General features: G+C 34.5%; 2 protein-coding genes and 1 long non-coding RNA gene across 7 annotated transcripts; 1 reads left to right on the forward strand and 2 right to left on the reverse strand.

Annotated features, from left to right (window-relative positions):
• Positions 1-5,520: 5,520 nt before the first annotated feature.
• On the reverse strand, positions 5,521-7,257 carry LOC100260584 (cytochrome P450 86B1). The gene has a single exon (XM_002264241.5). It carries the CDS (start codon positions 7,255-7,257, stop codon positions 5,692-5,694), a length of 1,566 nt encoding a protein of 521 aa, XP_002264277.2. The 3' UTR covers positions 5,521-5,691.
• A 12,258-nt stretch (positions 7,258-19,515) lies between these two features.
• On the forward strand, positions 19,516-31,924 carry LOC104878922 (uncharacterized). Of its 2 annotated transcripts, XR_785523.3 has the most exons (4): positions 19,516-19,688; positions 19,876-19,995; positions 31,393-31,586; positions 31,695-31,924. It is a non-coding gene; the product is annotated as an uncharacterized LOC104878922 (long non-coding RNA). The 2 variants fall into 2 exon arrangements; XR_785522.3 differs by lacking the exons at positions 31,393-31,586; positions 31,695-31,924 and adding an exon at positions 22,007-22,086 and having other exon boundaries at positions 19,545-19,688.
• A 25,962-nt stretch (positions 31,925-57,886) lies between these two features.
• LOC100246881 (uncharacterized) lies at positions 57,887-65,333 on the reverse strand. Of its 4 annotated transcripts, none has more exons than XM_002263954.4 (10): positions 65,155-65,333; positions 63,247-63,306; positions 62,182-62,248; positions 61,370-61,435; positions 60,342-60,435; positions 60,035-60,151; positions 59,630-59,730; positions 58,751-58,825; positions 58,570-58,662; positions 57,887-58,380 (listed from the first exon to the last, which is right to left on the reverse strand). In XM_002263954.4, the coding sequence occupies exons 2-10, from the start codon at positions 63,258-63,260 to the stop codon at positions 58,063-58,065; spliced, it is 945 nt and encodes a 314-aa protein (XP_002263990.1). In that variant the 5' UTR covers positions 63,261-63,306; positions 65,155-65,333; the 3' UTR covers positions 57,887-58,062. The 4 variants fall into 4 exon arrangements, with proteins under 4 accessions (XP_002263990.1, XP_019073489.1, XP_010648168.1 ...); XM_019217944.2 differs by having other exon boundaries at positions 58,594-58,662; positions 65,155-65,313; XM_010649866.3 differs by having other exon boundaries at positions 63,247-63,309; positions 65,155-65,312.
• Positions 65,334-72,089: the final 6,756 nt, after the last annotated feature.

The raw sequence follows: 72,089 nt of genomic DNA on the forward strand, positions 1-72,089 counted from the left end.
AGTCAAGATTGTCTAGATTATAACTAAAATTATCCAAATAAACTAAATTTAAAGTTTTCTACTTTAAGCTTCAATTGTTTTTCAATATGAAATCTTTCCATGGATCCGAGTTCAAGGATAAATAACCGTTTAAAAATAGGTTTTTTGAATAGTTTTTTTAAAATTTGTTTTATGATGTTTTATATAATAAAAGTTTGTTTAGAAACTTTAAATATTTTAAACCTATTTTTAATATTTTTAAATATATTTTAAAAATAATTTTTATATTTAATATTTTATTTTTAATCATTCAACTTTTTTGTATAATTATTTTCTAAAACAGTACTCAAAAAATAAATGAAAATGATAAAAAACAATTAAAAGATGTTTTATGAAAACATTATATTTTATGTTTTTAAGAATAGAAAATAAGAAATAGTTTCTAACTACCAAATATATTCTTTCTTTTTTTTCTTTTTTCTTTTTAGAAAAATAGAAAATTGTTCTAAAAAAATAGTTACCAAACATACCTTTGTTTGTTCAAATTTGATTTGACATTTTCTACTACTGCCCATACTATAATTAAAATTATTTAAGTTATTTTCTAATTTTCTTTATTAAACATTAAATTTTTCATAAATTTCATTTGTTTCTTAAAGGTTGGTTTAGAAAATGATTAAAAAATATTTTAAAACATTTCAAGTTTTTAAGTTGACTTTTGTTTCAGATAACATCAAACAACAATTTTTAAAAACTATTTGTGAGTGTTTAGCTAGATTGACAATTCCGAACAAAATTCATAAGTACATCTTAATTTGGTTTTTCAATTCATTTTTAGACTACTTGACCCTTGTAAATTAAGACTTTGGTAAGATGTTGAGGTTTGTAGTCGAGTGTGTGTTGAATGAAGTGAAACAACCCTATATTTCATCTTTAAAAGAGTTAAGAAAGCTGAGATAAATATTTTTTGCTAAAAGGTTTTTGTTTCCCTATTTCTGAATCAATCCAGGTGCAGAGGCAGATTGATTCAACTTACACTTTTTTTTTTATGAAACCTCATCCATTGGATCAAGGGGTTCCTTCATTTGAAAAACCCAAAATTTGCTTCCTATGTTGTAAGATGAGAGAGACACAACTGTAGCCTTCTCTTCTCCTCTCCTATTTTGGGGTGTTTGGTTGCCAAGAAAATCCAACTTTCCTATTATTTTCCGAACTATTTTCCATAGATTTTCTTGAGAAAAAAAAAGAAGGTTGATTCTTTATTCATTCATCTCTCAATTTCTAACTATTTGGGTTTGGGTAAAAACTTAATTTCTTCTTGTGTGGATTCAAAAAGAGACCGAGATCGAGTTTGGTGTGGACTCTAAGTGTGTTTCGAAAGAAGGTGAGAAGTTGAAAGTGGAAGGTACTAATTAAGTGATCTAGGAATGATTGATAAACTTAAGTTAGGTAAAACATTGTATTCAATTTTTTGTCATTTATAATGGATGTTTTCGATTGGTTGTAGATCCGTGGTTTTTTATCTCTTCAGAGGTTTTCCATATTAAAATTTGGTGTCATCGTCTCTTTCTCTCGTTCTCTACTCTTTGATTTATTTTTAGTTTTTGATATTATTTGTTACTTAGAGATATATGATGAATGGAAGATATATAAGCTGAAATAAGTGTGATTATTAAAAGAGATAATTGTTTATTTGAATTAATTTTAAGGAGTGTTGAAGCATTTGTATGTAAATTATATTTATAAATTATTGGGATAGTGTTGGTGCATACACATTTGCTCGTGGATGTTACGTTTTGTTGAAAAGTTGTGGAAATTAGGTCATCTTTGTTGGAAATTTTTTTTCTTTTTATAGTTCAGCCTCTAGGTGTAGTCCATCCATTATTAAGATTCAACTCTCAATACTTTGGAATTATTTTCCACAACTACCACTTTTGAAGAAAATTACCGAATATGGTCTTACCTTCCATTTTTATTCAACATCTTATAAGGTTGTCTCTTTTTCGATCTAAATCGAGTAGGTGCAATAGTGTGACAATTACATTATTATGGCAACTTGCAGACGAAGGGTCAGGGCCAATGCCCCGTATAGCGCATAACGAGGAGGCCCGACAATTATTCCGACACTTCTGACACAAATTAATACACAAATTGTACCAGTAACCTCATTGAAATGGCCCCCGTATAACAGTAGAAGTTTACATTCAAGGCACATGTCCTGTAAACACTCTCTTAGCTTAATTTTACGAAGCACAATTATTTAAATAATTTTAATATTTTTTTCCTCTTTAAAAAATATTAAGCATCAAAGCTAAATAGAGCTTCTATCATTGGAATCTTGATATCACCTTAGAAGAAAAGAGATACTCCAAGGAACTTAAAAGGAAAGAAAATTTTGGATTTATGTCCAAGGGATGGATATCACTTAAGAAAGTCAAATCATACTAAACTTTCATTATATAGATTTAATTTTATTTGCTTTTATGTTTAGAGAAGCTAAAGTTAAAGAGGGTATTTATATAGTATCATCTTTGTTCATTAGCTAAAATAGTATCAGTTAATCGACTTAAGGTTCTAAATGGTTTGTAAGATGATAAGACACTCTTTTTAGATATCTTAGCTAAAATAGTCCATGTATCACATACTTAGGCATGCTTCATACGTTATTACCTTGATTTCCAAGGATAAAAGCTATCATATTCTCTTATATGTACATGCATTATAGAGATGTTTAGGTGGTGTTTTTTTTTTCACATAATTTTAAATAGTATTTAATAATATTAAATATTAAAAAAAAAAAAAAAAACAAGTGTTACTTTTAACATTAAAAAAAAAAAATTAAATTTTTGATTTTTTTTATTCAATATAGAATTAAGAAGTCTGATACTATTATGTCCTTTGAATAAGTTCCTTTTAATGCCCCTCAATTACTTTCTTGGCTAGCTCCGCCCCTACTTGCAAGCATGGTTTAAAACATTTTCCATGAATCATTACCTTAATGACATATCTAATTAAGAGATGTTTTATTTTTGAGTTTTATAAATTAATTAATTTGTTTCGTGTATCATCACAAAACCTACATGCGTGTGTATGCCTATGTAGATTTGCATGAAATTAATTCGTAGGTTGGCATACATCCTCATATTAATATATCTTATCACAAATCTCCTGCATTTTTGTAAGAGTTATTTGATTAAAATGGTATTTCAAAACCCAATTTTTAAAATTTAACCTTCCATATTTTTTTGGCATCATTTGGACAATAATATCCTCATTATATTTTTATAAAAATAATCATTTATTTTAAAACCAACATATAAATACTTGAAATAAAAAATGATATTTATGGAAAAAATGAGTTATTTTTTCAGAAAAAACATAAGATGAGTTAGATTTTGGATTTATGGATTATTTCATGCTTTTTTAACCAAATATTTCTTTTTGTAAATGCATGGACCCTCAGGTAGGTGGTCGATCAGGATGCTAGTTGGATCTGCGCCTGGTTGACATTGTCATATCTGATGCTTCATCATCAATTCATACACTGACTATTCTTCGTTACCAGCTTCAGTGTCATTCCTTTATGGCCAATCAATTGCGTTTTTATAACTTTCTCCACTGCGATTATTGTTTGGGCCAACTCATTTATATCAGAAACTTCTTGTACTTTTGTGCCTATCATGCCCCTATTAGGCATGCTGAATGATTGAATATCAGAAAATCAATCTTCATTGTTGAATTTGATTTATCAAGTTGGATTATTAATTTTCAAAACCCAAAATGTTAAGCTTATGTATTGTAGTGATACCTACCACACAAAAATCCCAACTGTTGGAAAATATATGATGAAATTTAAACCATTGAATAAAAATAGAAATTAATGAAATAAAGTATAAAAGTAGAAGAACATGAAATTAGGGTTTAAATAATAAGATCAAATATTTTATCCAAAATACTATTTGATTGGTGATATTTTTTCGGTAAATACTGAAAAGACATCTTTCAGAACTATAGTGAGATCTTTTCAAACCTTGTGTATGTAGTTTAAGAATCAAGTACACCTTTGAAAATCAATTTTAGATTTTATAGATATTAAAACTTTTATTGATTTTTAAATAGCAACAACAGTCTTCATCCTAGCTTAGCATGACCTCATTTGTAATATATGTTATTTAGAAATGATAATATAAATGTCTCTTGGTAACTGTTTTAAAAAATAATTATAAAAAATAATTTTTGAGAATAGATTTTGAAATATGTTAAATGATTTTTATAAAACAAAAGATAGTTTGGAACCTAAAATGTTTTTAACCTATTTTTAATATTTTTAAATATATTTTAAAAATAATTTTTATTTAATCATTCTACATGTTTGTATTATTATTTCTTAAAACAATCCACAAAAAACAAGTGAAAATAATATAAAATAACTAAAAGATTTTATTTGAAAACACTCTATTTTCTATTCTTAAAAACATAAAACAAAAAATAGTTTTTGGTTACCAAATGTGTTTCTTGTATTTTTTGTTTTAGAGAACAAAAAAACTATTATAAAAAATAGTTCCAAAATAAGCTCTAAATCCTTGTAAGATAATTTAATCATTTCGGTCAACAAAAAAATTTCTTAGCACGATGTCATTTGGAGGACTAATTTAGATGGTAATTTCAAGATAGTTCCTCTCCATAGAGGAGGAAATGGTTTTTTTAGATGGTGGAAAAAAAAATGACTTTATTTATTTATTTATTTATTTAAGAATAGTTTTATATCATGTTATTTACTATTTGGAAATTAAATGCGGAACATCCAAGTGGCTCTTAAATACTTGTGCATGCATTTCATATGGTCATAGATGTTATATATTTCGTTAATGAAATGCAGATACATAAAGCCTCCTGCCACTTCTGTTTGTAGGCTTAATAATGGTAAGACTTAAATACATTTTACCCTCGATCGATCATTTACATGGTTTTACACTTTATCTTTTACCCTCAATCATTCTTGTTAAAAAATAGTACTTTTTATTCTTTTATGTTCAAAATTCAATATTTTGACCTTCCAACTTCTTAGAAAGGTTCGATCATATAAAAAAGTCATGAATAATCGTGTGAGTCTCTAAAATTAAAAATGAAAATCAATGAATATCATATTTTGAAGGAGTTTAGAAAATTTTACTACAAGGCTCTAAATTTAAAGTAAATTCAAATTAGCGTCGAATAAAAAAAGAGTAATTCCTTTGTTCTTTAACAAGTTGAAAAAATGAAATATTGAATTTTGAATATGAGACGATAAAATATAAAACATGTAAAGAAAAATGGTTGAGAAGGTAAAATGTATTTACCTTTAATAATAATAATAATAATAATATAATCTATTTCATACAACGGGGCTTCAATGACAATGCATTCAAATTAAGAAAGATGTAGTAACGTAGAACCATTACAACCAAGACTCAAGAGAATATCTCTCCACCCTTTCTTGTTTTCGGGGTTGAGAATATCCAAATGACAATTAGTTAAACTTACTATAGAATAGCTTTATGAACTAGGAATTTTACACAAAGTCCATATATATAAAATGAAATGGTATCATTGAAGATGATCATCTCAATTCATTTCTTGGACTTCAATTTGTATAAAATTCCTCTTATTCCATTAGAAAGGATACAGATGCATGCATAGAACCAACCAAGGAATATGAGTGTGGAACCTTAGCTAATTAATAACAAGGCTCAGCCTAGGCTCAAGAGTCACCAACAAGCCATTCCTCATGTAGAGTGTAGTTGTCATTTTTGGAACAACACTGTGACCTTCCACTACCTTAACTGTGTACCTCATCAGGATTGAAGCAGCCACCATTTTCATCTGCGTGAATGCAAACTTTTTCCCTATGCAGAGCCTGGGACCAGCATTAAACACAGGATACTTGAACTGATTTTCACTCACAAACTGACCATCTTTGATCCACCTCTCTGGCTTGAATTCCATGCAGTCTTTGCCCCATATGGACTCCATTCGAGCCATGGAGAAGATTGAGTAGAGAACCCTAGAGCCCTTCTTCACTCGTGTCCCATCTGGGAGCACATCGTCCTCTACAACCTCTTTGAAGTCTACTGGAACTGAAGGGTAGAGACGTAGGGTTTCGGATAAGGCTGCTTGCAGATATACCATCTTCTTTAGGTCTTCCATGGTGAGAGCTGTTTTGGACTCTCTGTGACCTAAAACTTCATTGATCTCGCCTAGAATTTTGTTCTCAACTTCTGGGTTTTTGTTTATTAGCCAGAAGAACCATGCCAGAGCCACGGAGCTGGTGTCTCGTCCTGCCAGGATGAAACTTATGCAAAAATCCTTAAGAAACTTATCGGAGAAATGGTTGTCTTTACCTTCTTCATGCTCTCCAATGGCCATGATTCTTGACAAAAGATCGGTCTGCTTGTTTAAATTTCCAGTCTTGCTCAATTCAATCCTCCTGTCTGCCACCGTCTTCTCGGCGAAATCATGTACAACCCGAACAGCCTCCTGGAGCCGCTTCTCGGTTCCTACTCCAAAGAACTTCATGGACTTCCATATAAAAGGTGGCACCATGAATCTGAACAAGGTTAATTCAGTAGCCTCTTCAAAGGCTTTTGCAAAGGAAACTTCAGGTAATTCCAAGGCCAGGCACCCTGGATCAATGCCAAAAGCTGCAGTGCAAATGTTATCAAAAGTAAAACGTAGAAGCACTTCTTGCAGATCAATGCAGTCTCCGGACTTGGCCAGCTTATCTGTTAGTTCCAACAGTTTCTGGTTCACTAAATCTTGAATGGTTTGAAAGGAGTACGCCACAAACTGAGTGGAATGCATCTCAGAGCTTGCAATTCGCCTTTGCTCTTTCCATGATTCATGGTCCACGTTGAAAATGCCACCTCCGAGCAAATCATGGAACCTCTCTCTGTAGTAGTTACCTTTGGGGAAATTCTTGAACCTTGTCTTGAGCATGAACTCAATGTTGGAAGGGTCGACAGTCATGATCCCATAATTCCCACCCATCAACATTCCTCTATAGTGGAATGTTCCCCCAGCTTTGATCAAAGCTCTTGTTCCCCAGTCATAGATGTCGTTCATATGGAAGAACAAAGAAGGAAGGATTCCAAGCACTGGCCATAACATGGGACCTTTGTTGGTGAGTCTGTTAAGTATACAACTGAGGATGAATACAATGGACAAAGCCACTGCTATATCAGAAAACCATATGTGATGGCACAGCCACTTCACTACAGAGATAACAAGCTTTCCAGCCATTGCTCTTACGAGATCAGATGATGGAAGAGTGATGGCCTCTCATTTTATTAACTCATGCCCCTGCTAGTGGGCTTCACCAACCTTTTTGGGCATCATTAAAAAGAATACTTGTGATGATGCTTTTTATAGGGAAAGAAAGTGATAATCTTGGCTGGCTAAGAATTTAATCACGAATATGCTTTTCAGGCTCATTTCAAGCTTAAAAGTGTAGAAACTCTAGAAATAATTTAGTTGTTTTATTCTCTTATTAGTTTAACTTTATTATGTTAACCAAATCACACACATGCAAGCAGAAAAAAAAGAAAAAAAAAAAGGATTTTCAACGTGGTGGTTAAACGATCAATCCCTATATTTATGAAGTGTACCAATATTTAATACTCCACTAATAAAAGAGAATGAAAAGAATTATAAAGGTAAAAACTCTTGAAAAAAATCCTCTCAATTGTGACCATATTCTATAAAGAATAAAACCCTAAACATAAAAAGGTTAAATATATAATAGGGGCAAAATTCGTCAATTATCACATAATTAAAAAATTTCTCACAAGGTGCTGCCCCTTTCAACTCCTGTGAGTTGACTAAATGCCTTGACCGCCAACATTTCAAATGAAGTGCAATAAAACTAATTCAGACTTTATAATCTAACGTACACATTCAAGTGAAAATAAATAGTATCAACATTATTATTAAAAGATAGTACCTTGATTGTTATAGGTAAAATCTTAATTATTTTCACACCTTTAAGGCAAAAGCATTTAAAATCTTAAATAGTTTTAATTAGGTGTAATGAGCTCGGATTTTAAAACCACTTTGCAGAATGGAGGCTTCTCCATCATAACATTGACCATTGATGGAGCTCAAAAGTTACATATTTTGGGTTTTAATTCATATAGTTTCAAGGACTATTAAGCTTTAATCGTTCTTTAAGTCCTTTTTTTTTTTTTTTTTTATAATTAACTTGGTTTTTTTTTAATAATTTAAGTAATGTTTTAAAAATCGAACCAAATTGATTGGCTCAAACCATTGACCGGAGTTAGCACGGTTCGATTCATCCTTCAAGTTGGAGTACAAGTTGAACCAACATCCAACCAGACGGACCAACAATTTGATGACTAAAATGGTGAACCAATTGGGGTTTGTGGCATCTTTTCCTTAACCTATTTTATTTTTATTTTTTTTTGTAGAAAAGCAACCCAGCCCGATCCATTTGAACATTTGGTGGGCTTGGTTTTGGGCCCCATGCGCCACAACAAAGTGTGGTTGAATGAGGAATTTAAAGCCTTTTTTATTCCTATTCCCTTCAAAGATTATTAAGCTCTAATCACGCCATTTTAATTAATTTTATTACTTAAATCCCCAATTTTACAATTAAATTATTTTTTAGTGTTTTTAGTAATGTTTTAAAATTCAAATTGGACTAGCTAGTTTGGATTATCAATCAGAGCCTACTCTCGTTTGATTCATCCTTCAAGCCCACATTGGTGGTTAGAGATGACAATAGGATGAGTTCAGAACAGGTCACCTCCATCCTAACCTCGCCTTATTTATTAAAAATAATTCTCATACATATTCTATTAAAAAAAATTAAACAAAGTGGGGGTATAAAAATTTCCTATACTTGTTCTATTTTGCCTAGTTTATTTTTTTTAATACAAAAAAATTTAAAACCCTTTTTAAAAAAAAAATTATTTAAATTTTTTCAATTACATTAATATATATATATATATATATATATATAACATACTTATAATAAGGAGAAATTGAATATCTTACAATGGGAGAAGAGAAGAAAGCTTTGAAGAAAGCTTTTGGATTGAGAGCTTACATGATGAAAGGTAGAGAAAGAAGAGAGAGAGAGAGAAATGAAACATCAAATGGAACCTAAAATGAGACCTACTTACAACCGAGGATCGAGCCTCCTTAAATAACAAAAAAAGGAATATTAAACAATACCAATTAGGAGAAAAACATTGTTTGCTTTTTGTTATCCTTAGCGAACTTTCAGTTTTTCCCCCTTTATTATTCTTTTTCAGTTAATTTGGCCTCGCTTGGATAGTCCAGTGGGACTATATCATTATTGCAGATGAATCAACAGCCTTTCCAGCCCTTGGAAGGACTTTCAAGACTAAGTGGTGGAATGCCTTAAAAAATGATGCCTCATTGCAAGCAGTAAAGCAATATTTCCTAAAGCATCCTACACAAGCTTCATCCTCTGATGATATGTCACAGTTTCTTCTTAAGAAATAGCAGTTCCAAGCCATGTTAGCAACAACAAAAACCCCTTAAGAATTTCAGAAAATCCTTGACAAAAGCAGTTCAAGCTTCTCCCAAGAGGACTCTTATGCTGATTCAGATGATTCTACAACAAACTACCTTCAAGATAATGAAGATGATTGTGAGGGTATTCTCCCTCCAATAAGGAAATCAAAATAAGATTCCTTTCAGTCATATGGCATCATTAAGCTCTCTCCATTCAAGCTTCTCATGATGCTCTACCGACAAGAATATTCTCCAGTCATATGACATATGACATATATATATATATATATATATATATATATATATTATAAAGAAGTAAAATTAATATTTTTATAAATTATTTTATTGAAAAGTAATTTTTTGTTATATATATATATATGTAGGAAAATAAAAATTAAATTAAATTAATTTTATATATAAACGAGGGTAGGATAAGGCAATACTCAAACCTACCTTGATCCCTTTCTAGGTATGAAAAAAATCCCAATTCGCCCTTAACATGTTTATTTAAATATCAAACCCGTTCTATTAGGGATGAGGTAGGGTGGGAGAACTCGAAAAGACTTTCCCTATTGCTATCCCTACTGGTGGTGAAAGGGTTTGAGTTGGTCGCACCTTAACCTTCGATTTTTTTTATAGCAAAAAAACCCTATTGGTGGCCTTGGCTTTAGGCCTCCACATGCCACAACAAAGTATGGTTGAATGAGGAATTTGAAGGCCTCTTCTTATCTCCTTCCATGTGGGATGGATAATATGAGTTTAAGAAAAATCCATGGAACAAAACACATTCAAGGTAAAAGGCTAAACTTCAAGTACAAGACAAGGCATGAGCACCATTCAACTACTTATGTTCTATTACCTAATGTTGCAAATAAATTTAAAAGTAATTATTTTAAAAAATATTTATAATATTAAATATGTTATAATATAAGTAAAACAATGTAATATTTTTTAAAATTATAAAATTAAAGCAAGTAACTTTTAATATATAGTTAAAATTAAATAATTAAATTTTGTTCCATTTTCAATGTATTCACATTTAAATAATAGACATATTATAGACCATAAAATTTGTCTTAAATTTATTTTTACATTGATGTTGAGCCCAACTTTATCCTTAGATTTCAAACCTGATTACACTTGATTTTTTTGCCTATTTCTATCCTTTAAATCTTACTTTTTGTAATTATTGTTTTATTTGTATATATTATATTATATTATATTATATTTTTATTATTTTATTTTATTTTTATTTTACCTTTCTTTCTTTCATTCTTTTTCATTTCCCTTCTTTTCCTTCCTTTTTTTTTTTTTTTTTTTCCTTTTTCCCGCTCTCTCCCATACATACCCTAGCCTACCCCCATACCTCCACATTAAGAGACACTCCCCCCATTCCCATCCCCTCCAATTTCTTATCTTATTATTATTGTTATTATATTTCTCTTCTTCTTTCCTCTCTTTCCTCTCCCACTAACCATAGAGACACCCACACGACTTCTTCCTTTCACTTCCCCCCTCTTTTCCCATCTTCTTCTTCTCATTGCTCCATTTTTTTAGTCTTCATTTTCTTTTCTTTATTTTCTTTTCTTTTTGGTTTCCCAAAAACCCATCAACCCTTACTATCATTGGTAGGACCACCGACCAGTCGCCGTTAGTAAGCCACTACTGATTGACAACCATTTCTCTTCTCTTATTCTTCTATCTCTTTCTCACCTCACCATTTTATTTATTTTTTAATTTTCATCTTCCTTCCATCTCCAAGCACCTCTATTGCCACCCCCCAATCTTCCTTGCGTAAAAAAGAAAAAAAAAAAAAATCCTTTGATGTGTAAGTTTATTTTGCTTTATTTTATCTCATTTTATTTTATTATTATTTTTCCTTGCTTTGATTTTAATAGTAATTGTTTATGAGAGTTGGCTTGGTGATTTAATATGAAATTTGGGCTAATTTTTTGTTGGGGAAATTTGTGAGATTAGTTGATAATTTATATGGACTTTTGCTCATTTGAATTATTTAATTTGGGCATGAGATAATATTGTGGAATATTTTTTTTTTTGTCACATTTGGGCTTTACATACTAAATTTGGGTTAATTTTTGTTGTGAATTTGAGTTTGTATATTACATTAGACTTGAATTATGAGATATGAAATTTAGGCCTAATTAAATTTATTTTGATTTGTTATATGTGGGCTTGACTAATTGAGCTTATATTTTGATTATTAATTTGAAAATTTTGGACTAGGGCTTATGACATGTGAGATATTTTGGTTAGATTATATTTGTTAATTTGAACCAATTTTTAATTGATGAAATTTATTGGACTAATTTAAAATTTGAATTTGGACTTGAATATTTGTTTTGAACTTTGTACATTTATGAATATTTGGCTCATTTTTTGTTTTGTATGGGCCCATTCCACTACTTGTATTGGTATTTTATTGGCTGAGTATGGATTTGTGACACATGGAGAGTTGAATTTCATGGAGGAAAAGGAGATTCAGGGAGACATTGAACTTATTGTGGGCTTATTAGGGTATACACTTTATTTCCCACTTCCATTTGGTTTTATTTCTATTAGTTTTTTTATAAATATTCATTTGTATATGTTTACTTGTTGTGTATAAAATTGAGTATCTAACTAATAAGAAATTTTGTTTAAATAATAGGAACAATTTATTAAATTTGTTTTAATAAAAATAATAATTTAGAAAATATTCTTCTTAATAAAAGAAAGTTCAAAAAATTCATAAAAACGCTTTTAGTAAAATTTGGAAAATTGTTTTTAATAAAATTAAAAAAAAAGTTTTTAGTAATAATTGTCCCAAAAAAATTGATTTTTTAAATAAAATTTCTCAAAAGGTTAATTTTTAATAAAATTGTTAAAAAATGATTTTTTTTAATTCTCTCTCATTAAGTAGAATGGGATTAATAGTATTTTTTTAGGAATAGAGGATTTAAATATATATTTTTTTAATGAGAATAAGATCAGAGTTACTTTTTCAAATTAAGGTTATAGAAATCATTTTATTAATAAAATTGGATTGAAAGCATTTTTGTAAATAAAATTTGTAAAGAAATTAGTTTATTTGTAAATAGAAATCAAATTGAAATATTTTTGTAAATAAAATTATAAAAATTCATTATTTTATAGTAAAAGCAAATCTTAGATCCCCTAAAAAAAGGTCTCACCCCCTCTCTCACACAAAAAAAAAATCCACACCTTTATTGAGTTATTGGGTCACCTTTCCAGTCAAACATGCTAACTAGCTTAGGGTTGTACTATGTATGTAACCTTATGAGACTTTATATGATGTGTATTTGTACCTTACTAGTTTGACGACCTAGGTGGCAAAGTTATTATTTAGGTTCTCCTCGTGTCCTAAGGTTTTGTCATCATAGGGCTGCTTTTGTAAGATCATTTTGTTTTGATAGTTTCTAAATTTGTGTATACCCCATGGAAATATGCACGAAAGCAAGTGGCAAATAGAGCATCTGCAAGGAATGGTGACTCATGTACTCCATCAATCACTGTTGCAACTGCTGAGGTTTTTGAATCACATATTACTGAATATCTCAAAGAGCAGGTATGAATGAGGATACAAGTTGCAAATGCTTGTTGGCATCTTGATTCCATCTTCTATTCTACATAAGATTTTTATGATTTTGTATATGTGCTACAGATCAGCTCTTATTTTGCAGACAAGCTTCTTTGAATTGTTCGTGTGATACAGTTCTTCATATGAAAGGAATGAACAGATCTGAGAATGACCAGCATACTGGGGATGCTGCACTAGCTCTTGATCAAAATGTTCAACATATTTTGGTAAAAACTTGTTTTAAATAGGGAAAGTTGTGTTTCAGGATGCCCATTTTCCAATAATATTGTCTTCAAAACCCAAGTTTGCATAACCCAAGATATGTTCACTATTCCAAGAAAATTTTTCCTTTTCATGCACTATATACTATTTAGAATTGCATTTCCGAAATTACCCCTCCATTCATCCCTGTCAGTAGCCATCAAGCGTCTCCATGTCACCAAAAGTTGTGCTTTTAAAAATATAACATTTGCAAAACCCATAAAACACCCGACCCGATAAACTTTGGAATTTGGGGAAACTCTCCGTCACTTCCTCTCATTTTGCCCTAACCTGATCTTGCTCTGCATTTTCATAACTCTGTCACTTCCTCTCATTTTGTCTCATTTTGGCCTAACCCTAGTGTCTTTGTTCATGAGCTGACCACCCAAACTCGATAACCAACTTCCGAAAACCTGCAACGAAGACAAAGTTGAGCCATTTCTTCATCTTTCTTCATCAAAGGTGGAATTTTTTAAGGTTTCTGGAAACCAAAGTGGAACTTCCTTTTCCTTTTGGATTAATCGTAGGTGAGTTTTCCATTTAAGGATTTGTTTGGGTGTTGAGAAAATATTTGGGTCGAAGGTTGTTTTGCATTGTTCATGACCCTATGATTTAGAATATTTGGGGATTTTTTTGTTTTGTTATATCTTAAATATTTATGTTTACAAGACAACTGTTTGTGGAGAATCGTTGAGGGAAAAAAATTTGGGAACCACTAGTATTTGAAATATGGAGAAAAATTTTGGTATTTATCGGTATTTATTACCATATTTTTGAGAAATTTCCCAATATTTCCTACCAGGCCAGGCCACGCATGATGCAAAATCTGTCCAAACATTAAAAAAAAAAAAACATAAGATGGTATTTGGTAATCTGATCATGATTTGCAGGCAAATGTGGTATTTTTCAGTCTAGCTCAAAAATTGTGGATTTAGGTTTTGTGAAATTTAAATCCAATGGCACAAAAGCAAAGAGACTCCTAGAACATATCCATAAAACACAAGGAGGGAAAAAAAAAAAACAATTTTTTTTGTTTTCCTTGGGGGTTTTGCAAGGATTTTCTCTGAAATCAAACGATGATGAATTTTCCCGGAAATCAAATGGGGGATGGATTTTCTTGGGAATCAAATGGGATGGATTTTCTTAGGAATCAAACGGGAGTTTTAAAAAAAAAATTAATAAAGTGATTAGATTAGTACCTGCGAGGATTGAGAGTGGTAGAGGAAAATAGGGTTTTTTTAGGGATTCTCTCGTCTGGAGGGAAACTTCAGAAAATGGCTCCTTGATGCCCGAGTGAGAGAAGTGGGTCACCCTTTTGAATTTTGGATTTAGTATGAAAAAGAAAAAGGAAACAAATCATGAGAACAATTTGCTCCATATATATAATTATTAATTATTAATTATCCATTTTAATTTTTATTAAATCAGTTGATAATCTATTGTGTCTTACACTTCATTTATGATTTGGCTGAAATGAGTTCGAATTCATGGCTATGGATACCGCAAATACACATGCTATTTGCTGTTACCTAGAAAATTATGCCTTCAAGCTAAGTTGAGTAATTAGTATGGCTACTACAATTTTTAAGATTTATATCCATGGCATTTTGATATCTTGTGAAAATTATGCTTGCTCTTTAGTTTGAAGATTGAATTACTATTTCCAAAAAAAAAAAAAAAAGGTTTCAATATGGAAATCTATGAAAATTGGAAAATTGAGAAAATGGTAAGGTTAAAAATATGATTGGTTTTGCAGCCCTAATCAAGTTTTAACTGACTCAAACTTGAGAAAGTTTGCAAGTTGAATTGAAATGGAGTGTTTGCACCTCTCTAAAATGAAAATAAAGAGCTTGAATCTCTAGAGTTTCCAATGTTGTGGAAAAATGAGTTTGGTTTGGGCAAAAGAAAGATCCTGAGATTTTTTAGTGCCATGAGAAAAAATATCTTTGTACTTTTTTGGAGATACTTCATATTTTATTTACTGGAAATTGAAATATACCATGCAACAATGTTTACCAGATAAGAGACATTATATCATCATGATTACATAGCATTATTATGACCCAATGTCATTGATTGTTAATGTTGTCTTTGCTCCTCAAGATTCTCAAGTTCCTTTGTGATCTCATTTATAGCTTTACATTATGATGCTATGGCTTGCTCTATTACTTCTTTCCTGATTACATAGGATTTGAAATGCAGGTTTCAGATGGGGATGATATTAATAGACTGATATCATGCTTCTTCCTAGCTCTTCCTTTTTTTTTTTTGTGGTATAGATTCTGTTGGTTTTTTATTTCTCCTTATTTGGTTCATTCTATATTTTTCTGTTCAACTAAAGCCCTGGTTTCCACACAGAGGGGTGCATCAAACAACAAGTTTCTCAACTATTTAAACAAACACATAATACCTATTTTTGATAAGGTAATACTTTGACCTTGTGTTATCTGATAATATAAACATGTTGACTTGGATTTTCTAATCTTGCATGTGATACCTATTTTCTACTTTCTGTATTAGTTTTGAAATTTGATGATTCTCTTTGCATATTTTTTTTAGGTTGCCAAACTTTTGAATGCAACTATCATGTAAGGGATATTGAACTTTTTAGTCTCTCTGGAATAGCTACTATCTGAAGTGTTTGCGTCTTATATTTGATAGAAACTGAAAGGGATACATGAGCCATTTCTATTTATGTTATGCTAATAGCTATAGATACAATATATGTTTTTCTAACTACTTACAAGTGTTCAAAGGTACTTAGAAATGCATACACAATTCATGTTCATGCTGTTGTAAATGGTGTATTCAATTCTTTTTCTATTATATACATATATTTTCCCTGGGAAATGATAGTACAATGTATTCCATAAAGAAAATGAAAGAATTCAGCTTACAAGTGGTTTGCGCTGTCATTAAACTGGAGTAAAAGGAACACTAGACATATAAACTACAAACAAGAAGAAATTCCTTGAAATCCCAGCTCTTTAGAAGCCCTTGTGGTGCATGGACAGTTGTTCCTGTTTTGAGGGGAAAAAAAACATGAGAAATGGCAAAAGCACCCTAAATTACATAGGGAGTGTACAAAGGGCGCCTAAAGCACCACCAATAAAAACAAAGGGAGTTTATGAGTCATAGGAACAAGGTTCCCACATGGTAAACCTTGTTGTTTATGAGTCATGGATTTTTAGAATTCCATGTCATACTCGGTATAAGTGTTCCTTCATTGATAGATGTTTAATTATTAGTGGGACCTTAAGGTCACAATCATAGTCATCACCCATTGATTCCTTCCAATAACATCATTAGCTGAGGATTCTTGCAATGTGTATGTGTGAATAAGACACACCCATCAATTTGTGATCATGGATTTCAAGCTTAGTGGGTGAAAGCTAAGATTGAATTTATTTTCAGTCTAGAACCCAATTATCTATTAGACCATTTTCTACATTGGTGAAAATGCAAATAGATGGTAGTATGATAAATAAATGGTGGAGAGGAGTGTAGATTTGTTGACAAAGATTTTAGGGTTATAGGATGAGTTAGTGGACTTTTTGCTCATGCAGGGAGTTGGAAGAGGTTTATTTGGATACTGCATCTTGCACTCCTACACAACTGCATATTTGTCAACAATTTCTTTAGTCACTTCAAATAAGTGGAATGTAGTAAGTGCAACCAAGGCTTTTTCTCTTATTCTTTCTTCTTCTCCTCCTCCTTCATTTTGTTCTTTTGTTTTGATAGTGAACTACCATTCTCTGCATTATTGCTTAGAATCAGCCCCTAATTCATTCACTTCATTCATTATGTTTGAAATCAAAGTAAATTCATCGAAGACTTAATTATGTTATGTTTGGTTGTCGAAAAAATAAACATGCAGAAAAATTATATTTTTTGTGTTTGGTTTTTGAAATATGAAAAATTAAATATAATTAAAATTAGTAAAGAGATTTATATATTTTAAAATTATTTAATTTTCATATAAATGAGGAAAAATGATAGTTACAGTTTGGATATATATATATATATATATATATATTTTTATATGAGAATTATCTATTAAAATTTCATTATATTTTGTATATATTTTTTTTTTTGGAAATTTATAATTTGAGATAGTAAAAATATTGGATATCTCAATTTATTTAAATAATTTTAAAAATCATTACATTTTTAAGAACTTTTGTATCTCATATAAAAAAATATTAATATTTTTTATTTTTAAAATTTATGACAAGAAGTATAATTAGATAGATATTAAGTTAGGGGTGCAACTTGGGTAGAATACAGACCCAACCTGTAGACTTGGACAATCATTTTCAGTACTCAGGTTGGACAAAAATTAGGTTTTTTTTTCCCGAACTTAATCAAGGCTGGGTTTAATTCAAGGTTCAAACAACCTAAACCTAACTTGAACTTGATTTAATGTTTTTATAATATTTATAATGTTGTGAAACAATTTCCAATAAGAGGGCACTTCCCTAGTATTTGTGATGTTCATAAGGATTTTAAAACAAAAAAAACAGGGGGGAAATTAAACTCCTTGATCCTTAAAGTAGCAGCTGAAATATCAAATGAAATCTACAAAAGAAATGCCTCTATTTCTTACTGATGTAGCAGACCATTCAACAAAAAATTCAGGAAAACATTTTTTAGGTACAATTCTGATTGATCAACATCATCAAAGATTGTTTTATTCCTTCACTTCCAAAAACATCAAGATACGCATGGTTGGCTCGTAAGCTATACTTCTCGCTTTCATCTTGTAATCTCCTAGTCAACTATTCAATATGTCCTTAATTTAGAGATTTGCTTTATGCAAACTTTCAATCTTGTCCTCTCATAAATTTGTGCTCCATTTGTCTCTCTACCAAACATGATCTTAGATTATGATGACTGGGAATATACATACAAGATTGGAGTTGTATGATGACTGGGAATTGTTACCACTAGGTCTAATAAATGGGTCTTGAGAAATTGCAATCAATTTATCCAGATTGCTAGTTATTTTTATTGAAGGTATAATGCTTCTATTTTATTTTTCTGGCTATATGAGATCATAAAACCGCCATTTGGCTCTGTTTTGATCTCTATGGTTCTCTTGTTTTCCTTTTCTATATTTCTTTTCAGAAATAAAATCTTCTGCTACTATTTATTTATTTATTTATCTTTTCTCTCTTAGGATAGTTCTTAAGCCTTTTATCTATAGTTATTGATTTGGTCATTGGAAGCTTGCTAAAACAGTAAGACATCATAGTTGTTAGCAATTCTATTGTGGTACAATTTAGGAATTATTATTGGATTGGTTAGAAACTAGGCACTCATGCATTTTATGGATATTGGTCATTTTTTTTTCTCTCATTTGTAAACAAATAACTATGAAGTTAATCCTCTTTAACTAATACTTTCTCTTCTAGTTGTTGCTGGATAGAGATTGTTATTGAGACTTGAGAGCTTTAATCTTAATTGATGGAGATTTTAATAAAAATTCCCTTTGCGCTTTAGAGTATCTTTTGATGCTGTTGGGCTGTGGAAGCTTGCTAACTTGTGAAACAATAAACAGAGAACATTCAACTTAGCTCACCAAAGCTTTAGTTCTGACTACTTAGGGTTGGATACATGGCTTCTTTTTCACATTTCATCTTTATCTATGAAGAATTTGTTCAGAAGTTTGGGATTTTGTATTTAAACTGTAGGAATATCATTGGTTTGGTTAAAGATATATTTCTAGGAAAATATTTGTGTGTTTTTATATAATTAACTTTTCTTTCTTGTCTTTCTAGAAGAGAAGAAAGTATATGGGGGTGGGGTAGTGTTATGATTGGAAATTTTTTGTTTTCACTCTCTTTGTCTATCTTCTTCTTGTTGTACTATGAAAGTTTGAAGTTTAGTTATATAATTTTACTGCAACCAATGAATGAAAGGATTTTATGTTATCATTTCTCTTATGGCAAAGTTTAAAAAGATCTTGTGGACATATATTTAATCTCTTGGATGGATATTGATTCTTTATTTTATCTTGTACTTGAAATAATATATGCTGATTATTTTCTCATAATAAATTTGTGCTTTAATTCTTTTTTTTTTTTGGATGAGTGGTGTTGGGAGGAAGTAGATGCTGGGGATTGTGTATGAAGATCTAATTCTCCTTGTTTTGTTTATTATCTCAGTGTATCTTTTTTCAAAGCAGTATTCATGACTACCTTACTTACTCTGTAGGCAATGAGGGCCGTGAATACGTCCTGAGGCGTATTCTCCATAGAGATGTTCGTTATGGAAGTGAAGTTCTGAAAGCACAAGAAGGATTCTTCAATAGGTAGAAATGACAATGGTGCTTAGGTTTCTTTTAATTTTCCCCAGTGTAGGCATTTATTGAAGTTTCTCTTGTATCTTTTTCCTTAATTTTTCACATAAAGGACCACTTGAAACTTCGTTCACAGTTTTTGTTACTAATTCATAACTCTATATACTGACCATTTTTGTTAATGGTTTTTTGAAACTAGCCTCATAAACATTGTTGTAAAGGTGATGGGTGATGTTTTCCCTGAACTGAAACAACATGAAGTGCACATCAGTTTATAATTGCTGAAAAGGAAGCAAGTTTTGGCAAGACATTACTTAAGGTATGCGTGCGTATATGTATATAATTATTGCTAAGTTTCTTTACCTTATGCTTGATGTTTTGGTTTGAAATTCTAACATTTGTGGACTTCACTGAATTGTTTTTATAGGTTCACAGTTTAGCATTACTAGAAATATTGAAAATTTTGAAAATGGGAAACTTTAATATATTTCTGAATGGGTAGAACTTAGAAGTTGTGGTGACATTTTTTTGTCCTTTAGGTCAAATCTATATGACATGTTGTGGAACTCCCCAGAAATGGATTTAAAAAACTTTACAAGTTCTAGGGCTCCGTGTTTTTTTTTCCTATAATAGAACAGTGAACATGAATAATTTCATAAACTTTCTCATTGCTAGACATATATTCTAAAATTTAAAATAATTTCAAATTCGTATTCTTTCATTATCTGATGTTGCTAGAATGCTAACAGGAATTATTTTGTGTCTTGTTGAAACCATTATTTTTTAAATTATGTTGTTAGTTTAATACAAAGAGGGCTTTTATGATCTTCTTTTAATTTTAATTTATCTTTTTGGTTGTGTTGTTGGATTTTGTCCTTCCTTGTGTTGCCTATTGTAGTTAGTGCACTGCTTGCATATTCCACATAAAGAGTTGATCTTAAAGGCTTGTTTGGGATAGCATTAACTTTTGTGCAGTAGAGGTGGAAGTAGAAGTAGATATTGTCGTCGGGTTGCATTTTATGTTTGGGAATTGTATTTTAAAAATACTTTTATTCAAAAGAAGGATAATTTTCACATTTTTAAACATTTTAATCAAATAAAAATTTTCTTCCTGCTTCATGTTTGAGGAAAACCATGGGTCTTCTTGATTTTCCAAAATGTGAATAAATCATGTTTGAATGTACATGGCCATTGTTGAAAGTTCTATCCAAATACTCTCTTAAAAGCTGCATTTGACCTTCAAACCCTGCTTTTAACATCTTAGAAGCTCTCCCAAGTTGGGTTAAATGTTGTTGGATAAGTAGATGGGTAGATGGATGCCCATTATGGAAGATCTTCCCTTTCATGGGTTTTGAAGTATTCACTTTTTGTGTGTGCGTTGGGGGGAGATGGAGATGGACATTGAACCTATTAAATTGGGAGGTCTTTCAGGGATGAGACAGAGAGGAACACCCTTTGTTTACAAGTATTGTTAGTAGGTGTTGTAGTTGCCAAATTTCATCAAGGATAGGTGAATTAATACACACACACATAACATGCCTGGTTCCAAGAATAGTATTTCACTATTACAAATACATCCATGTAACTAATAAGCAGATAAAGGATATATTTTTGGGGACTTATAGTGAGCATGCATATTTTCTCTTCCTTAAATGAGTATGTCTGTCAAATTTAAAATCTAACAATAGGCTTGTTGCACTCATGCCCCATGCCTGTCTTCATATTATGTTGTATTTGACATACATACTTCACACTTTTTGACATGTGCATGGAATAGAGGAACAACCCCTTATGGAGAGTAAGATGCTAGATCGGTATCCTATTTTATCTCTAGGCAAGCTGGTTTATTTTTTTGATAGGAAACAACAAAGAGATATATTGATAGAAATAAGAAGTACAAAAGAAGGATGAGGACTCCTCTCACCAAAGAAAAAACTAAAAAACAAGAAGCTACAATGTAAAAACTACAAACAAGCTCTTTTGGCTAGACCATCCCGTTGGAGCTACACACTACTAGCCAATCTAGTTGTAACACATTAAGGGGAATGCCCTTAAAAACCATGGAACAATAGGCAAACTGGTTTATTGGTGAACCCATATAATATAATTGCAGTGTACATAATGCATCCATGCCTTTTTAGGGTTCTTATGGCAATCTGAATTTTGTAATACTGATGATTGATCTATCTTAAGGGAATTGAGAATAGGGGTTGGTTGTTGGTTTTTATGTACTCCCGCCTTTTTTCTTTTTGTTTGCCTTGTATACTTCGTGTATACTTTTAAATTTTAATACAATTTGCATTTACGTATCAATAATAAAAAATCTTCAGGGAATCGAGAAATTTAAGAAGGTTGCTCAGGAAGTTCAGGGGAAGATATTGAATGGACAGGCAAGTAAATTTCTAATTTAGAATTTCTTTATTTTTAGTGATTATACGATAAATTTTTCATGCTTCATGCATTCATTTTGCATGGCATGTCATAAGTTTCATATCAAGCAGAAACTTTAGACTTTTCTATGTGAAGCGTTTTTCACAGTTAAGAGTTAATTTTCATTAAATACATTATATTTTAATTCTTTAATAAATGTTTTGTAATGCCTTGCTATTTTCTTTCCTTTTCCTCAGTTTCTTACAAATATTTAGGTTTTGTTTAAATGATTTTTCTCTTCCATGATGCACACCGATATTAGATGCAATTTTGTTTCATTCTTAAAGTTGCTGAGGAATTTTATACTATACCAGTATCTACTAATTTTATTCATGATTCACAAAAATGTTGTAACCGTGTGAACTAATTCAATTCAATGGTTCTAAAGTGGGCATATGTGGTTATAAATTGTAGTAATTCATTAATGGAATCTGATATGGAAAAAAATTGTTGAACTTTTCTATACGAGAACAATGGAGCATTGATTGTCTTAATTTCCTTGGCTCAGAGGATCCTGTAAATGTATATTTGAATGAGTGTAAGGGTGCCAATTAGTATGGATTCTTACATTTATGAATTAACGAGTATAAATGTGCCTATCAGTATGGTTTGTAAATGAATGAATATAAAGTTTCATGTCAGTATGGTTTATAAATGAATTGAGTATAAAAGTTCCTGCCAGTATGGTTTCTTATATATATATAATTGTATAATATATTTGTATGGATAGTTTAAGGAAATCTTCCTATGGGTAGAGGGTGCATTCTGGCCTTCTAGGAGTGTGGAGGTTGTCCATTTTGTGGAGTTCTCTATAAATATCATGTTTTTTAGTTAATGGGAGTAGGTAATGTGAGTTTTCCTTTCCAATGAACAGAAACATAGGATTTTATCTATTTTATTCATTTTCTTTTAGCGTATCCTCTGAAATAGATCTGTAAAAAGAGACTAAAAGGTACAATAAAACTTTGTACTTCTATGAGTCTTGGCATTTGACTCCCAAGATTTTTTACACCTGATTTTGCTACTCAAAGAGTGATATTTTAATGATGTTCCAAGATGTAGAAGATGGACACAAACTTCTGTCTTTGATGATTATTAAAGTTATGGAATATTTTTAGTAACTGAAGTTGTCCTAGGATCAGAAAAAAAAAAAAATACAATGAGATATAAAAGGTTAATTCTGCTTTCATAGGTAAGAAAATTATATTTAGGGCAATAGAAAAGAGTGAATCCAATTCATGGGAGAATGAAAGAAGTAAAATGTTAGTTAACTCAATAATATATATGTTTATATATATATGACAAACACCAAGGGTCCATTTTGTAACCATTCTCGAAAATAAAACTGTTTTCTAAATTAAAAAACACTTTTGACAAACTTTTGACTGAAAACGGTGTTTTCATAAATTATTCTACAAACATATTGATTTTTAGAATAATTGAGGTGTTTTCAATTGTTTTTTGTAGCATTTTCTACTATTCACCAATCCTATATAGAATATCACATGCTTGCATTATCTATTACTAAATGCAACTTCAAGTTCATATTGGACACTCACCACAATATGTTGCAGAGACTATATTATATCTGCATATACCTAACAAATTAATTCAACTAGTCTTTGATCCAGCTACTTCACTGGTACTGCTATATGAATCCTTTGTTGCCAGCCAACTTCATGTTTGGTTCAACCCTTCACTGTCAAGTTGTTTCTGGCCACCTCTACTCGCAGGCTTAATGGTCAATAGTTGAACATAATATTTTGAGTGATAGAATCTGCATAGTCAGGGTATATGCTATAATTTGATTGAGATTTGTTTATATTAGCTTCCAGATTCTTTCTTGTTGGTTCTTGCTTCTTAAAAGTTGTCTTCAATGCTTATTTTGGCCTTTCTTTTCATAACCCTTGAAACCTGGTTGGCGTAGCAAAGTGTTGGGGGTGGGATCCTGGTAGGTTTCCACTTTAATTTTCAGGAGAGGGCAAAAATGTTACCTATATAAAATGTTTGTTTTGTTGTCATATTTATTTCCAAACATAAGTGACTTTAACTTTTTCTTGTTCAAACATACCAGAAAAGCCCTATGTTATTTACAATAAACATTAATCCTTCTTAGCTTATTCATTATATACTATATCTAAGCTTTTACATTCCTCCTCTGTCCCTTTTTCTCTTCCCATTCTCAGCTTTTCCTTGTTGGACTACAGATATATACGGACTTTTTGAAGAAACCAACTTTCTAGCATTCATAGATTACTTGGGAACTATTTTTAAGGTATTCTCTTTTTCCTATGCTCCTTCTTCTTTTTTTTCTATGTGTCTGTCTCTGTCTCTTTCTCCTTTTCTTGGGAGAACATCATGAAAATGTAGGGAAAACCCATAATTATTGTGATATTTCTGCAATCAACTTTTCTTCCTAACTGTGCAACTATTATCATCTGTTATGTTCACTAAGACAGTAACTTATTTGTTTATAGTCAGCCCCATTAATCACTTATTGTTTACCACATATTTTTGCTTTGTCTTTGTCCACAAAAATTGCTTTCAATTTCTTACCTTGAAAGGATGAGGTGATTGAATATTAACTCTATGAATGAATTTGATGCATTATACAAATTGATTTAAAAAAAAACTATAATATGGGATTTATTGAAATCTTTGTGAAGATACGATGAACTTTTCACTTTCGAATCAAGGTCCATGTATAAACACATTAGGCCTAGGTATACACCTACAAAGTTAAGATAGAAAGTTATGTACATGAGAGTGAGAGTGAGAGTCATAAAGTAATTGCATCAAAAGAATGTCCCTCTTCGATATGTGCGATCATTTAACTATTAATGTCTTGTCCCTGGTAGAAGGTTCTTTTCGATAACTATTATAGGATGTAATTATGTTTTTAGGATGATGAGGAATGGAAGTGGAAAGAAACATAGAAAATTAGTTGGAGATGAGGACATGGGAAAGGTGGGTAGGGAGGAAGCCACCATTCATATTCCTTAAGCAACTTCATGGCATTAGATTATGGATACATGTATATATTAGGGATTTGAATATATAAAGGGGCCCTTCAATCCATGCTCCCTCGTTTCCTCTATGTCTTCTGTGTCACTAAGAAAAAAATCTTAGACGTTCGATTACCATCACATGGCCCGAGGATGACCCCTTTATGGCCTTTCTCTCCACTCTCTCTTCTCCTCTTTCCTTCATCATTATATTCATACATAATCCCTATTTACTTTTGTTGTCATTTTTTTTGTAACAAGTTTCTATTTAATTAAGGTGATGGAAGAGGACATGTTCTGCTACATTCATGAAGATAGTCAGCTAGTTAAATGTGTTGGAGGGTTTGTTCAATATCAGGGTGGTCCTACCGAATCGATGGTTGTTAGCCGGCATATGTCACATAGTGATTTCGTTTCAAAACTGTGTGATGCACTGCACTTTGACCAGAATTCTATCAAATTGGAATTCATGGTCAAGTTTGAGCCATCATGTCTACTACCGTTGCATGATGATGCAACCCTACTTAAGATGTTTTGATTCAACGAAATGTTTTGTCACGTCTATGTCTCATCATCAAGTGAAGTTGTTGAAGGCTGTATAGCATCGAATAGGTACTGATATCCTTCCCAACATCACATCCACTATGTCTATTAACTTTTCTTCAAATATATGTAGATGGATGAATATTTTTTTTTTGTTTTTTTCCTTTGTAGTGCCCTTTCTCCTATTGTTGGTTCGAATTCCGCACACCTACTTTCATCTGGTGGCAATCTACCAATTAATATCTGTAATGACTCTCTTACAATTGAGTCATATGGGTTTTCCCATAGATGTGTGGAAGCAAATATACTCGAACGTGACTCAAGGCAATTTGAAATTCCATTATGGGTAGTGGACATACCTTCCCTAATGTTGCCAAGTTCCGTGATGCCGTTTATTTGATGTCAATTGCTGGTAGATTTCATTATCGCTTCAAGAGGAATAGTACAAAACACATGACAGTTGTTTGCACAGTTACTAAATGTCCTTGGAAAGTCACAGCTCGTGCAGTTGGGGATTCGAACATCGTTCAGGTTCACACTTTTCATAACCACCATAATCATAGTTTGGAAGATGTTGCCGCATGCCAACCTTTAGTGAGATCTAATCGGGCTTCATTACTTATTGATGATGTCATCCGGTCCACTCCCGATTACCAACCCCGCCAAATTTGTAAGGACTTTCAAAGGCAACATGGGATGCAATTGATGTATCTTCAAGCATGGAATATCAAGGAGAAGGCAAATGAGCGCATTTATGGAGAACCCAAATATTATTACAAATTGTTGCCTTAGATGTGTGAGAAAATAGTTGCTACAAATCCGAGAAGCATTGTTGAGTTGGGGCATTCAAGTGATGGACATTTTGAGCAACTCTTTGTTGCTCATTCGGTATCTATCCAAGGGTTTGCAATGGGGTGTCGGCTAATCATAGTTATTGACTCCGCCCATATGAGTGGGCCATATAGGGGTGCATTATTTTCGACGACCATATACGATGCTAATGACGCCATGTTCCCCTTAGCCTTTGGCGTGATGAGCTCAGAAAATTATGGCGATTGGTCTTGGTTTTTGCAAAATTTGAAGAAGGTTGTTGGAGATAAGGAAGTCGTTATTATCTCGGATAGACACCCCGCTCTCCTTCATAGTGTTCCTAAAGTGTTTGGGCTTGAAAACCACGCCTACTGTTACCATCACTTGAAGGAAAATTTTAGCTCTTTCTTGAGCAAACATAACACAATAGAGAACAAAGGTAAAGAAAATGCACTCCAATTCCTTGATAGTATTGCCTATGTAAGGTTAGAGCATGATTACAATGTTTCCATGTTTGAACTACAAAAATACAATGACTCTTTGGCCAAATGGGTTGAAGAAAATGAACCCGAACATTGGGCTATGTCCAAATTCCCAAAACAAAGATGGGATAAAATGACCACAAACCTTGCCGAGTCGTTTAATGCTTGGCTAAAGAATGAAAGACATCACTCCATTTGTAGATTTCTAATGGAGCATATGGCTAAGTTAGGTTCTATGCTTGTCAAACATAAAGAGGAATCAAACAATTGGAAGGGATGCATAGGGCCAAAAATTGAAGAAAAAGTGCAGCAGAAAATTGCCAAAGGTGAGGTGTATTTGGTCACTCCTTTCATGAACAAAATATTTGGGGTTTCTATCGGAACCACCTTTTTGAATGTGGACATTATGAAGCGTACTTGCACATGTAGGGGTTGGGAAATGTTGGGCATCCCTTGTGAACATGCGGCAGTTGTTATTCTTTCCATCGGTCAGAATGTTGTTGATTTTGTTCAAGATTGGTACAAATTCCCAATGCAAGAGCTGATTTACTTAGGCTCCTTCTCCGGTATAGAGACCCATGACATGCCAATGGTCTCTAATGATGGTTTGGTTTGATCTATCACTGGTGAATTTTTCCTCTCTCTTAACCCTCCCCATACCAAGCGGCCTCCCAGAAAACCAAGAAAGAAGCGCATTGAGTCCCAATTTCAAGATAAATGGACTGTCTATTGCTCAAGATGTCATACTTCTGGGAACAACAAGAAAACGTGCAAGAACCCTTTGTCTTAAGTGCAATGCTGTCACATTCTTCCCTGACTGAAACTATGTGTTTTTTGTATATCCATTACATGTTTTGAACACTCTTCTAAAGGTTGTTACCAACCAAGAACACATATGTAACACTTATCATTGGTGTGTTGTAATGGGTAATATTACATCAAGATTGTTATCATAATTCCTTTTACTTAATTTCTTAGTAGGCTAATCTTGTTGAAAACCATATAGTGGTGTACTTTTTAATTCCAATTTAAGGTATATTGTAAATATCAAGCTCCCATTTATTAAGAATTGTGTTGTACAATACTTGAACAAATGTTATCATTGTACTAAACAAGCTTTTATAGGTTGTAAATCAAAATCCATCATTCACAGACATAGGGACAACAAAGGTACATATTGGAAAGCTGTCATTCACATGACATTTCTTGCTACTATCCCAATATATGCCAAAATATGACTATGCTTTTGTTGAGTCTGATCAGCCTCTTCCCATACATCTTTGTTGTTTCCTTGCTATACTCTTCATGTTTATTGTCTTCTGATGCATCATCACCTATGACCATGTCTTGTATAGTATGTTTCATAACCTTAAATTGATAGTAATGCAGTGTCATTTCCTGCTTGTATTAGACCTCCATAGGCTTTCCAGCCACTTCTGCAGGCAATTTTCATCTATGATACCATTGCAAGAGAAAGACTCCCTTCATAGAGCTTGAAGAACTCTTAGGGGTAAGCACATATTTACGTTTGGTTTTTTTGATTTTTCATAATAGACAACCACTCCATGAACGCATGTTTCCTTTTATGAGCAATGGATGAAATTAATGGTCTCTTTGTATTGTGTACTTTGTTTATGTTGCACCTAGTTGACATGGCAAGTCGAGCAAATTATTTTCTTTGATGTCTTGTCATCTACATTTTGTATAAATCCATCTGGGTGTTACTCTTTTCATTCTAAATTTTTTTTTCCCTTTTTAATTATAGAAACATGTTGATGAATCTGCGTTTTTAACAATATTTCAATCCAAATAGGGCCTGAAATTTATCGGCCACTGGTAGGAAAATTTGGGTCATTGTACTAAATTTCCATATTCAGTGCCATCTCTAAATGGGGGTTTGAGCTTCACCTTCAAGTTTGAACCTAAATGAAAAATCCTATCTCTAATTAGTAGTTTATTGGAAATTATGAATATACCCTTTTAACTACTCTCACAAGTCTTATTATTTTCATGGGTTTTGTTCTTCGAATACCTTTTTCTCACCACATACATTACTCTAGCACATAACAAATTAGTCAACATGCTCTTAAATAACCACATAGATTAATGTAGCACAGAAAAAATGTTAACATTCTCTTATGCCTGGCTTGGTTTTTTAAGATAATTAATATGTTCCTCAAAGTTTGCTTCTTCTAACCTATTTGATTGATTCATTTCATCTATAATTAATCAAATTGACCCTACTAGGCTTTGGTTATGCTGACTTATGTACTGTTACCACCTTCGTTAGTTTATCCTGCCCTACTCTTCCCAAACATTGACATATTCCAATCTTTAATTTTAGCCTCAACAATATCATCATAGGGGAAATAAAAGAAGATCAACCATCAGGTTCCCCAATTGAATCTTCAAATCTGAATAAATTGTTCAACTTCATTCCAACCTTCTAAATAAGGATCTTCACCTTACATTCCTAGACTAATGAGGTATAAGGGTACTTTTAGAAATACCGCATTTATGCGGATTGAGAATATGACCTGAAGTTCAGTATAAATCCCATATGTAAAGCCACCATTAAGGAACAACTTGCCCCAAACTTACTTGCATACGTTAATCTTCATCTTATAAAAAGGTTTTGAGATGGCAAAGAACGTTTATTTCCATTGACACCTTGCAAACTTTCGTTTATGCTCATTTTGCCTAATAAGAAAATAGCGATCTTCTAAGAGACTGTATGGAGATAGAGGAAGGGAGAGAGACAGACAAAAAAGCTTCCTATAAACCCTTCTACACAAGCATAATGAAAAATAGGTCTGAACCCCTAACACGTGTGCATGACTAAACATGCTATAATAATAATAATAATAATAATAATAATAATAATAATAATAATAATAATAATAATAATAATTTTAACCGGGCTGTACAGACTAAGTATATTTGCATGATGTATAAAAGATACACTAAAGGAAAGAAATCGATTAATCTACATTTTTTAGGTTGTTCTACCAAAAGACATGAATGTGATATTTTCGCCTTTTATCTTTTGCTGTTTCTGGTGCAAATTCAAAAGAAGGCAACCCATAACATGCATGCAACAAATTGGAACTTCAATTGCTGTAATTATTTTATTACTAGGTCCTAATATTTTGATGCTTGGCTTCGTGTCCTTTATTGGCACATGGTGCATATGAAGATATATTTTTAAAACAACCAATTATTGAATGCTTCCTTACTTTTATTTTCAAGAAAAAACACTTGATCTCGAATTTTGCTTCTGGTTTGAGTACTACACAGATTTTTTAGTTCCAAAATTGTAACCTGTTTTTGCCCTCTCTTTAATAGAAAATCCCTCATGGTATTTGGTGTTATCATTGAAGTTTCTTTTAATTCTAATCCAATGCTGAAACGAAATTTTTTCTCTTTACAAGGTGGCATGATTACAACTTCTCTATGTAAAATTTCAAATCTTCTTTCTCTCCCTTCCATCTGCAATCAAATGAAGCAGGACTGTTAAGTTAAAAATTTACAATTATATGACATACGTGCTTCACAACATTTGGATTGTACGCATCTATCCTGGGAATGTGCTTTAGTATAATTTATTATTTCCCCATCAGCTTTGTCTGTATTAACACAGGCAATGTAATTAATTCCATTTATATTTATTTCTATGTTTGTTTAGATGTTTAATCAATTAATGCCTATGTCCATATGTAATGTCTTTTTATTTATACTATTATATCCTATACTTTCTTTTATCATGGAATATTGGGCAATTTTATTTGTAATGCTCAGCATTATCCAATTCACAACCTTGTTCCAAAATCCACAACTTATAAGCTTTTCCATTGTTTTTTCCCTGTCCACATCAACTTGTTTTGAATCATACACCATCAGTTCACTTTGGCCTTGGACTAATGGTTTGTTTGGTCGACTTGATCTGAAATAGTTTTAGACTAAGCAGCTCATATGATCTACGAATATGGATCCATCAAAAGATGGTTGTAACCACTTTATGGCATCATACGCAATGTATCACCAAGATTGTATTAGCATCAACTTCATCAGCCATGTCCAATGCATGGTTCAAAATGGAGTATAAAATGAAAATATTGGATACAATATTTAATATTAAGTTTATTTTAGAAATAATCTTAATATTATTATTATTATTATTATGTTTGGACTTTGTGCACTAGTTCACTTATATTGTTTTGACTTTTTTCAGTTTTAGTGAAAGTTGTTTTCTATCTTAAGGGTTGAAAGGGCCAATTGTTTTATGTAAACTTTATGAATTTTCTTTGACCTCTGAACTCATTTTTATTATATTTGAGATCAATTCTGATCAACTGATACAACTACAACACTATACATGTGGCCTTTTAAGATTGTTATGCTATTAATGAGGAATACATATATAAAACTGCTCATTTCATTGTGCAGATGCAACATCTACCCCTTATATTGCAATTGTCACGGTGATGCTCCATTCACAATCTCTTGGTACATAATTTTCCCCAACTACTAGTCTATGCCGTTGCTGAAAATACTTAAGGAAAAGAAGCACTTCATTTATTAAACACATGGATAGCAGACAAAGGAAGCGGAGAAGCCATGTTCCATCAAGATCTGAAGTGGTAAAATATTCGACAACCCTTTAACGTACTTTTAAAACTACTGCCCTTGAGGCTTAACTCTGGAATTGCGACATATTTGTAATATATTTTCCTTCTTTCATGTTGTAGGTTAAGTTACCAAAATCCCACTGCTTGGGAAAGAAATTCCTATCAATCATGGATACCCTCCCAATGGATAAGAAAAATGCCATCAGCGATATGGGATTCAGGGGCTTGCTGCAGCTTGGCTGTAAAGAATTGCGTTATGAGCTAATAACGTGGATAGTCGCCAATTATGACATTGGCTACCACCGCTTATGCATGGAAACAAAATTTGTTGTCCCAGTCACGCCCAAAGATGTTAGAGAGATGCTGGCCATCCTGGACAATGGCGTTGACATTCTCATCTACAATAGGCGTGGCACACCCAACCGCACATATGACATTAAAATATTGGAAGCTAATTTGCGTGATCTACCAGTTGGCGAAGAATTCATGAAATCCTTCCTCATTTTCACCTGTGCCACTATCCTTGCCCCCAACTCAAAACAATAAGGTATGCATGACTTGTGGGACACGGTTTGGGATAGTGAAGTGGGGATGCGCAAAAATTGGGCCAAGTTTGTTCTCCAATATGTCGAGGATGGGATAAGGGACTATCGTACAAGTCACTCGACATACATTAGAGGTTGTGTCTTGTTTCTTCAGGTATTCGTTTCTCAATCTCTCCATATTAATGTCATATGCGTCTACCAAAATAATTTCTTCTTTTGTTGATATTATAATAACTTCTCTAACCAACTTATACTTGATTCCCACTTCACAGCTTTTCTATATCACCATGTTCTATATGACAACTTTCCAAGTTGAAGTCCGCAGTCCACTTTCAACTACATGGACAGATGAGCAAGTTAAGAGGCTCTTGGCTGCCGAAATACACACTTATGGCAATTATAGCCATGTCCAGGTATGCTAAAATTCAGCAACTCCATTAACGTAGTTTGGTGTTATCATTAATTTATGTTTCAAACGTAATCATCAATGTTTGTTTGATGTATAGGCAGGTTATACAGGGAAGCAAACCTTCTGCACATAATGATGGATGTCCATACGAGGCAGGTAGCTCACACTCTAATGACCCAACTGAGGTACGCCATGGCACTACAACTTTATTACTTCACAAACAATCTTGAACACCATCCTCATTCTAGTTGACCGTGCTAATTGATACTCCTTCTCCCTAATACTAGACCATTGAAGCACAGCTGAGTCGGAATTCAGAACATCTTATGAGCCTCGCTTCATCTGTGGCACAAGACATTGCCACACTACGTACAAGGTCCAATGGAGGACAAAGTGGTTGTGCATTCACCCCACCAGAAGAAGTTGTGAATATAGAAAGAAAGAAAGACGAGGGAAGCACCAGTGTGCATCCTTGTAGTGATGAAATGATGGGAAAAGGAACCGGTGCCGCAAGCACTCATTCTGGCCAGCAAAGAGTCACTAGTACAACAGTAGATGATGGCCCATGTATTGACCACAACACATGCCCACCTTCACAAAAGAGTGCTAAATTGCAATCACTTAAAGGGGTACAAATGGGTGTTCAAGAAGATTGTGGCAGCAAACAACCTTCTCCTACCCTTAGGCGGAGATTTAAACACACAGCGAAAAGGCTTGTCAAGCCAGCTGCCATTTGCAAATCCCCCTTCGTCTCTCAATATGTTCAACTATTTCCTAAAATTTGCCAACAAGAAAGGTTGGTTGCGGATTATGCGTTGTTAGAAGACGGTGAGCCAAGGTACTTGACATGAATTCACCATTTATTGTTAAAGTTAACATTATTGTTAATGTTTATGGTTATTAACTTAACACATTTTTGACATTGCAGCGAGATCTTATGCGATATGCATGGCACATATATAACACGGGATGAACTTTCTTCGCTTATTGGAGGTCGTTGGGTAAACAGTGCGGTATGTGTCAAAGATTTCGGCTAAGGCCATGGTCATTATATAAGAAGCACATTATTATGTTTTATGGTCATTTACATGTGTACATTTTCAGATTATCAGAGTGGTCTGCCGAATGATGAATGTAGAACAAGCTAGACCACCGCGCACACACTATTTCAACCCATCATTCTCCATGAGGCCTTAATCATAATTCTTTAATGCGTTTCTCTATTATTTTAAATTGGAGACTATGTGGTGAGCTGTAAGAACAAACAGACAGGTAGTGCTAGCCAGCCTTACGGCAACGGCTAAAAAGCATGAAATCAAAGAGCGGTGTCGGATGTTCCTTCATGCTGAATTTGTGGGCCATGATTTTCTCAAGTTGTGATATGGTACGTCAAACCTAGTACAATGGCATCATGGCCAAAGCCTTTGTTTCATTTAATTATCATATTATAGTGCCCTACTAACCTATTAATGGCAATGTCATCAATATGTGTGTAGCTATTTTTTCCCGTTTGTGACAACAACCATTAGCACGTGCATGTGGTCAATATTCCAGCTTCAAGGGTCGAAATCTTATCTTCGTTGCCTTTAAGAAGGGGTAACGGGATAAGTGCCGTATCGAGACGCTTGTCTGAGGCAATTGATAAAGCATTCCATGCTCATGGCATGCTCAAGCGATTGGAGGTCTCAAAATTCCAGCATGTGCAACCCCAAATTGTGCAACAACTAAATGGGTAGATTACTTTAACCGTTATTATTTTACATATCATTAAATATGAGGTACTGATGTATTTGTCTTTTATGCTTGATGTATGCATATGATTGGTGTAATGCAATTGATGGTGTAGATATGATTGTGGCATGTTCGCAATCAAGTGCATGGAACATTGGAACGGGGCGACACTAGCACGTTCAATCGCGGAGGTAAGTGCAACCAAGACTTTAGAAATTGGTTTATTTGAATTTTTGCCAAACCAGCCTATGATTTTGGTGTGTGTTGTGCAGGACAAGATGCATCTATATCGATTGAGGCTAGTCGTTACTTTGGTTACTAATATGGCAAACAATGCTAGAGATAAGGTCTTGAAGGCATGTCGAATTTGATTAATAGAGGCCACCTTGGACAGGCAAGGTCAAGGATGGAACCGTACTTGCATGAGAGTGGGGCTGGTGGTGCCGGTAGTGCATAATCAGAAAGTGGCGCCCTCAATTTTTTTTTTCTGTTGTTTGTTTCTCTGGAAAAATTTATATTTGAGGGAATTACCTTTCCAATAAAAAATATTCAGGCATAAAAGTAGACTTTTTCCTGGAATCACAATTAAATACATATGAACTAAGCCAATATATTAGTGTTCTTGCGAGTTTTGATAAGAGAACACACACTAGAATGAATACCCTGTGAAGTATTTTATTTATTAATTTTTTTTTCTGTGATAAGTACCTTGTAAAGTGATTTTGATAGTTTATTACTGAAAACTTTATACCATAATTATATTTGTTGAAACATATAGAGGCTTATTGTTTGAATATTTGAGCATGTAGGCTTTATCAGTGGAAATTTAATGGTGCAGAATCTGGAGGTGGTTCGTAAGCTGGGAAAGCACTAAGAAAAGAAGAACAAGAAAAGACTAAGGTTCTCCTCATTAATGCGATCTCACTTGCACATGCCAGTTGTAAGTTCTCATTTCTTGGATGGTTTGGATCTTTATGTTAAAGTTGTTAGTATCATGTGAAAGAGCTACCATCATACTATTGACTTCCTTTTTTTTGTTGTGTTGTGAATTTCATTAGGTGCTTCTGTTTTTTGCTACTTTCAACGATACAGATAAAAATTACGTTACAAGAAAAGCTTCCTACCATCAAATGTTTGTAAAGAAAGAAGAACTATCTTTGCAGGCTGTGAAGCAGTGTAAGGTGAAATGCCTTGGTGAACTCTCCAAGATGGTTGTGATTAAAGACAAAATTTTTGAGTTAGGACATAAGCTGGGGCAAACAATTATTTCTGTCAGTACGAAGAATAGTGTAGGAATGTTACACAAAGCACTTATGGATTTTTGAGTAATTTTTTATTCCCTGTACTGATAATGAATTTCCATGATGGTAATTGCTTCAAATATGTCTGTGAAGGTGAATTTGGACGTCAACTATGATGTGCCGCTTAAATATGGGACACAAGCAGAGCCTGACTATGAGGTGTACTTGCATAGAAATGGGAGGGCATGACATTTTGGTCGCAGAGGGTATGTTCTTGATGTCATGCTTATGTTGTTGTTACTTTATGCTTGACGTAATACTTCCTCCATTGAAATGTAATTATTATGCCTCTTTGTTTGTTGTTGATCCCATGATTCGTTGTTGTTTCAAATATGGGAAATCAATAATGTAGTTTGATTCTCCTATTGCCAATCATTTGAAGCTCGGATTCTAAATTGTTGTATTCCCCCACCAAAAAAAAAGAGAAAAAAGTAGAGCATTCTAATGGATTTGTTTTACATGATTCTATAGGAGCTGTTTTTAATTGGTTGTGCAGTGACAAGGACAACATCCTGATCTCAAAAATTGAAAATCATTTTGGGGTTCAGATAGTAAAGGTCAAGTCTCTTTTATGATTGATTTGGTTGAGCATGAATTTATATAGGATAGTAGAAAATTTTCATACATATTTTGGAAATCATCCGGAGTACTACATGTTTGACCAAATCGGGCCATGATTTTGGTGTGTTGTGCGGGACAAGATGCATCTATATCGATTGAGGCTAGTCATTACCTTGGTTACTAGTGCCGCAAACAATGCTAGAGAGAAGGTCATGAAGGCATGTCAAATGTGATTAATGGAGGCCACCTACAACATGGAAGGTCACTTATGGGACCTTACTTACATGAGAGTGGGGTTGGTGGTGCCGGCAGTCCATAATCAGAAGGTGGAGCCCTCTATGCTATTGTGATGCTCAAATCAGTTTTAGGTTGCACTATTATTATCTACTATATTTTTTTTGTTTTAGATAAAACTACTTCTTAGCTTCATGTCACCTTCTTTTCCCTTCTTTTTATTCTCATCATTATTGGTATTATTATTATTATTATTATTTTTATTTTTTTTCTTAATTGCAGGCGACAATTGGAAAACAAGATGGTTGACAACCATAAAGACATGAGCAATTGATTACTACCCAAAAAGTGTTATTTTACACCTTTAAGTCATTATGTTTTAAGCACTTTTGTGTAGTAATTCTTCATCTTTATTCCAATTGGCATGTTAAGGACCTAGCAATGACTCCTAATCATATTTGTGGCTAGTTTTAGTGTTTTTGACATCTTTTTAGATCATTAAGACAAGCCATCCAAAGGAGAAAAGCAAAGAAAACCAAAGAGAAGCAAAGAGAAGCAAGGAGGAAAATAGAGGACAGTAGCTGTAGTCTTCTTTGGCACTTTTGGAGAAATTCCCGAAGTCTATTTTTTACATTCTATATACCATTTCAAAGCTCAGGAAGTCAAGAATCCAACGCTTCAAACCGGGTACGATTTGGAGCTGAAACGAGGAAGATATGGCCTTCGGAAGACAACTGCTCCAGGTATGCGAATGGTGTGCGAATGGTGTGCAAAACTCGCACACCCCCCTCAGGTGTGCGAAAATTCGCACACCCCATGCGTGGTGCGAATTTTCCTCTGTTTTTTCCGACTCCACTTTAGATATTTTCTTTTGTATTTTTTGATGTAATTTCCTTTCTTCTCCTTGTAACAAGCCGATCACAAGCTTTGCTTTTGTAAAAACTATATAAGGGGTGGAAATCACCTCTTGGAGGTATCACGCGTGTTATGTTTTACACTTAGAAAAATATACAGAGCTCTCTCGTTTTCCCTTTTCTCTTTACTATTTTCTTTTTCTTGGAAGCCAAACAACCTCTGAGGATGTTTTCTCAGAGGATGAGAGGCTAAACTTTTGGTTTCTTGGAGTGATGGAAGCTAGGTGAAAAGTCCAGATGTAAGGTGGAAAACGCTCGTGCCTTAAATACAGGTAGTTGAAGTTCATAAATGGCTTTTAAATCCAAAGTTTTGCTTTAAATCCCTTAGAATCACTTTGAATGGCCAATACATGGTAAGCTTCAGGTCTCTGTGGATGCTTATTGCTAGATCCATATCAGTCCATTAGTTATCATGTACGAGCCATTGGAAAGTGGTTCAAGGTGAAGACCCATAGTGTCTAAAGCCATTAATGGACCTTGACTACCATTTCTATTGATTTTTATGGATTAAATCTTCATTGTTAAACCTATACTGGTTCGGGAAATAACTATAGGTTAAATCCCCAATGCGAGGAGAAAAATCTGGAATTTTCCACTTTGCATTCTAAACTTGATCCTAGCAATCCTGAGCTCCGGGAGACTTTCTTTCTTCCATTTTTAATTAGTTTATGTTAATTTAGTTTCAAACACTTTCAAAACAAATTTTATTTTCTTTTAAACTCTAAGTTTTTTATAAAGGAAATCATTAAATTCAATTCCTAATCATGAGTATATCACTGGTAGAATGAAAACCCATCCCAGAGTTCGACCCTAGAGCCACTATACTATAGTAGCTTTGCTACACTAGTATGAGGTCATAGGTTTTATAAATGTTTTTGATTAAATGACTCGACTGGATTTACATCCGCGAATCAAAATGGCGCCGTTGCCGGGGATGGTGCCACGATACAGTGATACAACCTTTTAGAGGCTACTTGTGATTTTCATCACAAGTTTGGTGAATTCCTTTTTCACTAACTTTATTTCTTTTTCTTTTTATTGTAGAATTTCTTTTGCTTTCTTTCTAACTTTAACTTTCTTCTAGTTTTCTTTTGTTTTTGTTGTCTTTGTTTTGTTTTCAGGCAAGTAGTGATTTGTGCATGCCCTATTGGATTCGGGACCAAGAGGGAAGATTAGTAAGGATTGAGAATCCTCAAGACATAGAGTTGGATATCTGTGTAAACATCATGGACCCTCCACAAGAGGATCAGAATTCTCAACAAGGTCAAGGGGGTAATCCAAATGCATATCTATCCATGAGGGATAGAATGCACCCACCAAGGATGAGTGCACCCTCATGCATCATACCTCCTCTTGAGCAGCTGATTATAAGGCCCCATATTGTGCCCCTTCTACCAAATTTCCATGGAATGGAGAGTGAGAATCCATATGCCCACATCAAGGAGTTTGAGGAGGTGTGCAATACCTTTAGAGAGGGAGGAGCTTCAATAGACTTGATGAGACTCAGGCTATTCCCTTTCACTTTGAAGAACAAGGCAAAAATATGGCTTAATTCTTTAAGGCCAAGGAGCATAAGGAATTGGGTTGATCTTCAGGCCGAGTTTTTGAAGAAATTTTTCCCCACCCATAGGACCAATGGGTTGAAGAGACAAATCTCAAACTTTTCTGCAAAAGAAAATGAGAAGTTCCATGAATGTTGGGAAAGGTATATGGAGGCCATCAATGCTTGTCCTCATCATGGCTTTGATACATGGCTCTTGGTGAGCTATTTCTATGATGGGATGTCTTCCTCCATGAAGCAAATTCTTGAAACCATGTGTGGGGGATATTTTATGAGTAAGAATCCGGAAGAAGCCATGGATTTTTTAAGTTATGTATCTGAGGTAACAAGAGGATGGGATGAGCCCAACTCAAAGGAATTGGGAAGGATGAAAGCTCCTGTAAATCCAAAGGGTGGAATGTACATGTTAAGTGAAGACATGGACATGAAAGCTAAGGTGGCAACAATAGCAAGGAGGTTGGAAGAACTTGAGTTGAAAAAAATGCATGAAGTCCAAGCCATTTCCAAGACTCAAGCCCATGCCATGCCATGCACCATTTGCCAATCATGTGATCATGTGGTAGATGAGTGCCCAACCATGCCAGCTGTGAGGGAGATGTTAGGTGATCAAGCCAATGTTGTGGGACAATTTAGGCCTAACAACAATGCACCTTATGGAAACACCTATAATTCAAGCTGGAGAAACCATCCAAATTTTTCTTGGAAACCAAGACCACCTCCATACCAACCACAAGCCCAAACTCAAGCACCTCAACAAACCTCTTCAGTGGAGCAAGCCATTGCGAACCTAAGTAAAGTCATGAATGACTTTGTGGGTGAACAAAAGGCAATCAACTCCCAATTGCACCAAAAGATTGAGAATGTTGAGAGTTCTCTAAATAAGAGAATGGATGGGATGCAAAATGATCTATATCAGAAGATAGATAATATTCAATACTCCATCTCTAGGCTTACCAACCTCAACACAGTGAATGAGAAAGGAAAGTTCCCCTCTCAACCAAGCCAAAATCCTAAGGGTGTTCATGAAGTTGAAACCCAAGAGGGGGATTCTTCAAAGTTGAGGGAGGTCAAAGCTGTGATCACCTTGAGGAGTGGAAAGGAGGTTGATCAACCCTTGCCTAAGGTGAGGCAAGATGAAGAACTCTTGTCAAAGAAAACCTTGGTTAAAGAGAGCAATAACCAAGAAGAGGAGAGTGGGAAGAAAAGTGCATCCAAATCAAGCATTGAAGAAGAGTCGAGGATAGTGATTAAAGAAGATATGATGAAGAAACATATGCCTCCCCCTTTTCCTCAAGCTTTACATGGAAAGAAGGAAATCAAGAATTCATCAGAAATTCTTGAAGTCTTGAGACAAGTGAAGGTGAATATACCCTTACTTGATATGATCAAGCAATCCCCACATATGCAAAGTTTCTAAAGGACTTGTGCACGGTTAAGAGAGGGCTACATGTGACAAAGAATGCATTCCCCACTGAGCAAGTAAGTGCTATCATTCAGAGTAAGTCTCCAGTTAAGTATAAAGATCCGGGTTGCCCCACCATTGCAGTCAACATTGGAGGGACACTTGTGAAGAAAGCTTTACTAGACTTGGGGGCAAGTGTGAATTTGCTCCCATACTCTGTGTACAAGCAACTGGGACTTGGAGGATTGAGCCCACAGCCATCACTCTCTCCTTAGCTGATAGGTCTGTCAAAATCCCAAGGGGGGTGATAGAGGATGTTCTAGTTCAAGTGGACAAATTCTACTATCCCGTGGATTTTGTTGTGCTTGATACTGATCCCACTGTTAAGGAAGCCAATTACGTGCCAATCATCCTTGGGAGACCTTTCTTGGCTACCTCCAATGCCATCATCAATTGTAGAAATGGGGTGATGCAACTCACATTTGGAAACATGACCTTGGAATTAAACATATTCCATCTTTGCAAGAGGCATCTTCACCCAGATGAAGATGAAGGATTGGAGGAGGTGTGCCTGATCAACACCTTGGTTGAAGAGCATTGTGACAAGAGCTTAGAAGAGAGCTTGAATGAAAGCCTTGAAGTGTTTGAAGAAGGGTTACCTGAACCCTCTGATGTGCTAGCTATCATGTCTCCTTGGAGGAGACGGGAAGAGATCTTAACACTGTTCAATAAGAAGGACTCACAAGGAGCAGCTATGGAGGACCCTCCAAAGCTTGTTTTGAAGCCACTTCCTGTTAATTTGAAGTATGCATACTTGGAGGAAGATGAGAAATGTCCAGTGGTGGTCTCTTCAAATCTCACAAGTGATCAAGAGGATAGTCTTTTGGGAGTCCTCAGAAAATGCAAGAAAGCCATTGGATGGCAAATTTTTTATCTAAAAGGGATTAGTCCTTTGGTGTGCACCCACCATATCTACATGGAGGAAGATGCAAAACCAGTGAGGCAGCCCCAGAGGAGGTTGAATCCTCACATCCAAGAGGTGGTGAGGGGTGAAGTTCTGAAGCTACTACAAGCAGGGATCATATATCCCATTTCAGATAGCTTGTGGGTGAGCGCCACCCAAGTAGTTCCAAAGAAATCTGGAATCACTGTGATCCAGAATGAGAAAGGGGAGGAAGTCTCTACACGTCCTACCTCAGGATGGAGGGTGTGTATAGACTACAGGAGGTTGAATTCAGTGACTAGGAAGGACCATTTCCCATTGCCTTTCATGGACCAAGTCCTTGAGAGAGTCTCAGGACATCATTTCTACTGTTTTCTAGATGGTTACTCGGGGTACTTCCAAATAGAGATTGATTTGGAAGATCAAGAAAAAACAACCTTCACATGCCCCTTTGGTACTTTTGCGTATAGGAGAATGCCCTTTGGTTTATGTAATGCTCCTGCAACTTTCCAAAGATGTATACTAAGAATCTTCAGTGATATGGTGGAACGCATCATGGAAGTCTTCATGGATGACATCACTGTATATGGAAGTTCTTTTGAGGAGTGTTTGTTGCACTTAGAAGCTGTTCTCCACAGATGTATTGAGAAATACCTAGTGCTAAATTGGGAGAAGTGCCATTTTATGGTACAACAAGGCATTTTCTTAGGACATGTAATCTCCAAAAATGGCATTGAGATAGACAAGGCAAAAGTGGAGCTAATTGTTAAGTTGCCACCTCCCACAAATGTTAAAGGAATTAGGCAATTCCTAGGACATGTCGGGTTCTATAGGAGGTTCATTAAGGATTTCTCAAAAATCTCAAAGCCTCTTTGTGAACTCTTGGTAAAGGATGCCAAGTTTGTGTGAGATGAGAAGTGTCAGAAGAGTTTTGAGGAATTGAAGCAATTCCTCACAGCTGCACCAATAGTGAGAGCCCCAAATTGGAAATTACCTTTTGAGGTAATGTGTGATGCAAGTGATCTTGCTATGAGGGCTGTTTTGGGGCAAAGAGAGGATGGAAAGCCTTATGTGATTTATTACGCGAGCAAAACTTTGAACGAGGCTCAAAGGAACTACACAACTACTGAGAATGAGTTGTTGGCAGTAGTTTTTGCCTTGGATAAGTTTCGTGCCTATTTAGTAGGGTCCTCTATAGTGGTGTTCACTGACCATTCCGCTTTGAAGTACTTGCTAACCAAGCAAGATGCCAAGGCAAGATTGATAAGATGGATCCTTTTGCTCCAAGAATTCAATCTCCAAATCCGGGATAAAAAGGGAGTAGAAAATGTGGTAGCTGACCATTTGTCAAGACTTGTGATAGCACATGACTCACATGGTCTGCCTATCAATGATGACTTCCCTGAGGAGTCTCTCATGTCAATAGATGTAGCTCCTTGGTATTCTCACATTGCAAATTACTTGGTTACTGGGGAAGTTCCAAGCGAGTGGAGTGCCCAAGACAAGAGACATTTCTTTGCTAAGATCCATGCCTATTATTGGGAGGAGCCTTTTCTCTTCAGATATTGTGCGGATCAAATCATAAGGAAATGTGTTCCTAAACAAGAGCAATCAAGAATTCTTTCCCATTGCCATGATAGTGCATGTGGAGGTCATTTTGCCTCCCAAAAAACAACTATGAAAGTGATCCAATCAGGGTTTTGGTGGCCCTCTCTTTTCAAGGATGCCCACTCTATGTGCAAGGGATGTGATCGGTGTCAAAGGCTTGGTAAGCTTACACGCCGAAATATGATGCCCTTGAACCCCATTTTGATAGTGGATGTCTTTGATGTTTGGGGGATAGACTTCATGGGACCATTTCCAATGTCATTTGGACATTCCTACATTTTGGTAGGAGTGGATTATGTCTCTAAGTGGGTTGAAGCAATCCCATGTAGGAGCAATGATCATAGGGTGGTTCTTAAATTCCTCAAGGACAACATCTTTGCAAGATTTAGAGTGCCTAAGGCCATTATAAGTGATGGAGGAACCCACTTTTGCAATAAACCTTTTGAGACTCTTCTAGCCAAATATGGGGTTAAGCACAAGGTAGCTACACCTTATCACCCTCAAACAAGTGGCCAAGTTGAGTTAGCCAACCGGGAGATCAAGAATATATTAATGAAGGTGGTGAATGTGAATAGGAAGGATTGGTCTATTAAGCTCCTAGATTCCTTATGGGCGTATAGGACCGCTTACAAGACCATTCTTGGAATGTCTCCTTATCACCTTGTTTATGGCAAAGCGTGCCATCTTCCAGTGGAGATTGAATACAAAGCATGGTGGGCAATCAAAAAACTCAACATGGATTTGACAAGAGCCGGGTTGAAAAGATGTTTGGATTTGAATGAATTGGAGGAAATGAGGAATGATGCTTACCTCAATTCAAAAATTGCAAAGGAGAGGTTTAAGAAATGGCATGATCAATTGGTAAATCAGAAGAATTTTGCTAAGGGGCAAAGAGTCTTGCTTTATGACTCTAAGCTTCATCTTTTTCTGGGAAAATTGAAATCAAGATGGACGGGTCCTTTCATAATTCATGAAGTGCAACCAAATGGAGTAGTGGAACTACTCAACTTCAATAGCACTCGAACTTTCAAAGTTAATGGGCATCGTCTCAAGCCCTATATCGAATCTTTTTCCCGAGACAAGGAGGAATTCATCCTCTTTGATCCACCTCCAACATGAAAACACTTGGTTCATGGTTGAACTTAGTCTCTCCAAAGACTAAAAAGTTCATCCTCTTTTTGTTCTCTTTTAAGTTGATTTTAGTTTAATCTAATGTTTTCTTGTGTTTATGCATGTTTTGATTTCTATTTTTGACTTTAATTTCATTCTAATGTGGTTTGTGTTAACATGTAGGTAGGAAGGCTTGAAGAATGAAGTCTTGGTGAAAACAAGGGAAAACAGGGGAGAAAAGACAAGACTCAGCAAAATTCGCACACCCCCTTGTGGTGTGCAAAAATTTCGCACACCACTTACCCTGTGTGAATTTGCTTTTGCACCACTTTTCAAAAATTGCATGCTCTCGGTCCTTTGTGCGAATTTCACAGGAATGCGAACCTTGTGCGAACCCTATGCGAATTCATTTTTTGCGCCAATTTTCAAAACCATGCTCTCTATCTTGGAGAATCACAGGTATGCGAAAATTTCGCACACCATTTTCCCTTGTGCGAAATTCATTTTTCTCTTTAAAAGTTATGTTCTCCACTTCAAAGTCTTAGCTTCTTCTTCAATCCTCTCAAAACCTCTCTTCCGATCGCCCATTTCCATCCACAAAGCCCCTCTTCTTCATCATTCCTCATCATCAACACCACCATGGCAGCCCATCTCCATAGCTCCATTCCATAGCCGCGCATTCACTATTCACTACTTCCCATTTTCGGCAATTTCACCTCCTTCCACCATCAAAATCCTTTCAAATCTTCACCCAACCCTCTAAATCCATCCACAATCCAATCCCAACCTTGTTCTTACCAAACCAAAGCCTAAACCATAAGCATTCAAGGCATGGTTTCTTCATAAGAAACCCATTGCCGCCGGCCATGGGAGCTCCCAATCTTCAATTTTCCTCTTGAAAAGCTCCAATTTCCAAGCCTATTCACCATGACAAATATTTTTCATACCTAAGCCAGCTTTTCCCACCCTCAAAGGCCACAAATTTTCACCATCTCAAACAAGCCACAATTCTTCAAACGCGCGGGTGAATAGTACCCTGTGCGAAAATTTCGCACACCCCCCTTCCCCCCCTTGTGCGAAAATTTCAGCTTTTCCATCCCTACCTTCCCTAATCCCAAACCTCTGAGCCTCATTTCATCGCTTCATCATGCCTAAGACCCGAGGAGGATCTACCACAGCTCCCCAGAGCAGTCAGAGAGTCGCCCCTGTGCGGGCCCCACTAGATGCGCCCTCACATTTACCTGATTCTGCCCCTCAGAGCAGATACCATACGAGGAGAGCATCTGCCACGTCTGTGGCCCCTCCACAAATTCCACCTCGGAGTCCTCCTACAAAGAAAACCAAGACTTTAGAGCCAGGAGAGTCCTCCAGAGCTCCTCGGGATTCATAGTCTCAGCCTTCTTCTGCCAGGCGCCCTAGACCCAGCTTGCCCATTGAGGGCAACTCCGATTGCCGATCGAGAGACTTTCATGTCGAGGCATATTTCGATCACTCTCTTATGTGACAGCAGCCTGAGTTGCGGGATTCATACCGCCTACTTGAGAGGGTATTTTGGGGGCTAGACAAATTGCCGATGCCTTCCATATCCCTTTTGCACTAGCAGATCCCGCTACATTTAGACGCTGGGCCCCACTTTCTGAGTGGGACATGGTTCATATCCTATCTCAAGGGACATCTTCCCAAAGGACCATTTTGAGGAGAGAGCTTCCCCCAGAGATGCTCTTAGTTGATGTGGTGCTTCGCGCCAATCTTTTTCCTCTTCAGCATAAAGTGCAGAGACGAGGGGCCATTATGGAGGCATTATTCCGTATCTCTGAGGGCTACTATTTTGGCCCCCATCATTTGATTATGGCCGCTCTCCTCCATTTTGAGGAGAAGGTGCATACGCGGCGTCTTGCGAGGGCAGACTCCATTCCTTTACTTTTCCCTCGGCTGCTATGCCATGTTTTGGCGCATATGGGTTTTCCTGCAGACCCTCGTTCAGAGCCCCACCGCCATTGTCGAGAGAGCTTCTCTCTTGACCAATGGACTCAGATATGGCTCCATCGCCAATCCCCAGAACTTCCCGAGCCAAGGGAAGTCCCTCCTGCTCCGTCCACTTCAGACCCTCCACAGCCAGTACCGGAGGCAGCATCATCTGATGCCCCACCTGTTGTTCTTCCTACATCAGAGCCGCCCATTACTATCCCTGGTCCAGAGTATCGTGCCTTGCTCGCTTCTTTCCAAACTTTGACCACTACTCAGACGGCCATTATGGAGAGGATGGACTACTTCCAGCTTCAGCAGGACTAGCAGACTCTCATTCTCCGTGAGATTCAGCACCACCTCGGTCTTTCACCACCAGCTCCACCTATAGCGATTCCTTCCACAGTTGCAGCGGAGGACCCCTCCTATCCACCAGAGGATCCTACTACTTGATCATACGATCACTCCTCTCCCTTTTTTTTTGTATCTATATGCTACGTTTTTGGATGTCTTATATATTTTGGACCACTTTTATACTGAGATTGGATGTATTTCATGTTTATCTTGTATATTGTACTCTCTCAGTTTATATAGACATCTTATTTTTTGTGTATTTTAGCTATTCCATTTTATTTCCTCTATTCATCAATCTTATGATTTTTCTTTTCTTATGCAACATGTGGTTTCTCCTGTTCATTCAGACTCCCTTACTATCAGGAGGTATCACTTCCTCCCTTTTATTATCTCTTGCTTTTGGAACATTGGGGACAATGTTCATCCTAGTTGGGGGGAGAGTTGAGGAAGTAATTTGTTAAATTTTTGGTTAAGTTATTTTGCTAACAAATTTTTTTTTTTTTTTGGCAAACTCTCTTTGTTTTCTCAAAGATAAATTCTCAAAAGTAAATGGGAGAAATTAAATTCTTATCTTATTGCCATAGTCTCAGAGTTTGTATTATGCTTATTAAAGTTGATAAATTGTTGAAGATCCTTTTGATTTCAATCTTAAGTCTTCCACTCTAATCTTTTCACACACTGAACACATTAGATTCCAGTTATAAGATGGAAAACTTTCTCACCCCCCTAAACTTAGGAAATTTTCGACTTGGTGCCATTGACTTCATTCTATTAGTGTTGGGACACCTTATAAAAGGCCAATGTGTCTTATGAATAATTTTTGCTTCACTTGCTTTGAAACCCGAGCAAGGTCCGAAGGGTATATGGTGAAAATCTTTAAAGCCTGGAGCCCTAAGCCTTTACTGGTTGGGAGTCATCGACCTCACTGCTCGTTACATGGGTGGATGGGTGGAGTACCTAAAAAAAAAAAAGGGTGCGTTCTTAGCCTTTTATATATGAGTTAGTGTTGCTAAAGTTAGAGAAAAACCTTAGTTGGGGGGGAGAATATAGTTTGACATACTATAACTGGAAACTAAGCACCTTAACACTTAGATTTTTGTGGAAGATTAAGAATTGATCCGTTGGGAGTGGAAATTATTTTGATACTCAATTTTGCATAATGTCCGCTCTTTGCAAGTTGTGATAGGTAAGTTATTTGATAACTCTTGTTGATGATTGAGTTTTATATCCTTGACCTGCCATGTGAGAGTTTGATCCAATCATGCCACTTGATTATTTTTTGGAGTGATCAGCATGATTTTGTAAATTATTTTATTATCTATTTTTCTTTCTTTTTCTCTCCTTCATTGCTCAGGGACTAGCAATGTGTCAGTTGGGGGGAGTGATTACTACCCAAAAAGTGCTATTTTACACCTTTAAGTCATTATGTTTTAAGCACTTTTGTGTAGTAATTCTTCATCTTTATTCCAATTGGCATGTTAAGGACCTAGCAATGAATCCTAATCATATTTGTGGCTAGTTTTAGTGTTTTTGACATCTTTTTAGATCATTAAGACAAGCCATCCAAAGGAGAAAACCAAAGAAAACCAAAGAGAAGCAAAGAGAAGCAAGGAGGAAAACAGAGGACAGCAGCTGCAGTCTTCTTTGGCACTTTTGGAGCACTTCCCGAAGTCTATTTTTTACATTCTATATACCATTTCAAAGCTTAGGAAGTCAAGAATCCAACGCTTCAAACCGTGTACGATTTGGAGCTGAAACGAGGAAGATATGGCCTTAGGAAGACAACTGCTTCAGGTGTGCGAATGGTGTGCGAATGGTGTGCGAAATTCGCACACCCCCTTAGCTGTGCGAATGTTGTGCAAATGGTGTGCGAAACTCGCACACCCCATGCATGGTGCGAATTTTCCTCTGTTTTTGCCGACTCCACTTTAGATATTTTCTTTTGTATTTTTTGATGTAATTTCCTTTCTTCTCCTTATAACAAGCCAATCACAAGCTTTGCTTTTGTAAAAACTATATAAGGGGTGGAAATCACCTCTTGGAGGTATCACGCGTGTTATGTTTTACACTTAGAAAAATATACAGAGCTCTCTCGTTTTCCCTTTTCTCTTTACTATTTTCCTTTTCTTGGAAGCCAAACAACCTCTGAGGATGTTTTCTCAGAGGATGAGAGGCTAAACTTTTGGTTTCTTGGAGTAATGGAAGCTAGGTGAAAAGTCCAGATGCAAGGTGGAAAATGCTCGTGCCTTAAATACAGGTAGTTGAAGTTCATAAATGGATTTTAAATCCAAAGTTTTGCTTTAAATCCCTTAGAATCACTTTGAATGGCCAATACATGGTAAGCTTCAGGTCTCTGTGGATGCTTATTGCTAGATCCATATCAGTCCATTAGTTATCATGTACGAGCCATTGGAAAGTGGTTCAAGGTGAAGACCCATAGTGTCTAAAGCCATTAATGGACCTTGACTACCATTTCTATTGATTTCTATGGATTAAATTTTCATTGTTAAACCTATACCGGTTCGGGAAATAACTATAGGTTAAATCCCCAATGCGAGGAGAAAAATCCGGAATTTTCCACTTTGCATTCTAAACTTGATCCTAGCAATCCTGAGCTCCGGGAGACTTTCTTTCTTCCATTTTTAATTAGTTTATGTTAATTTAGTTTCAAACACTTTCAAAACAAATTTTATTTTCTTTTAAACTCTAAGTTTTTTATAAAGGAAATCATTAAATTCAATTCCTAATCATGAGTATATCACTGGTAGAATGAAAACCCATCCCAGAGTTCGACCCTAGAGCCACTATACTATAGTAGCTTTGCTACACTAGTATGAGGTCATAGGTTTTATAAATGTTTTTTATTAAATGACTCGACTGGATTTACACAAGCGAATCAACAATGTTACACTTCGAAATTGTGGCTGCTGGAGAAAGGGATGTGATCATAAGACATTCTCATCATGACTCAGACTTTATAATATAACTGTTCCTATTTTGATTTTTGTTTGTAAATTTAGGCATGCCCAATACCAGCACCCATTGCATACTTCCAATATATTTGGGTTGTGTCCCCCCCTTCTATTAGGTGTTTTTAGATTAATTTACCACTGACTATAAAAAATACATTGGTATATGAAATTTTGGTTGAGCTAAAGTGGTTACTCCATGACCTCTTTGCAGGTGTGTAGTTCTAAGAGAGCCATGCAATATGAGAAACTATTGCCTAGGTTGAAGAAATTGCTTTCTATTCTGCCTACTATTTGACCTAGCTAATTCTGCTATGAGAGGTGAAGCTGGAATTTTTAAGTAAGATTTTGATTATTTATTTTTATGTTGCTTGTCAAGCTTTTCCGGTTATTTTAATTTATTCGATACCATCAGTGGGAAACTCGTAGTGAATTGTCCTTTTATAGCAATGCTAGACTAAGGAAGTGCCATTGGTTTACTACTTTGATAGTCCACTTTCAAAATTTTTGTGAAAAAACGAGACTGAAAAAAAAATTTTATATCAACTAATGCATTAAGTTGCAAGACTAATAGTGATGAATAAAAGTATTTTGTAGGGCACGATCAAAAGTTTCAATTAAAAGCAATATAGAGTTGGGGTCACATTTAGTGTCATTATGCAGAACAATATGGATTAAGTTGTTTCTATCCTTATAAATGAATTTTAGTCTTCTAAACCAGTTTAGTTTATGTAGTTAATTTTTATGATTCTTGAATATTTAACTCTTGCAGGCATGCCATTATAAATTATTTGAAGTCCTCTATGTGTGTTGGGGTGGGAGTGGTTGGATGGTTTGTTGGATGCTGCTTTGTTATTAGTGATTGTTGTAATTTAATGCTACTTGTTTGGATGCTTATAATCTTCAACACATTTGCCCATCCCTTAAAATCAAGCCCATGCCTAAACCATTAGACCAAGGCTTGTATATATATATATGTACATGGTTTTATGCATCAATTGATATACATATATACATGGATTTATGCATAAATAAATAAATAAATAAATAATTTTCAATTAAATTATTTCTTGCTATATTTGTGTTTAATATTTTAAAATAAATGAATTATGTATATTTGTTGTCAAAGTAACTTATATTATATAATTTATTTATTTTATAATATGTAAACATATTATTATTTAAAATAATCGATCCAAAGGAAGATTATTTTAATATAATAATAAATAAAGTAGTTATAAATATGTGACATATAAAGTTTATCTTACATATTGTTTATTAGTCCAAAGACATGCATATTGCTTCAGTTTTATTGTCAATATTTATGAATTAATTTTGAAAAGGATACCAATTACAAGATATTTTTTTGTCTAAAGACTAAATATTAATGTTTGTACTAGGTATCTTGTAATAGGCTCACATGCATATATATATATATATATATATATATATATATATATATATATATATATATATATATATATATATATATATATATATGTCAAAATTTTATTTATTCATATATGTATGATATTTTATGATTGATTGTGAGCTTTATTGTTATGAATTCAACATTTTCTATAGATGCAAATGTTAATAACATTCCTGTGCTTAATGGCACAAACTTCAAGAAATGGAAGGAGCACGTTATAATTATGCTCAGGTGCATGGATTTGGACTATGCGTTAAGAGAGGATCACCCTCCAGACCTTACTAGTGCCAACACTGCTGAGCAAAGGTTTGGTATGGAAAAATGAGAGCGATCCAATCGCATGAGTCTAATGATAATGAAGCACTCAATTCTAGAAGCTATAAGGGGTGCAATACCTGAGGAAACCCTAGCCAAGACATTCTTGGACCAAATAGCAAACCGATTCTCTACAAACAAAAAGGTTGAGACAAACACTATTCTTAGTAAGCTTGTCTCCATGCGGTACAAAGGGAAAGAGAATATAAGGGAGTACATTATGGAAATGTCCAATCTTGTGACTAAACTCAAGGCACTAAAGTTAGAGTTGTCAAAAGACATACTCGTGCACTTGGTCTTGATATCTCTGCCTACACAATTTAGTCCATTCAAAATCAATTACACCACACAAAATGAAAAATGGACTCTGAATGAGCTTATTGCTCAATGTGTACAAGAGAAAAAAATATTGAAACAAGAAAAAATGGAAAGTGCTCACTCGGCTTCCACATCTCAAGGATTTGGAACCAACAAGAAAAGAAAGAGGGACAATAAAGGAAAACAAACTGCAGTTTCTGGGACATCCAAGCAAAAGGGGCAGAAAAAACAAGATAAGGAGATCACTTGTTTCTTTTGCAAGAAGGCTGGTCATATGAAGAAAACATGTACCAAATATGTTGCTTAGCGTGAAAAGAAAGGTACACTTCTCAACTTTGTTTGTTCAGAAATTAATTTAGTTATAGTGCCTACTGACACTTGGTGGATAGATACGAGTGCAACTACTCACATAAGTGTCACGATGCAGGGTTGCCTAAGGAGCCGAATGCTGACTGATGGTGAAAGATTCATTTATGTGGGAAATGACAACAAGGTTGTAGTCAAGGCTATTGGTCTTTTTAGATTACAGTTAGACTCTGGATGTACTTTGGATTTGGAAGAGACTTTTGTAGTACCGTCGTTTAGACGGAATTTAATTTCTATTTCATGTCTAGACAAAAGTGGATATTATTGTTCATTTAGAAATGGAATGGTTTTTTTAGTCTTTATCTAAATTCAAATGTTATTGGTACAGGTAGTCTAATAGACAAATTATACAAATTGAACATAAAGGCCTCTAATGAAAATGAAACCTTAGATTTAAGTAATTATGGCATTAAGTGAAAATTAACAAATGAGAATTCATCAATGTTATGGCACAAACCTTTGGGTCATATTTCAAATCAACGTATTCAAAGGCTTGTGTAAAAAGAAATTCTTGATCCACTTGATTTCTTAGACTTTCAAGTCTGTATAGAGTGTATTAAGGGTAAACAAACAAATATGAGGAAAAAGGATGCCAACATGTGTGGTAACGTCTTGCAATTGATACATACAGACATTTGTGGTCAATTTCCTACACCTTCTTGGAATGGACAACAATATTTTATCACTTTCATTGACGATTGCTCGCACTATGGCTATCTTTATTTGACTCATGAGAAGTCTCAGTCATTGGATGTGTTCAAGAATTTCAAAACTGAAGTTGAGAACCAACTAAGCAAGAAAATAAAGGCAGTCAGATCTGACCATGGAGGTGAATATTATGGTAGATATGACGGATCCGGTGAACAATGTCCAGGGCCATTCTCCAAATATTTGATGGAGTGTGGTATCATTCCTCAATACACCATGTCAGGGACTCCAAGTTAAAATGGTGTAGCAAAGAGGCGAAACCGTACACTTAAGGATATGGTAATAAGTATGATCAGTCATTCCACCTTACCAGAATCACTTTGGGGCGAAGCTGTCAAAACTGTAGTTTACATTTTGAATAGAGTCCCAAGCAAAGCAATAGCCAAAACCCCATAGGAGTTATGGACTAGCAAGAAACCTAATATTAGGCATTTGCATGTCTAGGGTTGTCCAACTGAGGCTAGGCCTTACAAGCCAAATGAAAAGAAATTGGACTCTAGAATAGTGAGCTACTACTTTGTAGGGTATTCTGAAAGGTCGAGAGGCTTTAAGTTTTATGACCCCTCAACAAGATCCTTCTTTGAAACGGGCAATGCTAAGTTTATTGAGGATGTTGAGTTAAGTGGGAGAGAGCCATTAAGAAAGGTGGTCTTTGAAGAGGAATCTATTAGTATTCCTACTATTACGATTGGACATGATCATATTATGTTTGATGACACTATCCATAATGTACAGTCAATAACAGAGATTCAAGACACACCTGAGATTTCTCCTGCTCAAGTTATGGAACTAGTTCAAGTTCATGAAGAGGTAACTTAAGAACCTTAAGAACCTCAAGTACAAGTGCCACTAAGGAGATCCACTAGAGAAAGGAGAAGCACAATTTCAGATGATTATGTTGTATATCTCCAAGAACATGAGTTTGACATGGGTATGGAAGACGATCCAATTTCAATTAGTCAAGTCAAACAAAGTTCTGACTCTGAAAAGTGGATAGAAGTCATGAAGGATGAGATGAAATCAATGAAAGACAATGGTGTTTAGGACCTAGTAGAGTTGCTTGAAGGTGTAAAACCGATTGGTTGTAAATGGATTTTTAAGACCAAGCTAGATTTAAAAGGCACCATTGTTAGGTATAAGGCACGCCTAGTCGCAAAAGGTTTCACTCAAAAGATAGGCATTGATTATAAGGAAACCTTTTCACCAGTTTAATCAAAGGACTCCTTTAGAATCATCATGGCGCTTATGGCTCATTATGATTTAAAGCTGCATTAAATGGACGTTAAAATTGTGTTTCTTAATGGTAACATTGATGAGACAATATACATGGTGCAACCGGAGAACTTTGAGTCTAATGATTCAAAGCAACTTGTATGCAAATTAAAAAAGTCCATATATGGTTTAAAGCAGACATCATGATAATGGTATCGAAAGTTTGATAAGGTGATTACTTCATCTGGTTTTAAGGAGAACACCGTTGATCAATGCATATATCTCAAGTTCAGTGGGAGAAAATTCATTATCTTGGTGCTATATGTAGATGATATTCTACTTGCCAATAGTGATGTGGAACTTTTGCATGAAATCAAGCGATTTCTATCCAGTAAATTTGACATAAAGGATCTTGGTAATTCATCTTTTGTGTTGGGTACACAGATCTATAGGGATCATTCAAGAGGTATACTTGGGCTATCACAAAAGTCCTCCATCGATAAGGTGTTGAATAGATTTGGCATGAGCAATTGTGAACCAGGAGACACACCTGTGGCAAAAGGCAATAAATTTAGTTTGCACTAATGTCTGAAAAATGAAATTGAGAATAAGGATATGGAGAGGTTTCCATATGCCTCGGCAATAGGAAGTCTCATGTATGCACAAGTTTGTACGCATCCGAATATTGCGTACATTGTTGGAATGTTAGGCAAATATTTGAGTAACCCAATTATGGATCATTGGAAAAAGGCAAAACGGGTATGCAATATTTACAAAGAACTAAAGATTATATGCTCACATATCGTAGATCCAGTCATTTAGAGATCGTGGGATATTTGGACTCCGATTTCACAGGATGTCTTGACAGTAGGAGATCCACTTCAGGCTACATCTTTATGTTGGCTAGAGGAGCAGTTTCATGGAAAAGTGTTAAACAAACACTTATTGTTTCTTCCACCATGGAGGCAAAATTCATAGCCTGCTACGAGGCATCAAACCATGGGATATGACTACGGAATTTTATCACTCGGTTTCGAATTGTTGATGGGATTGAGAAACCATTGAGAATCAATTATGATAATAAGGTTGCAGAATTATATTCTAAGAACAATCGAGTTCGTCAAAGTCCAAACACATTGACATCAAGTTCTTGGTTGTGAAAGAAAGAGTTCAGAGTCTTCAAGTATCAATTGAACACATAAGCACAAACTCCATGATTGCAGATTTGCTCATTAAGGGTTTGCCACCCAAAGTATATCATGAGCATGTCACACATATGGGTGTTATACACATTGATGATGTGCTAGTATAGTGGGAGTTTGTATTTAAAGTTTGTGTTTGTTTTCTTGATGTGATATTATGTTTGTTTTATCTGTACAGATCTTGATTTTAAAGACTATTGTATTTGAATACTCTAAATTGAAATGATGACTTTCAAAAGCAGTATAGCATCAAGCATTGAAAGTGGAATTTGACTATTTTAGTCATAAAGTAGGACCAATTGGAAATAAACATATTGAAGATCACATTCTATGTAATTTCCATGCTACACATCCATACTTGATCCATGTTGCTAATTTTGTTAATGTTGTGATCATTGATGGGTCTAGTTATGATTAACGAAGGCAGCTTTAATCCTATGTTAACATAATTAGTAGACTGGATTGTTTAAGAATATTTAGATAGAATAGCAAGATGAGCTCAATAAAGTATTGGCATGAACATTGTTTTGTAATATATGTGGTCCAAGTGGGAGATTGTTAAAATATGGATTCACATATGTAACATATTTCATGATTAAGTATTCGCATTCACGTATTTGTTTTGTATCAATTTTCTAAAGTATGGGCCACCTTATGTGTAGAGCCTAATGACATCATGGATCTTAGGTGATGGGTCTAAGACACGTGAGGCCCAATAGTCCAAAGGGTATGGTCCCTAAGGCGTAGAGGGTATATAAGGTTAAGTGTCTGTTCCCTTTTGAATATCATGAAATAGAATAGAACGTGCTCTTTCCTGCTCCCATCGTTAGAGAGATTACATAAACGGTGGATACCCCTCTACAGCCTTAGAAAATCCATACTTATTCATCACCGAGAAGCAAAATGGACTCAGGTATGTTCTAAATCCATGGACAATAAGGCATAGTTTCTTCACATGATTAAACACACGATTCCTGCATGATATTATTGGTTTTGCAAATGGAATTACTATCAATTTTCACTGGTTTGAGTAGGCATTCTTGTGTGTCTGCTTAGGATCATAGCCATCAAGTACACATAATACCAGAAATGGGCAACTCAAATCTAATAATGAGCTTTGTGTTAATTACATATGAAACACAGAGTTTATGAACTGAATTTGTGATTTTCCACTAACCAGAGAATGCAAGAAAACAGAAACCCGTGTCAGTTACCTCATGGATATAAACAAGTGCTAGCCACTCATTCATTCACAAGAGGGGCATCAACAATGGCCTAGATCTCCTTCTTACTTTTCACCACACATCGTTCCTTTGCCTCAAAATCAAGTTTATCCAAGTCACCTACAATTTCCAGGTAGCCATATAAAACATGTTCCACTTTGTCTGCCTGTGCCTTCCGATTTTCCCTGCAACTGCTTGTTTTGCCATTGTTGAAATTGATCTACTGGAACTCAGTTCTCCCATGTTGATTCTCAGCATACATATTGTGTAGTTTCTCTGCCTTTTGCAACCCAGAAAAGGTTGCCCTGAACCTCACCATCATGATACTCTGATTTGCAGGTTTCCCTCGGCATATCTTGGTTTTTCCCCCATCAAAGCCCATATTTGCAATTGATGGGTGAAAAATGAGAAACATGAGAAGAAAAACAACAGATCAAGTAGAACAAAAAGCAAGTAACCAACAAGACCCAACAATTGGAGGTCTGCCATGGAAAAGAAAGTATGTCATAGTTAGAAATATGTCTCCAAGTTTCCAACCAAATTATAGGTGCACCAACCCCACTTATAAACCAAAAACACCCATTTCTCATTGAATTAAACCATCACAAGAGGACAGAGTTAGAAGTTGGGAATCATTTGATTCTGGAATGGTAGTGACAGAAATTCAAAAGGAATTTCAAAATAACTGAGAAAGAAAATCTAAGCATAAAAATTTGAGGAGAAAATAAAGCATTTCTTTGTGGAATGGGGGTTTACCTCTTAGAATGATCAAAAGCATATCAATGGTTACAATCATCTGCTCATTTTTTAAGGCGTTTGTGTTTGTGCAATTATTACCAGCCTTTTATTTTTTTTTAAGATTGTATTAAACAGAAAAACAAGAAGGTACACAAGATGTTTACAAAGTAGCCAAAAGACTAAAAAACAACACAAAGACATAAAAACTAGCAATTGTGCTCTACATAGAGCTTAATCAATCCATAGAGTCCATCAATGAAAAGGGACAATCCCCAATATACACTCTAACCCAATCCCAAAAAAGATATAAGAAGGAATTTTTAATCGATTGGTTTAAGGTTTTACAATTATCAAAAGCTCTATTATTCTCTCCCTCCAAACGGTCTAAAACAAGAGTAAGGAAGTAGCCTTCTAAGTCTTTTTTCTATTTTTCCTACAAAAAGTAACCTTCTAAACCTTTTTTTTTTCTCTTTTTCTTACAAAAGATCTATGTTAGTTCAAAAGAACACCCCTCAAAGAAGAGCACATCCATTGTACACCAAAAAGAATAAATCAATTGCCACAAAATGCCTACTTTCAAACAATGAAGGAGAATATGGTTAACCATTTCTTCTTCTACTTTATACATGTAGCATTAATTCCGAATCTTCTAACTCGTTTTGAGTTGATCTAGAATTAAAATCCTACCCCAAGTTGCTTACCATGCAAAGAAGCTAACTCTTGATCACACCCAAAAATTCCATACTGTTACAAGGAAACAACTCTATCCTCCTAGTTGACAGGAATTGATGAACTTATATAAGAAACTACCATTCATTGTAACCGAGCAAACCATGCTATCTTCAATACCCATACTAAAGGAATGTACATACAACCTTCCAAAAAGGACTTCTACCTCCAATTCCCTGTTATGCAAGCAGTTTATATACCTAGGGCTCCAACTACAATCATCCCAATCGTCAACCACCCAAGCATTTTTTTAAGAGGCTATAAAATAGAGTTTTGGGTAAGACTCCCTCAAAAGGCGTGTCTTCAAACCACCTGTGCCCCCCAGAACTTCACCTTGTTCCCTAAACCCACCTTAGAACTTGTTCTATCCTTGAAAGCTACCTAACCAACCTTCATTTTATACCACCATACAAAGCATACTATTAGCCAAGCAAGAAGAAGCTTAAGGGTATACTATGCAGCTTACTCACAATGGTTTCTGATTTTGTATTGTAAATCATGTTTGATCTTTAGGTTTAGGTGCTTTTGCATCTTGACACCTAAGAAAGAAAAAGTAGTAGCTTCTGCACATTGGCATGTGAATTTAGCACCAAAGAATGAATACAACCATGAGAGGAACCTAACTACATCTGAATGATTTAAGTTATCTTGACATCTCGAAGAAGACGAGCAGCCATAGAGCCATATCTCCTTGCTTCCCACTCATTTAGCTTCCCATTCTGAAGTCCTCTCAGCAGTATGCCATCTTTCTTCACCTTGTCACTGACAAAATCATCTGATTCAATGGTTTCATTGCTACTATCATCATTCTTCTCCTGACTATTTTCAGTTTCTCTTGTTCCAATCTCATTTGTTTCCCAATTGATTGGAGGGGATGAAGTCTCTGGAGTCTCTGCTGAGGGTTTTAATCCCATAATGAAAAGCTGGATGCTCGGATGTTGGTACTTCCTGTCCATCTGCAAGGAATGACATTGTCTAGTTCAGTTCTAAAGAGATTTGTTTTCATCAACACAAAGCCTTGGTATCATTCGAGGTGGAACACTCAAATCTGAAGCATAAATTCATGAACACCATTGCCAAACATTAGGCAGATTTGGAGCTCACAATACTTCAGAATAAAAACCTTCCTCAAGTTAAACATATACCTTTGCTTTAGGAATAATTTTCACCTCAAAATTTTGCTTCCACATGTCAAGCATTTGTTCATGGACATTAGTTGAACGGATCTCATATCCCAGCTACATGAAAAATCAATAATAAATGAGGGCATGTCTTTGGTTTTAAAGACAAAATATTAAAAATAAAAACAATCAGAAGATGATTTACCAAAATTGTGGTTTTCGGTCCTGATAAAGCAAATATTGTCCTCAATAGTGGGTCCAAGAGATGCTCTGCATAAACCTTAAATCCAAAATGTTTGAATTTGCTTGGTTGAATAATGTTAAATATAGAATGGATTACTATTCTTTAGTTGTCTCAATATAACAGATAACAAAGAGAGCATCTGAATGACTGCGAAGTGATATCTGTAATGATAATGGCAAATTAACTAGAATTCAAACAACAAACAAGTGATACAATTTAAGGATAGAATGACTCCTTAGTTATCAAAATTGATCAGTTTTTCAATTGTCAACTAATGAGCAATATTATTTAGATGAGTGAATCATGGTCTATCTGCAATGGCATAACATAATGCAAAGAACCATTATAATAACTACAAACACTCTTTCTAGTAAAAAGATATAGTGTATGATAAATTCCCATTCCAAGAACAAATGGGGTTTAAAGCATAAGCACAGAAGTACCCAACAACACTTGCAAGGGTCAATCTCTGGTACCCATTTTGGTGCCATACAGAAATTAAATATAACCAGTAGATTTGGAGTTAAGATTGGTCACTTTCTTTATATCTGGGAGCTTTACAATAGGAAGTTTACCTCATGGTTGCATTTCAGAGTCCAGAAGAATGGTACCAAAAAGGCATGGTTCAGTACCATAAAATTTCCCAATTGCAATGACATGTTTGGTCATCAGAATTGTTGGATTTTATAGATCCATTCGAGTATTCTACCAGCATGGAGACAATTTTTGAAGCAATAAAATTATTTATTCACTCTTTTCAGAAAATGAGACTGAAAGTAAGTCATGGTAACCTGCATTTTTTTTTTTTTGCAAAAAAAGAATCTCATCCAGTAAACTTACAACATCAGTGCCAATAATGAAATCAAATGGTGGATTAACTGCCTTTATATGATCTTCATTTCCCCAGTCCAGCTCTGCTACCTGGACAGAACCAAATGAATCTACAAGGAATGGAAAGTACCATGTAAGAGAGCAGTAACTACCATAAGAACCAAATTCACAGATGACATTAATTGCAACTCCAAGTAAAACCTTCTATCTCATAGCTAAAAGTACTGAAAAATGGTTTATCTAACTTCATTTTTTATAATGTTCAGCTCAGAAACATTTACAAACACTAGTGAACAAATTAGACTTTTCACAGGGTACAGGAGAAAAGAAAGAAAAAGAAAAATAACCTTTAAAAAGGAACTAAAAATAAATCATTCATCGACTTGAAGGGATTGGTGATGGTTAGAATTGCACCTGAACCAGGATTCATCTGCATGATCCTTGAAGTATTACGTTCAACATTTCTCATTAGTAATGGCAAAACTTCAGTTTGATCTGTTGAAACTACATCACATCCTAGCAATGCCATGCCTGAAAAAAGCAGCCAATGTCATATTAAGTAGTGCCTTACCTGATAAATTCCAGTATATTAGAGCCAGTTCATGCCCCAAAAGAGGAGGAAAAACACACACACGTATACACATGCAAAATAAAACGCATACCACTGGCCATCATCTAAATGACACTCATGGAAAATTAAACAAAAGTAGAGGTAACTCACCAAATCCAGCTACTCCACAACCTGCTCCAAGTTCAATAACACGTTTTCCTTTCAATTTAGATGGGCTAAACCTTCCCTTTCTGCAATTCCTCTCCTGAGTGATTCAAACAAGTGCAACTTTGCAGATTTAGAAGAATACGGTATCACACAGAAAGCAATGTAGGTCCACAACTCATGACCCATGCAGATTGCAGAGTCCAAATTTAATACCTAATAATATCATTAAAGGCCATCTTCCATTCCAGAGGGTAAGGTGCAACAGATATATTCCAGCTAAAACAGAAAATATGGTCTCCACATGGAAAATATCCAACCTCAGCCCCACCTCTGCACCTTCATGGTGTGGCTATTTTATGCCCGAATTTCTTCTGGTTTAAAGTGCTTTGATGCAAAAAAGAATACAAATTGTGCAAAATGAGGCCTGAATCCATCTATACAATTTCAGTCTTGCAATGTTCCATTATTGAATACACCTTAAAAAGGCCTTATCCCAATTACTAAGAGTTGGGAGCTGTAGGGTACGGCTCCTTGCTATCACTCAAACTGAGATCTCAAACTAAGATAAAATCAGAGAAAAGAGATCAAAAGGAAGGGGGACTGCATCCAAAAACTGCTATTATGATGAGCAAATCAGCAAGAACACCAGGAATTTCTCTTTTCGCTATGATTCTCTCATGCACAGGAGAGGAAAGGCACTACTTTGGGCAACTCTCAACTCGAGAAAACAGCTTTAAGCAACTCTTTCTCTCAGGAAAGGTAACAGTTGATTTTAGCAACTTTCTCTTAAGACTCTAGTTCTTCCCCTCACTGGGAATAAGCAACTAAATCCTGACTGATGGCTTAAAGGCACTTAAAACAGGACTTAATAGGCTGAGCCCCCTACAAAAGCAAGAGGTGGAAACCCTGCCCTCACCCTCAAGACCCAGATTCCATAGAAATTAAACACAGCTCAACAGATCAACAATTTTGAATTGGTAACCCATGGATGAAAATAATGCTAAAATTCTCAAATGAATAATAGACATTACCAGAAATTTCACAAATACCATTGATGCATCCCAAACCGTAGTTCCTAAATGCTTCGAATTGGGATCCTACCACAAGAAGAAAAAATTGGCAGCATCAGGGAAGTTATAAAGAGATGTGCTAGAGAATTAATATAACCAACATAATACTTAAAATTCTCTGCTATGAACTTTATACAAGCTAACTGATGATAAAAATAATAGAACTTGTAACGTAAATCAGAACACCTAGGGGCTAAATTGGCAAACATGCCTTCATTAAGAATTCCCTTTTCTTAAAAAAATAAATAAATAAATAAATAATAAAAAATAAATCTTTTTTTGTCAAGCAACACAAGAACCCAATCCACCAATTCTGGGTCTCAACCACCATTGTATTGGCCAGGTGGGCTATACAACCAGTATCATTAACATCTCCAAGGAGTTCTTAGCTTCTGGCCACTCCTAAGCAAAAATGATATCTTTTCTCCGGTTCAATAATAGTTTAAGATTCATATATAACTAAAACTTCTTAACTAATTATCCTCCTTACGTTGTGGATATTAAAATCATAACCTCCTGACGAAGAAAGTATACAAGAAATGTTTAAGCCTACATCCAAACTGCCAGATTCTTTCTTAACAAGACAAATGAGCATCCAATTGTATGAAGTGAAATCAGCATAAGCCAGAGCTTCCTTGCTAGATGATCCTTTCATCGGTGAATTGGTCCATTTTATTACAAAAAAAAAAATGAAATTCAAACTTATATGGACTTAATATTGCTGCAATTACCACCATATTTGACTTGTCTATTTCAAAAGAAATGTAACAAACCTGAGAAAACTGCAATTGATGACCCAGAACTTCAAACATAATTGCTGATGTGTTTGGAGAGTTTAGCCTGGCATGCCAAATTTAAACATTGTAAAGAACATTTCTTGTTGAATACTAAAATTAGTTCCTTAGAACTACAAGCAGCTTGAGATGATAGATAATATAAAATAAAATAGTGCAATACTAACCATGTAAAGCTGTGTGAGTTCATGAGTCACAATTATAAAGATGGTACAGTTCAAATAAACAATATAAACCATCATCACAAGTGGAATTTAAGTAAGACAGATTGCTTCATTTTATTAGAGAACTACACCTATAATTAACCAATCCTTGATATGATATACTGAAAAATGGTATGTAATTTATAACACATGGGGCCATGAAAAAGCACCAAGCAAACTCATGAAATATGTATGAAAAGTCAAAAGTAGAGAAATTATGAGATGAATTAGTCATTGCAACTGCAAGAAAGCAAGTGTCCACTGAAATTTTTTGAATCTCAACTAGTCTACTAGATAGTTCATTTTCTGAAAAATTAAGTGGTATTTCACATCCATTAAGAAAACTAGCTGATTGCAGTTCATAGTCACTATTTTATACATGATTCAAGGATATGCAAACACCCATAATTATGAATTCATTGCTGAGTAATATCAATTGATTCCAAACATGGTGTTGAAACAATTGGTCTAGAACTGAACAGTAATCTCTTTCAGGTTTCCATGAGAAAGAAATTCTCAAATATCCTGCATCTTAGTACCAAAAAGCAACAAAATTTCACATGCCTAAAACTTTGAACAAGTATGTCTCTTTAGGAAATTAGGCGATGTTCAACTAAAACCTTATTCATCAAATTGGTGAAGAATGAAGAGCCGGGTGATTTCAACCCAAACTACCAGAGGGATAAAGCAGAAAACACTTGGACTAAAGGAGACAAGGTCTAGCAAAGTAACATATCACTATAAGCAAGAGAAGTGGATTTTAAGTCTAACCATGCAAGGATATAAACACAAGTTCTTTAAAAGTACATACGCATAAACACAAACTCAAGCAGTAAAGTACCTGTCAGGCTCCATTTGAGCATCACAGTGAAGAGAAGTAATTTCTTGATCTGAACTTGTTCTGCTAAATAAAGAAAGGACAGAGTGTTTTAAAACATAAAAAAACATGTTAATTGCATAGGAAGGGGGAAAAACAAAGGTTAAGCTACCAAATACCCTTCATCTTTTTCATTTCTTCTTATAGTAAGTGACAAAGCCTCAATAATCTTAACAACCTCAATGTTTGACTATAAAACTATGAAATTGACATCAAGAATACAAACAGTTTTTTCTGTAAAACAATAGTGATAAAATCAAGTAATGAGCAATGGTATACCTAAATTATAAATTTAGATGGATTAAAATTGAAATCCAATTCATACTAAAAGGAGACAGCTTCACCGCTCTAGTTTGCCTACTGACATTGAAGAGTTTGACAATTTGACAGTGGAAGTGGTGAGTTTTATTCTTTCTTTTCATAAATTCATACATTGTATAAATGTATTGTGGATTATAAAAAGAACAGAATAATAAATATCTTTAAATTAAAGAAAACAAATATTATTTCCTAAATTAAGAAAACAAAATACTATTAGTTTTTTATTGCTCTTGATTTATAAAAATGTTGATTGAAGCAGATTTTTTATCATTATGCACTTAACTCGGTGAACCTCCTTTATTATTTCCATTCTTTATCCTCCTTTATAATTTTGGACATTTCCTTTACTATTTTCATGATGTGTTTTGTCATTTTGTGTCCTCATTTATTCTTTCCATTAGTAGACCGAGCATATTCTTTCCCTTAATAAACCGGAAACATGAATCGACCTAGAGAACTCTTCCTAATGCACAGGTAACACTTTTCTTCATTTTTATGATCTATTCTATGTAATAAAGAGAAATTATGAGTTCCATTCCCCTTAACTAACATATATGCACCCTTTAACAATAAAGTTTATGTCCGAATGTCTGACCATAACTTACCATCTACCCTGCCCCAAGTTTGCTTCCTTCCCTATCAATACCTCACCAGCAATGGAAATATAGATTGTCTATTGAAGCCCAAACCAGTGCTACATCTCAACTGTCAAGAATTATATCATTAAAGGAGTCCCCAAGAACATCACAAGATACACCTTTTTGTTGAGATTGGGGGTTGTTTCCAGAACTGGGGTCCAGCCTCTTCTAAAGTGGCCTGGACATTTCATGATCATCCCAGTCTAATTTAATTAGTAATTGTTCTAGTTCTCATTATGGAGGAGAGGAATATTTAAAACTAAAACATTTCCTTTTTCCCCCCATAATTGCTTTAAAAAAAAATGCTCAAACGCAGAAATTTAACAATTAAATCAGAAATAATCCTCTATTATACTCCAATTTCGTTTCAGACTTTCCAGCGAGCTTAACAGCATCCTATATCCATAACAACTACGGTGGAAGGAGGAAAAAAAAAACACATTTAAGAAATTCAATAAAGCAAGTTGCATTCATCTAGCAGAAATATGCACATTGCATAAAAGTTCAGTATAGAGTCACAGAATATACTGCAAACCCACAAAAAGAACGTTTTCATTTTTTTATTTTTTTTATTTACACAATTTTGGTGCAAACATTATAATGATTCTCCAACTTTTCACACCAATAACACAAAACAGAAAATCGGAGGGTACATACACATTCCAGGAGGACTCTAATCAACCCGCGAAACATAACACAATCAGAAAGAAATCAACAACGAATAACATTTAAAAAAAAAAAAAAACCATAAATAAACCAAACAAACAGAACCCAGATCACAAATTCCGAACTTGTGAGAAAAAATCAGAGCAGAAAGCATGGGAATCAAAACAACCCACATGAATATAAGGCAAAAAATAAACATGAACATGAAAAGAATAGAGATGATAATCTAATAGAAGCAGAAGGAGACCTTAACTCCTGCTTCAGTGTGGGTGTCTCTAGATGGGGTTTCGATGAAATTATGAATAGAGAGCAGACCCGTTTTTGCCAAAGCCGTTTTTATTGGGTGCTAAGCTGTCTCTGAATTATGAAATTATATCACATTTTCTTATGGATGGCAATGGGGCGGCTCACCCCATCCCAACCCATTTCATTTATTCAAAATCTTATTTAAAAAATTAAATGGGACGGGTATAAACCCCGGCGCCTTCCCCAGTTTGACATTTTTTAAAATTTTTAAATTTTTTTTAAAGAATCCTTTTTTATTTTTTTAATTACATTAAAATAAATATATTTTATAAATAATTAAATAACTATATTTTTTATAACTTATATTATCAAAAAAATATATTTTATTATTATCTATATATTAAAAATAATAAAATAAAAATTAAATTAATTTAATTTTAAAAATTAATTTTATATATAACTGGGATGGGATAGGATGAGACAAGGCAATACCCGAATCCGTCCCAGGTTTTAAAAAAAATTCTCAAATTTTTCTCAAACTCATTTAATTAAAATTCAAACTCGTCCCTTTGCGAAATGAGCAACCCCAAAAAAACTTGTCTCATTGTCATCCCTACATTTTCTCCCAATAAATAAGAATTTATAAAACAAAATTTCATTTTAAAAAATTTCCAAAAGCATTGCACTTCTTTCCAAGTGTCCTCGACAAGTTGATGCCAAAATTAAAGAAAATTTATGTTTTAATGAAAATGGATAAATATATAAATATTTAGAGTATAATTTTAGCCCATGTTTGACATCGATCCAAAAGTTGGGTTGAACGGTATTAGAAAATTTGAGGATATTTATTATAAATGATGAAATAATTTAAATATTGTGTTTTGCTCACAATAAACTGTGTAATGAATCTCAAATAAGTCTATTATAATATAAGTTAATACCTACTTACAACTAATTTATCAAGTCTTTAATAAATTAATTCTACTTTAGATACAACTTGTCCTTAACAACTCTTTCTCACTCAAAGTGAAACTATTAACAATTATGAGTTTGGTCTTTAAGGAATAGAATCCTAAACTTAGATTGGCTTTGTAAAACATGAGCATCTTCTTTAAGTGAAGTTATATATCTAACTTCAATTTGTTTTTTACCACTTTCTTGCATAGAAATTGAATATGGAGAGGGAACAAATTTTTGAAATTAAATTTCTTTCTTCCATGGAGTTGATAAACATAGTTTAAGTGGTATTATAACTTCATTTTGTTTCAAACATTGATTGAACTTAAATAATTCATTTTGAAAATGTTGCCAACTAGAACTTAAGAGTTGAAACTAGAACTCAAATAACTTAAGGACTTTATCTCCTTGCTAGTTTGTTCTCCAAGTTCTTAGGTTAATAAGGAAGAGAGCAATAACGATTCTTATCTCCTCACTAAGTTTGTTGCTATTTTTTTGGAGGTTTGCATTGGAGATACCTATATTTAAGTCTCTATTTCAATGGAATATGTAACCAATTAAAATACTATCAATAGAGTTGTGTAGGACAAGTTAACCCCTCAAAGTGTAAGCAACTTTCCTTTCTTTTCTTTAATTTATTTATCTTTTTTTTTTTTTGTGAGCTCCTTGTGATTATATCATCTTTGGTGTCAAAACTAAGTATGGAGCTTCTAGATTATGTGAAAAGAATTGAAGAGGATGTGGCATTGATTGCTAATAGACATAAAAACCTTTTGCATCATGTAATAGAAAGTTTAAGAAATTGCAACAATAGATTAATGATAAAGGAATAGCTCTAGTCACGGGTGAAAGTTCAACAAACATACCTAGATCAAAGGTAGGACCGTAATCTTCTTTTCATGGAACTTGCTCCTTGAACAACTTCATTCCATAGACGACAAAGCTTGATTTTCCTGAGTATGAGGAAAAAGACGATCTTATATTGTGGTTATGTAAGACTGACAAGTATTTTAGGCTTTATAAAATTGTAGAATTGTATATAGTAACTCTATCTTCTTTTTATCTAGAAGGAGAAACACAACTTTGGTGTCAAATGATAAAGCAAGAGCTTATCTGTGTGACATGGGAAGACTTTAGGGATGATCTCTATATTTAAACCCTATTAGTTTGGGCATCATTTTAGCGAATTAATAGTTGTGGCAAACTTCTTTGATAATGGAATATCAAGGTAAATTTGAAAAACAACTTGCCAAAGTTACACATCTTCCATATGATAATAAGATCAATTCCTTCATGGTTGGTTTGAAGGATGGCATACGCATTAACGTACAAGCAAACCGACCTACCCCATTGACAATGGAAATTGGGTTAATAAAATTATTTGTAGGTCGCAATCATGCTCAAAGACACCCTACTACCCAAGTTGCAAGACCAAAAGTTCCTCCCTACACTACTACTAATTTTTCAACCCATAATTCATTGTCAAACACCCTTAAGAAGATGACATTGGAGGAATTAACAAAAAATAGGAAGAAGAGCTTTTGCTTTCATTGTAATGACAAGTAAAACCCCAGACACAATTGTCTAAGGCTTTTCAGGATAAAAACTTGTTGAGAAGAGGGCAAAGATGATGTGAAAATGGAAATAGATAATAGTGAAGAGGACTTAGCACCAAAATTTTCCTTGCATGCTATGATAGGAATGCATGCACCATAAACCATGCAACTTTGGGTGAGTTGAAAAGGCATTTAGTGAGGGTTCTTATAGACTTGGGAAACACTCATAATTTTATTAGTTTGTGGGCAACTCAATATGTGAATTTACAATCAAATTCCAACAGCAAGTTAGAGGTCCTAGTGACTTCGAGAAAGAAGCTAATGAGTCTAATTCATAGCCTACAAGTACCTATCAAGCTTCAAGAGGTATCGTTTGAGGTTGATTTCTTTATTTTACCATTTGCAGGCTATGATATTGTATTAGGTACATAGTGGCCGAGGACATTAGGGCCAATATAACAGGATTTTGAAAAGTTGTTAATGAAGTTTTCTATAAGCAGCAAGAAAATAATTTTAAGAGGTATCATTAATTTAAGGGACAAGAGGATTGTCGGCACGACATAAACTAAAGTTTTAGCATCTTAAAATGGAGTCATAGTGCAACTCATAGGTGGTAATGAGGTTATGAGCAACAATGGCTCCATTCAAATTGAAATTAAGCAACTTTTATAAGACTATTAACGAGTTTTAATTGAACCTACAAGGTTCCCCATCAAAGAAGTCATGACCACCACATTCCACTTTTTCTAGGCTGTGGGCTACTTGCAGTGCAACCATATCACTACCCCCATTTTCAAAAAAACTAAGTTTGAGGCATTGGTCAAAGAAATGCTAATGACATGAACTATTCAACAAAGTACTAATCCTTACTCTTCTTCAGTATTCTTGGTTAAAAAATATGATGGTATGCGGAGGATGTGTATTGATTATAGGGCCTTAAACAAAATCATCTTGAAGGATAAGTTCTCCATAGTGGTAAAAAATGAGCTTTTAGATGAGTTAGTGTGTACTCAATTTTTTACTAAATTGGATTTACAACTAAGCTGCCATCAAGTGCGTATATATTTTGGTGATATTGAAAAGACAACTTTCAGGACTTATCAAGGCCATTACAAGTTCTTGGTCATGTCATTTGGGCTTACTAATGCTCCCTCAACTTTTCAAGTGCTTATAAATGAGGTATTCCAAAATTATCTACAAAAATTTGTATTAGTCTTTTTTTTATGATACACTTATATATAGTACAAGTTGAGATGCCAACTTAAAGAACTTAATAATACTCTTTGATATATTGTAAGCTCATAAATGAAAGATGAAGGGTGAAAAGTGTCAGTTTGGAAGACAACAAGTACATTATTTGAGGCACTTGATTTCGAATCAAGATGTTGCCATGGATCTATCCAATGTGAAGGCTATAGTGTCATGGCCTAAATTGAAGAGTGTCATGGATTTGTGTGGGTTTTTAAGACTTACAAGTTACTAGCAAAAGTTCATTTAGAATTATGGTAAGATAGCAGCTCCTCTCACTCAAATGTTAAAAAAAAAGAAAAAAAAATATTTTAAATGAAGTTTAGTGTCAAATGAGGCCTTTCAAAAGTTGAAGTTAGCAATGACTCGTGCACCAATATTATCATTACCTGATTTTTCTAAAACTTTTATTGTTGAATGTGATGCTTTAAGAGTGGGTGTAAGGTGTTGTCTCACTTCAAGAGAGACTTATAACATTTTTTTAGTCAAGCTCTATATGGGAAGAATCTTCTCCTCTCAACATATGAGAAGGAAATATTAGGCTTGGTTTTCGTTATTAAAAAATGGAGGCCATACTTTTTAGGGAGACAATTTATAGTAAAAACCGACTATCAAAATTTAAGGCACTTGTGGACTTAAAAAATCACCATTATGACTCAACAAAGGTGGCTATGCAAGTTAATGGGTTATGACTTCCATGTTAAATACAAGAAAGATGGTGGAAATATAGTTGTTGATGCTATTTCTTGTCATTATGAGACCAAACCAATTGAATGATCCTTGCTTGCTTTGACATAGTTGTTACCACATTGGCTTGAAGCCATCAAATATGAAATGACAACAACATTGACCCTTCAAGCATTATACTCTAGAATTCAATAAGGAGAGGCGATCGAACCTTGGCGAGTGGTTGATGGGGTTATTTTATTCCAAGATCATATTTATCTTACACCTAAATCCAAACTTGCACCTACCATTATCAATGGATTTCATGGTAGTACTCATGAAGTGTAAGTAAAAACTTTCCAAAATATCAAAGCAATTCAAGTAGTTTATTCATGGGTGTAATACATGTCAATGACATAAACATGAAAATTTAGCTTCTATTGGGTTATTGCAACCCCTTCCCATTCTTTCTCAAATTTGGGAAGATATTTCAATGGACTTCATTGAAGGGTTACCACTTTCTAATTGTAAGACAACAATCTTGGTAGTAGTTGACAAACTATCAAAATATGCTCATTTTCTTCCTCTCATCCTTACACAACAATAGGAGTTGCTAGATTATTTTTTGATAATATCTTCAAATTGGATGGGCAGCCTAAGTCAATTGTATGTTATCGTGACCCTACTTTTAGATGTACCTTTTGGAAAGAGTTGTTTCTTTTGAATGGAACATTTTTCAATTTCAGTTCCAATCATCATCCTCAAATGGATGGACAAAGTAAGGTTGTTAATAAAACTTTGAAGATGTACATTCGATGTTTTACGAGTTCCCAACCAAAAGAATGGTTTAAGTGTTTGTATTGGGTTGAATATTGCTATAATACTAGTTGGCAATCTACAGTATGAAAGACCCCTTTTGAAGTTGTATATAGAAAAAACCTTTCACAACTAATTGATTATATTCCAAGAACTGCAAAATTGGAAGCTATTGAACATGAACTGATTTCTTGGGATTGAGTCCTCAAAGAAGTCCAAGAATGTATTGTTTGAACTTAAGCTCCAATAAAAAGGTTGTATGATTCTAATCATGCTAAAAGAGAGTTTCAATTTGGGGATTATGTGTATCTTAAGTTTCAATCATATCATCAAACATTCATTGCCTTGAGAAAAAAATTTTAAAACTCTCAACTCATTATTTTGGGCCTTTTGAGGTAAATTAAAGGATTAGTAAGATCGTTTATCATTTAAAACTACATACTACTTCAAGGCTCCATTTTGTTTTGCATGTCTTACAATTAAAAATAAAATAAAATTGGAGAATATTGCTCAATATTGCCAAAATTTTTGGAGATCAACTCAGATGATTCTTTAGCACCTGTCCCTCAAGTTGTTTTAGCTCAACGTCATCACAAGGGAAAGTAAGAAGTTATGGTTCATTGGCAAGGGTTATTTCTAACATAAGCTACATGGGAAGCATGCACTAGATATTTTTAAAGAAAGGTTTTCAAAATTTCATCTTAGGGATGAAGTGGCTACTTAAGGGGGGAAAAGTAGTTTCTGGTACACTTTCAATCAATTTCCTTTTTTTCTTAAACTAGTTTAGGTTGATAAGGATTTATTTCAAGTTGTTAAGTTAATAAGAAAGAGACCAATAAGAACTTTATCTCCTTATTGGGTTTGTTTCTAAATTTTTATGTTAATAGAGAAGAAACCAATAAGGACACTATCTCCTTGCTAGTTTGTTCCTACTTTTGTGGAAGAAGTTTACATTAGAGATACCTCTCTTTAAGCATCTATTTCAATGGAATAAACAACCAATTAAAATATTATGAGTTGTGTGGGAGGAGCTAACCCCTCAAAGTGTTAGCAGCTTTCTTTTCTTTTTCTTTTTTATATTAGTGTGTTCACCGGACTACCCATATTCATGTCAAACTTCTTGAGAATTTCTTTTACATAGCCTTCTTGAGAAATAAAAACACCATTTTTTGTATCTTTCACTTCTATGTGCCAAGATAGTATGACATGAAACCAATGTTGATCATCTCAAACTCTTAAGCCATTACTTCTTTGAACTTATCAAACATAGTTAGATTATTTTAGGTAAAGATGAAATTATCCACATATAAGAAAACAAGTAATACATCACTATTTTCATTCAACTTTATGCAAAGAGCATGTTTATGAGGGCATTTAATAAAATTATTATCTTGAAAATATTTGTCAATTCTACTATTCCATACTCTTGGTGCTTGTTTTAGTCTATTCAAGGTTTTTTTTTTTTAGATACTTGTTCTCATTTCATTTTGCCACATAACTCATGGGTTGTTCAAGATATTCATTCAAAAAGGTAGATTTCATATGTATTTGAAAAATTTTCTAATTATTTTGAATAACCAAAGAGATTATTAGTCTTATTGTTCTTAAACGAGTAATGGGAGCAAATTCCTTATCATAGTTGATGCTTTGTTGTTGCTTATAGCCCTTAGTGACCAATCTTGCTTTGTATCTC

The sequence above is a fragment of the Vitis vinifera genome, chromosome 3 (assembly GCF_030704535.1).
Source record: "Vitis vinifera cultivar Pinot Noir 40024 chromosome 3, ASM3070453v1".
In the NCBI taxonomy this organism is placed as follows: domain Eukaryota; kingdom Viridiplantae; phylum Streptophyta; class Magnoliopsida; order Vitales; family Vitaceae; genus Vitis; species Vitis vinifera.

What these genes read in the sequence shown, in the direction of transcription:
- LOC100260584 (XM_002264241.5), bottom strand. Translation starts at nt 7,257, where the DNA reads ATGGCTGGAAAGCTTGTTATCTCTGTAGTGAAGTGGCTGTGCCATCAC.
- LOC100246881 (XM_059736054.1), bottom strand. Translation starts at nt 65,112, where the DNA reads ATGTTCATGTTTATTTTTTGCCTTATATTCAT. An exon ending in ATCAATTGCAGTTTTCTCAG is followed by an intron (nt 61,436 to 62,181) that starts GTTTGTTACATT and finishes TTCTTGTGGTAG; the next exon opens with GATCCCAATTCGAAGCATTT. An exon ending in TCATTATTGGCACTGATGTT is followed by an intron (nt 58,826 to 59,629) that starts GTAAGTTTACTG and finishes TTTGGATTTAAG; the next exon opens with GTTTATGCAGAGCATCTCTT.